This window comes from Mus caroli, unplaced genomic scaffold, assembly GCF_978045245.1.
Source record: "Mus caroli unplaced genomic scaffold, Mus_caroli_1 scaffold_7, whole genome shotgun sequence".
Classification (NCBI taxonomy): domain Eukaryota; kingdom Metazoa; phylum Chordata; class Mammalia; order Rodentia; family Muridae; genus Mus; species Mus caroli.
Window position 1 is genome coordinate 90,506,295 of NW_028227262.1, and position 72,089 is coordinate 90,578,383.

The window sequence follows — 72,089 nt, forward strand, 5'->3', positions numbered from 1 at the left end:
AGTAAATCTCAAAGCACACATTGCACCCCATACAATAATAGTGGGAGACTTCAACACACACTTTCACCAATGGACAGATCATGGAAACAGAAACTAAACAGGGACACAGTGAAACTAACAGAAGTTATGAATCAAATGGATCTGGCAGATATCTACAGAACATTCTATCCTTAAACAAAAGGATATACCTTCTTCTCAGCATCTCATGGAACCTTCTCCAAAATCGACCACATAATTGGTCACATAACAGGCCTCAACAGATACAAAAATATTGAAATTGTCCCATGCATCCTATCAGATCACCATGGACTAAGGCTGATCTTCAATAACAAAATAAATAATAGAAAGCCAACATTCACGTGGAAACTGAAAAACACTCTTCTCAATGATATCTTGGTCAAGGAAGGAATAAAGAAATAAATTAAGGACTTTTTAGAGTTCAATGAAAATGAAGCCACAACATACCCAAACTTATACGACACAATGAAAGCATTTCTAAGAGGAAAACTCATAGCTCTGAGTGCCTCCAAAAAGAAACTAGAGAGAGCACACATTAGCAGCTTGACAACACAACTAAAAGCACTAGAACAAAAGGAAGCAAATTCACCCAAGAGGAGTAGACAGCAGGAAATAATCAAACTCAGGGGCAAAATCAACCAAGTGGAAACAAGAAGAACTATTCAAAGAATCAACCAATCAAGGAGCTGGTTCTTTGAGAAAATCAACAAGATAGATAAACCCTTAGCCAGACTCACTAGAGGGCACAGGGAAAGCATTCAAATTAACAAAATTAGAAACGAAAAAGGAGACATAACAACAGATCCTGAAGACATCCAAAACACAATCAGATCCTTCTACAAAAGGCTATACTCAACAAAACTGGAGAACCTGGATGAAATGGAGAAGTTCCTAGACAGATACCAGGTACCAAAGTTGAATCAAGATCAGGTTAACGATCTAAACAGCCCTATAACCCCCAAAGAAATAGAAGCAGTCATTAATCATTTCCCAACGAAAAAAAGCCCAGAACCAGATAGGTTTAGTGCAGAGTTCTATCAGACTTTCAAAGAAGATCTAATCCCAGTTCTTCACAAACTATTCCAAAAAAATAGAAACAGAAGATACTCTACCCAACTCATTCTATGAAGCCACAATTACTCTGATACCTAAACCACAAAAAGACCCAACAAAGATAGAAAACTTCAGACCAATATCCCTTATGAATATTGATGCAAAAATCCTCAATAAAGTTCTTGCTAACCGAATCCAAGAACACATCAAAACAATCATCCATCATAACCAAGTAGGTTTCATCCCAGGGATGCAGGGATGGTTCAATATACGGAAATCCATCAACTTAATCCAGTATATAAACAAACTCAAAGACAAAAACAACATAATCATCTCGTTAGATGCAGAAAAAGCATTTGACAAGATCCAACACCCATTCATGATAAAAGTCTTGGAAAGATCAGGAATTCAAGGCCCATACCTAAACATGATAAAAGCAATCTACAGCAAACCAGTAGCCAACATCAAAGTAAATGGTGAGAAGCTGGAAGCAATCCCACTAAAATCAGGGACTAGACAAGGCTGTCCACTTTCTCCATACCTATTCAACATTGTACTTGAAGTCCTAGCCAGAACAATTCGACAACAAAAGGAGATCAAAAAGATACAAATTGGAAAAAGTGAAGTCAAAATATCGCTTTTTGCAGATGATATGATAGTACATATAAGTGACCCTAAAAATTCCACAAGAGAACTCCTAAACCTGGTAAACAGCTTCGGTGAAGTAGCTGGATATAAAATTAACTCAAACAAATCAATGTCCTTTCTCTACACAAAGAATAAACAGGCTGAGAAAGAAATTAGGGAAACAACACCCTTCTCAATAGTCACAAATAATATAAAATATCTGGGCGTGACTCTAACTAAGGAAGTGAAAGATTTGTATAATAAAAACTTCAAGTCTCTGAAGAAAGAAATTATAGAAGGTCTCAGAAGATGGAAAGATCTCCCATGCTCATGGATTGGCAGGATCAACATTGTAAAAATGGCTATCTTGCCAAAAGCCATCTACAAATTCAATGCAATCCCCATCAAAATTCCAACTCAATTCTTCAACGAATTAGAAAGTGCAATCTGCAAATTCATCTGGAATAACAAAAAACCTAGGATAGCAAAAACTCTTCTCAAGGATAAAAGAACCTCTGGTGGAATCACCATGCTGGACCTAAAGCTTTACTACAGAGCAATTGTGATTAAAACTGCGAGGTACTGGTATAGTGACAGACAAGTAGACCAATGGAATAGAATGAAGACCCAGAAATGAACCCACATACCTACGGTCACTTGATCTTCGACAAGGGAGCTAAAACCATCCAGTGGAAGAAAGACAGCATTTTCAACAAATGGTGTTGGCACAACTGGTTGTTAACATGTAGAAGAATGCTAATCAATCCATTCCTATCTCCTTATACTATGGTCAAGTCTAAGTGGATCAAGGAACTTCACATAAAACCTGAGACACTGAAACTTATAGAGGAGAAAGTGGGGAAAAGCCTAGAAGACATGGGCACAGGGGAAAAATTCTTGAATAGAACAGCAATGGGTTGTGCTGTAAGATCGAGAATTGACAAGTGGGACCTCATGAAACTTCAAAGCTTCTGCAAGGCAAAAGACACCATCAATAAGACAAAAAAAACCACCAACAGATGGGGAAAGGATCTTTACCTATCCGAAATCAGATAAGGGACTAATATCCAATATATATATATATAAAGAACTCAAGAAGGTGGACTCCAGAAAATCAAATAACCCCATGAAAAAATGGGGCTCAGAACTGAACAAAGAATTCTCACCTGAGGAATACCGAATGGCAGAGAAGCACCTGAAAAAACGTTCAACATCCTTAATCATCAGGGAAATGCAAATCAAAACAACCCTGAGATTCCACCTCACACCAGTCAGAATGGCTAAGATCAAAAATTCAGGTGACAGCAGATGCTGGCGAGGATGTGGAGAAAGAGGTACACTCCTCCATTGTTGGTGGGATTGCAAGCTTGTACAACCACTCTGGAAATCAGTCTGGCGTTTCCTCAGAAAATTGGACATAGTACTACCGGAGGATCCTGCAATACCTCTCCTGGGCATATATCCAGAAGATGTCCCAACCGTAAGAAGGACACATGCTCCATTATGTTCATAGCAGCCTTATTTATAATAGCCAGAAGCTGGAAATAACCCAGATGCCCCTCAACAGAGGAATGGATACAGAAATTATGGTACATTTACACAATGGAGTACTACTCAGCTATTAAAAAGAATGAATTTATGAAATTCCTAGCCAAATGGATGGACCTGGAGTGCATCATCTTGAGTGAGGTAACACAATCACAAAGGAACTCACACAATATGTATTCACTGATAAGTGGATATTAGCCCAAAACTTAGGATACCCAAGATATAAGATATAATTTGCTAAACGCAGGAAACTCAAGAAGAATGAAGACCAAAGTGTGGACAATATTCCCCTTTTTAGAATTGGGAACAAAACACCCATGGAAGGAGTTACAGAGACAAAGTTTGGAGCTGTGATGAAAGGATGGACCATCAAGAGACTGCCATATCCAGGGATCCGTCCCATAATCAGCTTCCAAACGCTGACACCATTGCATACACTAGCAAGATTTTGCTGAAAGGACCCAGATAAAGCTGTCTCTTGTGAGACTATGCAGGGGCCTAGCAAACACAGAAGTGGATGCTCACAGTCAGCTATTGAATGTATCACAGGGCTCCCAATGGAGAAGCCAGAGAAAGTACCCAAGGAGCTAAAGGGATCTGCAACCCTATAGTTGGAACAACATGATGAACTAATCTGTATCCCGGAGCTCTTGTCTCTAGCTGCGTATGTATTGAAAGATGGCCTAGTTGGCCATCACTGGAAAGAGAGGCCCATTGGACTTGCAAACTTTATATGCCCCAATATAGGGGAATGCCAGGGCCAAATGAATGGGAATGTGTGTGGGGGGGGGTATGGGGGGCTTTTGGGATAGCATTGGAAATGTCATTGAGGAAAATATGTAATAAAAAATATTAAAAATAATAAAAAAATAATATGATGCTTCCTCATCTGATTTTTTTGGATATCTTTTATGATTTTTCCTCAGCTCACCAAAGTTTTTGTTCATTTTTTCAAATGTTATTGATCTTCTATGCTCATTACTAATGTTTTATTTGTTAAGTATGAAGTGAGCCAATTTAAAGCAATAGGATTTGATTTCTAACATATGAGATTCAGCTGGGCGTGGTGGTGCACGCCTTTAATCCCAGCACTCGGGAGGCAGAGGCAGCCGGATTTCTGAGTTCGAGGCCAGCCTGGTCTACAAAGTGAGTTCCATGACAGCCAGGACTACACAGAGAAACCCTGTCTCGAAACCGCCCCCCCCCAAAAAAAAAAAGTTATGAGATTCAGGTGCAAGAGAGGAGCACAAAATATTTTTTGTAGATATGACACTAAATGCATTCATTGTCCATATTATTCTTTCTTTATGGGAGATACGTGGAGGGTATAAAAAATGTAGGCTACATCCAGCACGAAACATCAAAAGTGAAAGACACAATTTACTCACAAGTTAGTAGGAAGGATTGGACCACCAAACAGGCATCATATACCAGCTGTTATAAGGCCCCTAACACACATACAGTAGAGGACTTCTGTGTCTATGTTCATTCAGAGATCATACACCTAACCCTCAAGAGGCTGGAGGCCCCAGGGAATTTAGAGGTCAGGTGGGGTGGGGGTGGGGACAACCACATGGAGACAGGGTTGGGTGGGGAAGAGGTGTGGGATGTAGAACAGTCAGAGGGTGAATCGGGTAGGGGTGGGGAATGGAATATGGAGTGTAGAAAATAAATTAAAATTTAAAAGAGGAATCAGTAGGAAAAATAGAATGATTATATACCCATGCTATCGAACAACTAATAAGTGTGATATATAATCTATTGTGTTTTTCATAATTATGTTTTTCATAATATGTTTTTCAGATATATGAAATAGACTTCCATTATGCTTTTAAGATGAACCCACTTTCTATTTATGTCTCCAATCAAGAATGCCCTTTGTTTCCAATCTGGACTTGGAGTCCTAGCCAATCTTTTTCTACTGACTTTCTATATTTTCATAATTCTAGGTCACAGACTTAGCCTATGGACCTGATCTCCTGTCAACTGACCTTATACACATAATTATGTTTTTCTTACTATGGCTCTGTAATGTTACTTTAAATGAAGTACTGTGATATTTCCTGTAACATGCGCATGTGTAAAATAAATATTTTATATTCTATATTATCAGTATCAAAATTCTTTTAATAAAATTCAACTAACTACATTTTGACACAAGCCACATGTCATTAATATCAATTATAATATCCCTATAAAAAGTTTATTCTGACATGTAATATTTTACTATTACAAATACAAGTTTTTCTAAAAATGGTGACTATACACAATAAGAAGTTATCAATTTTTATTTTATGTTTACACTGTACTCTAGTGTTTATTTATTTTTTCTATTTAAATAATAGAGAAAGTTCTTTTTAGTAATTTACATATCATACAGTCTGGAGGTGTATAATTTACAATTTTTTTTACGAAGAACTTACTTCATTTTTCATTCATCTACTGCTGATATTTTCTATTTACTTGGTATAAGCAGTATAATGTCATCTATATAGTGGACCAGTATAATATCCAGAGGAAGAGAAAGGAAATCTAGATACCTTTGAACTAATTACTGATAAAGGAATAGAGAATTAATATACTTTGTGATAGAAGTCTAAATATTTACTCCTGACATTGAAAAATGAAAGAGAGTGCTTTTGTTGTGCCTTTGAAAAACTATTTTTAAAATGCATTTGTGAGGTCACTATATATTCATAGGAATCAGAAGATATGGTAACTTGTTCAAGACAAGCTTGTACAACCACTCTGGAAATCAGTCTGGTGGTCATAGTACTACCAGAGGATCCAGCAATACCTCTCCTGGGTATATATCCAGAAGATGTTCCAAGTGGTAATAAGAACACATGCTCCACTATGTTCATAGCAGCCTTATTTATAATAGCCAGAAGCTGGAAAGAACCCAGATGCCCCTCAATAGAGGAATGGATACAGAAATTGTGGTACATTTACACAATGGAGTACTACTCAGCTATTAAAAGGAATGAATTTATGAAATTCCTAGGCAAATGGATGGATCTGGAGGGTATCATCCTGAGTGAAGTAACCCAATCCCAAAAGAACTCACATGATATGTACTCACTGATAAGTGAATATTAGCCCAGAAACTTAGAATACCCAAGATACAACTTGCCAAACACATGAAACTCAAAAAAACAAAAACAAACAAACAAACAAAAAAAACAAAGTGTGGACACTTTGTCCCTTCTTAGAATTGGGAACCAAAGGACCATGGAAGGAGTTACAGAACCAAAGTTTGAAGCTGACACAAAAGGTTGGACTATTCAGACTGCCGCACCCAGGGATCCATCCCATATTCAGCCACCAAATGCAGATACTATTGTATATGCCAGAAAGATTTTTGCTGAAGGGGCCCTGTTATAGCTGTCTTGTATGAGTCTATGCCAGTGTCTGGCAAATACAGAAGTGGATGCTCACAGCCATCTATAAGACAGAACACAGGGCTCCCAATGGAGGAGCTAGAAAAAGCACCCAAGGAGCTGAAGTGGTCTGCAACCCCATAAGTGGAACAACAATATGAACTAACCAGTAGCCCCAGAGCTCATGTCTCTAGCTGTATATGTAGCAGAAAATGGCCTAGTCAGCCATCATTGGGAAAAGAGGCCCCTTGGTCTTGCAAACTTTATATGCCCCAGTACAGGGGAATACCAGGGTCAAGAAATGGGAATGGGTGGGTATGGGAGCAGGGAGGGGAGGGTATAGGTGACTTTTAGGATAGCATTTGAAATGTAAACGAAGAAAATACCTAATAAAATTGGAAAAAGAAAAAAAAGAAATCACTTCTGGATAATAAGTGCAATTGGAGTCACACCTCACTAATTTAATCATAGTCAATGGTCACTTTCCAAATATGAATGTTCTACCATGAATTGATTTGGAGTAAACCATAACTGATTGATTGGCCAAACCTACCCCCATCTCAAAACCGGCCTGTACCTTACAAAGAAAAAGAGAAAAAAATCCATAGAACTTGGCCCAAAGCTAAACCCATTTACTAGAAAGATCACATGGCTTGTCCTTCGCCAGAGTTACTCCCTAGCTACTTCCTCGCAACAGTTAATCAAATATTGGTCTAATTGTTTCAGATGTAGTTTCAGACAGTTTGATTGTATATGGTCTTGCTTCAGAGCACCCACCTGTCAGTTTACAACAGTCATTTAGTTATATGCTTGCCAGGCTAGACCCCATGTCACTTCCTTCCATTTCCTATAAAACCTTGTTTCTAATGAGACTTTGGGGTTGCTCTCCAAAAACCATCTTGTGGGTTAGTGGTGAGTAAGCCCCTACTGCAATTTATAATAAAGAGTCCAATCCTATGTGATTACTCCAGGAATCTCCTTGATGGTGCTTTAGGGTTCATGAATACTTGCTGGCACAACATTACCTCTGCACCTGTTTAATCCTTGACACTGTCTTGATTTCTATAATCCGCCTAGGAATTAGATTTTGTTTTTATTTCAGTCTTCTCCCTGGTAAAAGAAACTCCAATGGCCTCCTCCATTTCTTCTTTCTAATCATAATAGCCTTTACAGCAGGTGAGGGAACAAATGTGGAGCTTCTGCTGGGAATGGAAATTCCTAAAAAGACATTGGCTGTGTACAAAAAAATATCTCTTGAAAGGAGGGTGTGTTTACACAGACTTATAGACAGATTGGAGCTTTCTTCTTTTATTAGATATTTTTTCATTTACATTTCAAATGCTATCCTGAAATCCCCTATATCCTTCCCCCTGGCCTGCTTCCCAACACATCCACTCCACTGTAGAGAGACTTGACTTTTGTACAATCAGAGGCTTATGACATTATCTTAGCCTCTAGAACAACCATCCTTTGGCCCACTCTGTACATGAACTAGTACCTTGTGGAGAGCCGTGCCATGAGCAATCGCATGCCAAGAGTAATCGCCATTATAAGATGGTGCTGGCCTAACTAGTAAACAAGCCTTGTACGCAGGTGCGAGAGTGAACTCATGCCTAGTCACAGCCCATCTTGGGGCGTAGTAATGGGGTGATGGGCGAGCAAGGAATTAGGAGCTGACACGCCACATCAGGTGCTGAAATGCCATGGCTGAGGGCTTTATAAGCTTTCCGGGGTCTGGGTCTTCCCTCCTGAAGAAGCAATAAAGCTTTTGCTGCAGAAGATTCTGGTTGTCCGAGTATGTTCTTGCCGGTGAGAATGATAGCTTGGGACAAGTGGCGCCGAGGAATCCAGGAACTTTATACCATCACAACGGCGCAAGGGAGATCCTCCGTTTGCAGAGCAGAATCAGAACTGCAGGACATTAAGGCTCTGCAAGGTACGTACAGTCTTGAAATTTCTCTAGAGTTAGACACCCTTTTGATTGTTTTCACGGCAATTATTCCTTCACTTTCAGTTTCGTTTTGCTTCCACCGCTGGTATTGCTGACTGGTTCTCAGTGGTGGTCAGGCCTGGACAGCGACCAGTATGGGAATCTCCCACTCTGTAGTAATGGTCTTATGGTTGGTCTTGAAGCAGTGTGGCCTGAAAATCGCCACTAAGACTATAGAGGGATTTGTTAGGGAGATAGAACGTGTGGCACCATGGTATGCTTGCTCAGGGTCATTAATTGTCGCCTCATGGGACAAACTGAAAGGATATCAAGTTAGGGAACAGCAGAATGGCAAACTTAAAGCAGGGACCATGCCATTGTGGAAACTGGTAAGATCCGGTTTAACAGACGAGGATTTTAAGTAAATGGTTGAGGTAGGGCAGAAGATTTTGGACGAAATTCAAGACAGTCTACCAGAGACAGAGCGGGGAGAGAGAGTAAGAGCTGAAAGGAAACAAGGTGCACTGAAGAATGAAGGCCTTTCCCCGGGCCTTGAGCCCGAGGAAAAGAGATATAAGGGACAAAATGCCCTGGGAGAAATTAGAAAAAGGGATGGAAAGGGATAGAAAAGGAGAGATCGAGCTGGAGAGGCACATAAGGAAAGGAGCCTCTACCTGCCATTAGATGAGTTCAAGGCACTAGCTGTCAGTAGCTCAGAATTGGATAAGGAACTTAGCCCCTCTGAGGAAACAGACTTAGAGGAAGAAGCGGCAGGCTATGAGGGAGAAAAATTCAAGCCAGATGAAAGACAAGATAATCAGTCACAGAATAACATAAAAAAAAGCAAAAGTAGCTAGAGACAAATGTCAAATCGCTGTGCGGTCTTTGGGTCTGCAACCTCTGGGTCCTAGTGCACCTCCGCCCTATGTGCAGAGGTATCATTCAGACTCATTCATTTCAAAAGAGGAACAGAGAAAAGTGCAGCAAGCATTCCCAGTCTTTGAAGGCACCGATGGTGGCCGCATTCACGCCCCAGTGGAGTATATACAGATTAAAGAACTTGCGGAGTCAGCCTGTAACTATGGAGTCAATGCCAATTTTACTATAGTGCAAGTCGAAAGGCTTGCAACTCTGGAAATGACCCACGGCGATTGGAGGACTGTAGTGAAAGCTGCATGTCAAGCTTTACAAACTATAGAAGAGGCCTTACAAGATGCTTAATTACAACGCATTGATGAGTCAGAGTCATTTGAATTGTGCATATTAAAAACTGCAGAGTTACCAACAGCAGTTTTATGGCAAAATGGACCCTTATTGTGGGTCCACCCTAATGCTTCCCCTGCAAAAATCATTGAGTGGTATCCTAATGCAGTTGCTCAACTTGCACTTCGGGGGATAAAAGCAGCCATTACTCATTTTGGGAAAGAACCTCATATGCTAATTGTGCCTTATACCTCTGCTTAAGTTCAAACCCTGGCAGCAACAACTAATGATTGGGCAGTCATGGTTGCCTCCTATTCAGGTCAAATTGATAATCATTATCCAAAACATCCAATTTTACAGTTTTCCTTAAGCCAAGCCATAGTGTTTCCAGTAATAACAGCCAAACACCCACTTCCGGATGGGGTAGTAGTATATACAGATGGATCTAAATCTGGTATAGGTGCATATGTAGTAAATGGCCAAGTAACATCTAAACAATAAAGTGAGACATCACCCCAGGTTGTAGAGTGTTTGGTAGTTCTAGAGGTCCTTGAAACTTTTCTGGGACCGCTCAATATTGTATCTGATTCCTTATATGTGGTTAATGCAGTTAATACGCTTGAAGTTGTTGGCTTAATTAGATCCTCTAGCAAGCTTGATCACATTTTTCAGTAAATTCAATCAGCCCTGTTACATAGAAGACATCTTGTGTATATTACTCATGTTAGGGCTCATTCTGGCCTTCCTGGCCTCATATCTCATGGAAATGACTTGGCAGACAAAGCCATTAAAATCGTGGCTGCTGCTCTGTCCTCACAGGCAGAGACTGCAAGGGAGTTTCATAAACGCTTCCATGTGATGGTGGAAACATTACGCTGCTGTTTCCCTTTAACCAGGAAGGATGCTCGTGACATTGTCACCCAATGTCAAAACTGTTGTCAATTTCTGCCTACTCCTCATGTAGGGGTAAACCCCTGAGGCATCAGGCCATTACAGGTCTGGCAAATGGATGTCACTCATATTTCCTCCTTTGGAAGAAATCAATATTTACATGTTTCCATTGACACCTGCTCTGGTGTTATGTTTGCTACACCTTTAACAGGTGAGAAAGCCTCTCATGTTATACAGCACTGTTTAGAAGCATGGAGTGCTTGGGGCAAGCCCACAATTCTTAAAATTGATAATGGGCCAGCATATACCTCTACTAAATTTCAGGAATTTTGTCATCAAATGGATGTTACTCACCTGACTGGCCTTCCTTATAATCCTCAAGGACAAGGCATTGTGGAACGTGCCCACTGTACACTCAAGTCTTATTTTATAAAACAAAAAGGGGGAGTTGATGAGACTCTGCCCTCAGTGCCAAGAGTAGCTGTATCTATGGCACTCTTTACACTTAATTTTTTGAATCTTGATGAGCAAGGTCGCTCTGCAGCTGATCGACATAGCTCAGACCCTGATAGACCAAAAGAAATGGTGCAATGGAAGGATGTCTTATTTGGTCTGTGGAAATGCCCGGATCCTATTTTGATAAGATCCAGGGGAGCTGTTTGTGTTTTTCCACAGAGTGAAGACAACCCATTTTGGCTGCCAGGACAACTCATCCGCAAGATAGTAATCAAGGATGGTGTGGAAGATGCTGACCTCCCGAGGACTGCTCCTGATCCTGACAATGCTGAACTTGTCTCAGGTTCCTAGTATGATGGGCGAACAGAGATGGGCCATTCTCTCGACTTTCCCTAAACCAATGCCAGTTCGCCATGATGCTATGGTTTTTACAAAATTCTTTACTATTAATAAAACATTAGATTTACCATATCTACCCTATGATCCCACCCAAGCACCATTAGGAGAAAATAGCTCTTTATTAGAACAGGGTTCTTCATGTTTTCAAATTAATGGACCAGGAAAATGTATCAACCTCACAGCTCGAGCTTTGACGTGGTTTAATGAGTACTGAGGAGGTTGGGTGAGCACAACCCAAGATATTTCTAATGCAGATATAACCTTTACAAATCGGACCTTCTGGCAGGAGGCAAGTTGGGTTAATGGTACATTTCTACTATCTAACTTTTCAGACAAAGAACGTTCCCAACCAACCAAAAATAGCCCCTCATTGTAGCTTGGAAGATGAAGGGCTGATACTGCCTTGGTCAGATTGTCAATCCTCCATCACTTGTTGGGCAGATCAGAGTAAAACCTTTTCTTTTTCTCCCAACATGATAGATGACCCTGAGAAGGAATTTGTTATGAAAAAGGGACTTTTCATACATGACTTTAGAATGCATCCCTTTCACAAGTTGGTGCTTTGTGGAGTCAATGGCAGTTGTACAGAACTCAATCCTTTGACCTTTATCCAGGGAGGAGCAGTTGGAAAGGCTTTTTTTACTGGCATGTCAAGATTTGCTCAGTATTGGGGAGTACTTGCTGCCTCCCTGGACTTTCATGGATATACTAATACCAGTGTAGAGATCACTGGGTTCAATAAAACTTTGGTAAAGCAGATTGACTATCCACCTACCCCAGTCTGTGTTTACCCCTCTTTCTTGTTTATTCTTTCAAAAGATTCATTTGAAGTCTGTTACAATGATTCTTGTTGGATTTCTCAATGTTGGGATGTAACAAAGGACACCCATGCCATGGTGGCACGGACCCCACGTTGGATCCCTGTTCCGGTGGAAACACCCTCCACCTTATCCCTGTTTCGACAAAAAAGAGATTTTGGCATTACTGCTGCCATAATCATAGCAATTTCAGCCAGTGCAGCTGCCGCTACAGCTGCAGGGTACGCTATGGCTAGTACGGTTCAATCAGGCACAAAATTAAATCAGCTTTCAGCAGATCTAGCTGATGCCATCACTGTCCAAACTTCTGCTGGTACCAAGTTAAAGGGAGGGCTGATGATTTTGAATCAGCGCCTTGACCTGGCGGAGGAACAGATAGGCGTTCTATACCAGATGGCCCAGTTGGGTTGTGAAAGAAAACTGGACGCTCTGCGTATTACCAGTGTACAATATGAAAATTTTACTCATGTAGCTAATCTGTCTAGACAGCTTTCCTTGTATCTTGTAGGAAATTAGTCCGAGGGATTTGATGAGACTCTTGAGGCCCTCAGGGTGGCAATTTTAAAGATCAACTCAATGTGAGTGGACCTGTCATTGACAGAGGGCCTCTCCTCCAGGATTTCATCTGCATTTTCTTATTTTAAGGAATGGGTGGGGGTAGGTTTATTTGGTGTTGCCACCTGCTGTGGACTAGTGTTCATGCTCTGGTTGGTTTGCAAGCTCAGAACCCAACAAATGACAAGGTTGTGAAAGCTCAAGCACTTGCTGCCATTGAGCAAGGGGACTCCTCCGAAATCTGGCTATCTATGCTCAAGAATTAGTTGACATTGGTGGCTGGCCTCTTTTGTAGAGTTCGCCATAGGTCATTTAGTAGTTACTGTCACATAGCACTACGGTTACGGTATCCAGGGACAGGCAACTTTCCTCATGCACAGATCAATCTAAGACACGGGGCCCGGTGGCAATAGGGTTACCCTATGACAGGAAAGGCTGTGACATTAGAGGAACGACCTAAGACAGGAGCCACAGCGGATGGACATAATTACACAGACCTAGTCCAGCCTCATTTTAATAAAATAAAAAGGGGGAGTTGTGTAGAACCATGCTGCGAGCAATCAAGTGCCATGAGTAATCTCCATTATAAGATGGCGCTGGCCTCCACTGTGCCTAACTAGTAAACAAGCCTTGTATGCAGGTGCGAGAGTGAACTCACGCCTAGTCACAGCCCATCTCCGGGCATAGTAATGGGGTGATGTGCGAGCAATGAATCAGGAGCTGACACACCACATCAGGTACTGAAACGCCATGGCTGAGGGCTATGTAAGCAACGCCATTTTCCGGGATCTGGGTCTTCCCTCCTGAAGAAGCAATAAAGCTTTTGCTGCAGAAGATTCCGGTTGTCTGATTGTGTTCTTGCCGGCGAGAATGATAGCTTGGGACAGTACCTCATGGTACTAGATTTAAAAAATAATAAAAAAAATTTTTAGAAGCCATTAATTGAAATTAACACCTTGTGATAATAAGTAAATAAAACCGATTAGACACTATTAAATTAGCAGAATACTAGCTCTCAGCAATCTATGACCTAAGAATGTCATCAGATAACATCTTGGGGTTATAAGCAGGCTTCTATGCCTTAGTACCTCTCTATACTCTCTAGAGTATACCTCTCTAGTAAACACAACCAATGCATTTTAAATTTGCCTTGATTTATAAATTTAAACAAATTTTCTTTGTTCTGTAAAAGTATAAAACTTTATAAACTATGTCCATATCAGAACACAGAATTGTACAGTAACCTCAATTTGTTCCTGGATCATAATCATTTTGAGATGAGAGCTATGTCTTTTATAGGCCCTACTATCTTCTAAAACAAAAATCCCAAAATCCTAGGATTCTGAAAACAAGTACAGATCAAGTTTTCAACCCCACTAAGAATTAAATCTTAGCCATAATTCCATCAACCACTTAACATCCATCAGCCCATATTTTACCTGGAAAGTCATGATGCATTTGATGTCTCCAGGGTTTATTGTCAATTCAGAAACAGTATCCTTGAAAATCAGGTAGTTTATTTTTACTCAGTATATCATCACTTAAGTAAAAAATGGAGGTTCTTCTTGATAGTAACAAGAAAGGGGCTGTGAGTAAAACTCTTGCTCCAAACTTTCTAATGCGTATGCTAAGAATTGAACTTGAGTCCTTTGAGAGAGAGTAAGAGCTCCTAACAACTAAGCAAACTCTCTCTTACCAGGGCAATTAGGTTTCAAACAGTGAATCCATGGAAATATAATAAATACCATGACATTAAAAGTTTCTTATCAACACTAAACAAAGGGATCTTAGGCGTCCCCTTATCCTTTTCCATAGATCATCTTCTAAGAAATGCTTCAACAAACTCTTGGTACTATTCACTCACTTTGGATGCTATATGAAATATATTAATCCTTCAGCCTCTTCTACTGGGTCAAGATCATCAGTGGCTTAGACTTCTTCTCAGGTACCTTTTAATCAGCAAACCTATTTCTCAAGGCCCTAGGGAGCTTTTGGTCCAGGGATATCCATTTACCAATCCGAATTGCAAAAAAGCACTGCAAGGATGCAGATGCTCTCTGTGACCCCTTCATATTTTCAAAACCAGCAGCATCTGAGTGACTAATATAGTACCAAGTTCAGCTGTCAGACCAAGGTGCAACATTGGCTGTGTCTGGAACACAGCTTCTGTTTGCTGACTCCCGGGAAACCCTTTCAAGAAGATTTGAAATCAACTATGATAGTCTCTTCTCAATCACCACTAATTTCTTAACTCCCATTAACAAGAATCAAGTATTCCAGTGAAGTAAAGGTTTCATTTTAGTTCTGGTGTCTTGTTAATACCCAGCTTAGCAGAACTGCTGAATGTACGTATAAAATCAAAAGTCCCTGATAGAATCTTTGAATTTCCCTCTGAAAATTCAAAAGCCAGGCTTCCATTGTCTGCACTGGTCTCTATATGCTTAGCTTCCAAGTTCCTACAGAATAGTTCACTGAGATCTCGAAACCCAATGGCTTTTCTTTTCTTTTAAATTATTTTATTTGTTTACAGTCCAAATCTTGCCCCCTTTCCTGATTTCTCCTCCCAGAATTCTTCAACACATCCCCCTTCCCCATTGCCTCTGAAAAGGTGCTCACCTACCCCAACCCACCCACTCCCCCCCACACCACTGCCCCTCACCCCCATCACACACCTACCTTCCCCCACTTCACCACTCCCCACCACCATTCCCTTCCCTGGTACATCAAGTCTCTACAGAATTAAGCACATCCTCTCCCACAGAAGCCAGACAAGGCATATGTGCTACACATGTGCCAAAGGCTGACACTAACCTGTGTATGCTCTTATGTTGATGGCTTAGACTCAGGGAGCTCCCAGGAACATGGATTAGTTGATACTGCTATTCTTCCAATGAGGTTGCCATCCTCTTCAGCTCCTTTAATCTTTCCCCTAACTCTTCTATAGGGGTCACAAACCTCAATACAATGATTGGTTACATCAGCACCTGTCTCAGTCAGCTGCTGGTAGAGCATCTCAGAGGACAGCCATGCTATGCTCCTGTCTGCAAGCATAACATAGCATCAGTAATGGTTTCAGGGTTTGGGGGCTGCTCAGGGGATAGATCACAAGTTGGGCTGGTCAATAAATGTCCTTTTCTTCAGTCTCTGCTTCATTTTTGTCCCTGCATTTCCTTTATACAGGAACAATTCTGGGTCAAAAATTTTGAAGGTGGGTGGGTAGCACCATCCCTCCACTGGGGGCCTTGTCTATCTACTGGAGGTGGTCTTTTCTGCTTCTATCTTCCCACTGTTGAGTATTTTGGCTAAGGTCATTCCCATTAAGTCCTGGGAGACTCTCACATCCCATGTCTGGGCTATATAGATGTGCTCCTGCCCCCCCCATTCCCAGCTGCATATTTCCACATTATCCTGGCCCTCTGGTCCTTTCTCACACCCCCATACCTCATCCTGCCCCCTTTCTGATCCACTACCTAGGTCCCGTCCTCCTTCTGCTTCCCATGATTATATTGTTACCCCTTCTAAGCGGGATTGAAGCATCCTCAGGCCTTCCTTCTAAGATCAACACGTGGCAAAGGGGATCTCATGACTTCTTGAAAAGCTTCTGTAAGGCAAATATATATGAGTACACTGTAGCGTTCTTCATATACACCAGAAGTGGGCATCAGATCCCATTACAGATCCCATGTGGTTGCTTGACTTGAACTGAGGACCTCTGGAAAGTAGTCATAGCTCTTAATCACTTATTCAATATGAGAAAACAGCAACCTACAGATTGGGAAAAGCTCTTCATAAACCCTACATCCAATAGAGGGCTAATATCCAAACTATATATAGAATTAAAGAAGTTAGATTCAAAATAAAAAATAACTCAACCAAAAAATAGCATATAGGACAAAGCAGAGAATTCTCAACATAGGATTCTCCAACAGCTAAGAAGCACTTAAAGAAATGCTCATTGTTTTTAATAGCTGAGTAGTATTCCATTGTGTGTATGCAACACGTTTTCTGTATCCATTCTTCTGTTGAGGGCCATCTGGGTTCTTGAAATTCTTAGGGATGGATCTGGAGGATATCATCCTGAGTGAGGTAACCAAATCTCAAAAGAACTTACATGATATGCACTCACTGATAAGTGTATATTCGACCAGAAACTGAGTACCCAAGATACAATTGGCAAAACACATGAAACTCAAGAAGAAGGAATACCAAAGTGTGGATATGTCAGTCCTTCTTAGAAGGGGAAACAAAATACCCATGGAAGGAGTTACAGAGACAAAGTTTGGTGCTGAGACTGAAGGAAGGACAATCTGGTGACTCCCCACCCAGGGATTCATCCCATAAATAGCCACCAAACGGAGACATTATTGCATATGCTAGCAAGATTTTGCTGACAGAACCCTGATATAGCTGTCTCTTGTGAGGCTATGCCAGTGCCTGGCAAATACAGAAGTGGATGCTCATAGTCATCTATTGGTTGGAACACAGGGCCCCCAATGGAGCAACTAGAGAAAGTACCCAAGGAGCTTAAGGGGTCTGCAACCCTATAGGAGGAACAACAATATGAATTAACCAGTACCCCCAGAGCTCATGTCTCTAGCTGCATATGTAGCAGAAGATGGCCTAGTCATCCATCATTGGGAGGAGAGGCCCTTGGTCTTGTGAAGATTATGTGCCCCAGCATAGGGGAATGCCAGGGCCAGAAAGCAGGAGTGGGTGGGATGGGGAGCAGGGCAGGGGGAGGCTATAGGGGACTTTCGGGATAGCATTTGAAATGTAAGTGAAGAAAACATCTAATAAAAAATTTGCAAAAAAAGAAGAAGAAGAAGAAGAAGAAGAAGAAGAAGAAGAAGAAGAAGAAGAAGGAGGAGGAGGAGGAGGAGGAGGAGGAGGAGGAGGAGGAGGAGGAGGAGAAGAAGAAAGAAGAAGAAGAAGAAGAAGAAGAAGAAGAAGAAGAAGAAGAAGAAGAAGAAGAAGAAGAAGAAGAAGAAGAAGAAACGTTCAACATCCTTAGCCATCAGGGAAATGTAAATCAAAATAGCTCTGAGATTCAAACTTACACCAATCACAACGGCTATGACCAAAAACTCAAGTGATAGAAGATGCTGGCAAGGATATGTGAGAAAGAACACTCCATTGCTGGTGGGACTGTAATCTGGTATGACCACTCTGGAAATGAATCCAGCATTCCTCAGAAAATTGGCAATAACTTTTCATGAAGCCCTAGCTATACTACTCCTGGGCATATACCCAAAAGATCCTCCATTATGCCTCCATAAAAAGTGTTCAGCTATGTTCATAGCAGCCTTATTCATAATAGCCAAAAACTGGAAACAACCCAGATGTCCCTCAACAAAAATATGGATAAAGAAAATGTGGTTCATTAACACAGTGGAATACTATTCACATATTAAAAACGAAGACAACATAAAATTTGAAGACAAATGGATCGAACTAGAAAATATCATCCTGAGTGCGGTAACCCAAACTCAAAATGGTATATACTCACTGATAAGTGGTTATAAGCCAAAGAGTACACAACACCCATTATACAACTCACAGAATGTATGAAGGTTAAATCAGTTGATTTTTAATACACAAGTCCAAAATTTTTCCACAATCCTCCCCGAAGCCCATGGTCAGGTCTCTCCAAGGAATAATAAATTATCTTAATATCAATTTGACTTAGGCTTAGTTTTGCTGTGATGAATACCATGATCAAAAGCAAGCTAGGAGGAAAGCTTATACTTTCATAAGTTAGTACTTTTTTGGCAAAGGTCAGGAAAGAATTTCAAACAGAACAGAAACCTGTAGGTATTAGCCAATATAGTGACTATGGAAGGGTGCTGCTTACCTGGCTTGCTAGATGTGGCTTGCTTAGCCTTTTTATTTTAGAACCCAGAACCAGTAGCACAGGGATGGCACTACTCAACTCCTGCATCAATCACTCATAGTATCATACAGTTTTGCTTACAGGTAAAACTTAAGGAGATAATTTTTCTTTGTCCTTTTTAAAATTAATTTATTCCCTTTATATCCCAATCACAATCCTCCTCACTCTGATTCATTTTCTTTCTTCTTTTTTTAAATTTCCTTTTTCTTAATTTATTTTTTACACTCTATATTCCATTCCCTGCTCCTGCATCCACTGTCCTACTGTTCCACATCCCATACCTCCTCCCCTCCCCACTATGTCCACTTGGATGTTCCCCCCCCACCTGACCCTTAAACTCCCTGGGGCCTCCAGTCTCTTGAGGGTTAGGTACATCATCTCTGAATGAACACAGACCTGGAAGTCCTCTACTGTATGTGTGTTGGTGGCCGCATATCAGGTGGTGTATGCCGTCTGTTTGGTGGTCCTGTGTTTGAGAGATCTCTGGAGTCCAGATTAGTTGAGATTGCTGATCCTCCTGCAGGATCACCCTTCTCCTCAGCTTCTTTCAGCCTTCTCTAATTAACCACATGGGTCAGCTACTTCTGTTCATTGGTTGGGTGCAAATATCTGAATCTTACTCTTTCAGCTGCTTGCTGTGTTTTTGGAGGGCAGTTATGATAGATCCCTTTTTATGAGCACTCCATAGCCTCACTAATAGTGTCAGGCCTTGGGACCTCCTCTTGAGCTGCATCCAGCTTTGGGCCTGTCACTGGAACTTCTTTTCTTCAGGTTCCTCTCCATCTCCATCCTTGTAATTCTTTCAGACAGGAACAATTATGGGTCAGAGATGTGACTGTGGGATTCATTTTCTTAATTGAATTTTTCTCCTGTCACATGACTTTAGCTTGTGTCAAGTTGACATAAAACTATCTAGAACATAGATCTACTGTCATTCTTTGAATAGATATCTAGTAATGTGGTAGGGATTAATTATACCATGCCTACTTATAGCTTCCTCTTTTTCAAATTTACTCTAAATGAAATGGCATGTCCCCTTCTGAGAGACTCTCCGTGATTCTGACATCCTTAACATGCTCTCCAGTTATTCAAATTCCAGAAAGGAAATGTTAGAACCAAGACCACATACTGCTCATTTCACATTCATATATAGCCATCTCATTTCCATTCTTATGGATTATGGTATACTTGTTGTAAAAAGAAGCGATAGAATTAGAGGGAAAAGAATGGAAAGAAAGACAGAGTAGGAGGATGGAGGTAGGGAAGGAGAGACGAGAGAGAGTCGAGGAGAGAGAGAGAGAGAGAGAGAGAGAGAGAGAGAGAGAGAGAGAGAGAGAGAGAGAGAGAGAGAGAGAGAGATCTTTTGAAGACGTCCCAAGAGCTCAAGTTCCAACAGAAAGGAAAGTATCCTAATTCTACCTCCAGAAGTTTACAAGCCTAAGACACACTTCCTATTGTGTATTGAAATCACCTACTGTAAACAAATTGATGTTAATCTGTGTCATTTAATCCAGTTGTAAAATTTCTTTAATATGGAACTGGGTGCCACTGAGTATGACATATATTTGTTTAGGACCGTACTGTATTCTTTTTTAAAAAAATATTTTTTTATTATTTTCTTCATTTACATTTCAAATGCTATCCCCTTTCCTAGTTTCCTCCTGAAAATCCTCTATCTGTTCCCCTCTCCCCCTGCTCCCCAACCTACCCACTCGTGCTTCCTGGCCCTGGCATTTCCCCGTACTGGGGCGTAGAATCTTTGCAAGACCAAGGGTCTCTCCTCCCATTGATGGCCGAGGAGGCTATCTGCTACATATGCAGCTAGAGACATGAGGTCCACCATATGTTTTCTTTGATGGGTGGTTTAGTTCCAGGGAGCTCTGGAGGTATTGGTTAGTTTATATTGTTGTTCCTCCTCAAGTGTTCCATGGACTAGAATGAAATACCCCTTTTTATCTCTTCTAATTAGTTTTAGTTCAAAGTCTATTTTTATCAGAAGTTAGCATAGTACCACCGGATTTCTTCCTGGTTTTATTGGATTACATTTTTCCATTCTTTTATTCTAAGGTGGTGACTATATTTACAACTGACTTTTTTTTTCCCTAGAGGCAGCAGATAAACTTGTTTCTTAATCCATTCATTTAGTCTGTAACTTTTGAATGGAGAACTGAGACCATTTATAGTACAATGTTGTTGAAACATGTGTTTAAGTTCAGGTCATTGTGTTGTTTATTTTTAGTGTTGTGTTCTCAGTGGTACTTGGTCTTTTACTAGTGATGGCTTCATATTTTTTTAGTCTCTGTTATGCTTATTCCTCTCTTCTGTGCAAAATAATGCTACTTGTCTTACCTTAGGTTAGATTTGTTGAATATAAATTTTTTTTGTATGTCTATGTTCTGGAAATTTATTTTTCTTCTTTCATCATTGCAGCAGATTACTTGGTATATTATTTTACATAGACTGCCATTTAGCATGGGAGATGCACTGCTGTGTGCTCTTCTGTGTGTGAAAGTTTACCTGGAGAAATCAGCTCTTCCAACTCAACCATTTTCTTCTAATTTGGAAAGTTCATTTTTCCATTTAATGGGTTTTATTTATTTGTGACTTAACAGTTTTTCTCTTAGAACTAGAAATCCAGTTTTTAGTTCTGTATATTTAGTGTTTTCTCTATAAGATGCATGGAAATTTTTTTATTCTACTCTTGTTTTTTTTATGTGGTCTCTGTGTTTCTTGTATTATATAGGTCTGTCTTTGGGGTGGTTTATTTTATGATCTTATTGAATGCCTTGTGTTTGCATTGATTTGGGATTATTTTCCATCACCTGTGCCTATTACTTGAAATTTGACTTATTTCATTGTGTCCTACATACAGAATACTTTTTAGACATGTACTCTATGAACTGAGCTATATCCCAGGTCCACAGCCCAGTTTCTCCTGAAAATACAGTTACATGTTCTCACTTCTATCTGCTCTGTAAGAAACATTTCTCTCCTAAGTGTGTTTGGAGGAGGTGACATTTTCTTAATTTTATCAAAAGAGCTGTTAATTTCTAGGTGAGATCATAAAGCCATTGTCAATTATGTATGGAACTGACCATAAATGATTTAGAAGAACAAAGGATACCATGGAGGAATCTGAAATGTTTTTCTGTTTCTCTTAAGTGGGTATGAATGTTGTTACTACTGTTTTGTTCACACGAACTGGGATCAATTAATCTACACAGACAGATGTGGCCTCCAGAGAATAGCTCACATGTGGGAAATTCAAAGCTCAGCTGTTCCTACTCTACTGTTTTCTTGGGATTAGGAAAGTTCACTTTTGCATTTGAACATAGCATTTCCTAACAACCTCAAGGTCAGAACTGCCTTCTCCAGATGACATAACTATGGGTCTAGAGGGAGATGAGCTGATAACATCTCTTCCTTATAACTACTTCTTAGGGCCTCATTCTACAAGGATGTTTGTCAATGGCCAATCTGGTGAGTGTTCTTTTTCTTTTCATTATACTGAGAGCTGATTATAGGGGGTAGAATAGGAACAGGATTCTGTAATAAATGATTATAGAATTCTCTGCTTAGAATATTACTTTTGAGCTATACAGTACAATAAGCATTCAACGGATGCTTGTAGACATGAATGTGTCAGTGTAACAATATATAAAAGAACATAGATTTATCTTAATGTGATCTCTAATTGCATATGCTACAGTAGAAGGGGCTATTGGAAAGGCGATAGGGCCTAGCGGAAGGATGGATAGAGAAATAGGAAAGGCTAATGGGTGAAGGTAATCAATGGTTAATATGTATTGAACAAACATGCCCTGAAAACCATCACTTTTTTACAATGAATGTATATGGGTGTACCTGTAAAAGTAGGTCCAGATGCAATATTTTAAGGAGCATGTCTGACATAGGATTCTCCAGAGTTTGCACTCTAATAATTCTAAGAATGTGGTTCTACCTAGGTATTGCCAAATGTGCTAGATTTCTATTCCTGTAACAGAACACTGAAATACCTTAGAGGGTGATAAAGAAACACCCTTATTGATATGCAGGATTACCTTCATAGCATTAAATTATCTTTAATTGTATTTTGTATTTTCTCATTTTACTACTTTTGTCACGATAACTGGCTGTATGCATTAAGTGTAAGAACCTTAAGCTAGGAATATACAACAAATATTAACTTATTTAGAATTTATCAGAAATTTTACAATTTGGTAATTTGCATATAATTTAGAAATTCTTAGGAAAGATTCTACTCGTGGCCTAGGAAAAACTTAAGGCATTGTTAGCATTATATAATAAGTTCTTTTTTTTTTTAATAGTGAGATTTGGTTACTCTATTGCAATGATTTCTTATAAAGTGTATCTTTACTATGTATTTCAAATACTCACTATTTAAAGTATCTGGAAATCTCACCCCACTTATTTGTTAAAGCCATGTAACATTATCCTTACAAATTATAATCTGGATAAGTTTCAGTAGATGTTTGAGTGTTTCAATTAAAACAAAATCAGTTTTAATATTTCTAATTTTCTAAATTGAAGCTGGTAATATTGCTAAGAATAAAATATTGAGTAAGCTTTTTATTAGAGGTGAGAAAAAGTACATTTAATTCTCAAATAGTATAAAATTATTTAAAGTTACAATCCCCAACATTTTCTCCGATAGTTAAAAATGCAATTGCTCCTTAAAATATGCATTTCCAAAGAAAAGCAAAGTAAGTTTAAGTTAAGGTGATGTATATCTGAAGTCTATAATTGTAATTCTGGTAAATCCTAAGAAGGTGGGAGAAAAGTAAGGGGAATAGCAGGACACAATTTATCAAATAGGGAAATAGGAAAATGGGTGGATCCTTAGGTAAAGAAGAGGAGGATAAGTGCAAAAGAAAGAAAGGAGATAGCTAGGCAAAATAACAATATGGATGGCTCAAAAGTCCATAAGAAATTATACATACAATTAATACCACATAACAAAAAGATGACAGACCTTTTACTAATTAAAATAATGAGATTATCATGAATTATAACTGTGATTCCATTAGAATTCCAAGCCAAAACATGGATAGCTGTGAAATAAAGCACAGTATAATTAAAGACCATGAGAATGAATGAACTAATTGTTTTATTTATTATGTATTTTTCCAAGACTACATATGTTTTGTTCTTCTGTAAGGACATGATTAATATTGTGTGCTTATCAGCACTGTTCTGTATAGTAAAGTATACAATGAAGTAATTTAAATCATTAGGATTTTGTTTCTAAGGCATGAGAATCAGGTGCATGAGACAAAGTGTTCAGAAAGTATAGATATGAGTGTGGATGAATTTATTGTCTATAATATTCCATGTATAGGGAGTACATGGATGATATATATAAATGTAGGCTATGATGTTCAGTCTGGAACATCAGAAGTTAAAGATTAATCAAAAATTAGTAGATTTAGACATACTGTCCAGTGAATCACAAGTCTCATGTATACTCTTTTTTTTTTCAGATATCTGAAACACACATCCAATATGCTCTTAAGATGAATATACTTACCACTTATGTCCTCATTAATGAATATCCTTTATTTCCAAGCTGGACTTGGAGTTCTAGCCAATACTTTTCTCCTTTGTTTTTATACTTTCACAATCCTAGGTCATAGATCAAAGCCCATGGATCTGACCTCCTGCCAACTGACCTTTGCTCATATATTGTTTTTGCTAACTGGAGGGGATAATTGGCTTGCAGTCATACTTGAGTCACTGAACATTGAGAATGACTTCAAGTGTAAGACAATTTTTTATATAAGTAGGGTCATGAGAGGGTTCTCTATCTGCATCACCTGCCTCCTGAGTGTGTTTCAGGCTGTCACAATCAGTCCCCATACCTCACTGTTGGCAAAATTTAAGCATAAACTAAAAACATACATCATCTATGCTGTTTTCTATATTTGGTTTTTTAATTTCTTGGTCAATAGTCACATGATATTCTATGTTGGTGGTTTTAACAATGTGAGTGAAACCAACCAGATAAGAGTCACTAAATCCTGTTCACTATTTCTCATGAACTACATTATCAGTGGATTGATTTTTACAGTGACAACTTTCAGAGATGTGTTTCTTGTAGGAGTCATGCTGATCACAAATGCATATATAGTGATTATCTTGTTCAGACACCAGAGGCACTGCAAGCATCTTCATAGCATTAGGCACCTGAGAGTGTCCCCTGAGAAAAGGGCCACCCAGACCATCTTACTACTTGTGGTTTTCTTTGTGGTCATGTACTGGGTGGACTTCATCATCTCATCCACCTCACTCTTGTTATGGATGTATGACCCAGTCATCCTGACTGTTCAGAAACTTGTAGTGACTGCCTATCCTACAATTACTCCTTTGATACAAATCAGTTCTGATAAGAGAGTAATCAATGTGTTGAAAAACTTGCAATCAAAGTGCCAACAGATTTTCTAAAACATGATTCTTTCTCTTCGTTTAAAAAATGATTTACTTGGAGCTAGAGAGATGTCTCAAAGATTAAGAGCACTCACTGTCTGTGCTTCCAGAGGTCATGAGTTTAATTCCCAGAAAGCACATGGTGGCTTACAACCATCTGTAATGAGACGTGATGCCCTCTTCTGGTGTGTCTGACGACAGCTACATTGTAGTCATATAAATAAAATAAATTTAATATGATTTACTTATTTTTATTTATATCTTTAAGTTCTGTATCAATATGTCTACATGACTGCATTCCTGATGCTCAAAGATGTCAGAAGAGATCATGGGATCCCCTGGAACTGGAGTTTCAGATGACTTTAGGTACCATGCTTGTAGCTCCAGTAATTGGATTTTGTCCAAATTATAAATATTTCTTAAACATTAATTGTCAAGGGGCAAAGTGAGATTCTTCATATGATTTAAATAACGTTTGTAGTATTACATACAAAGGAAGCTCCTTGATGATAGTAACATTTTAAGCCTTTCTTTTAAAAACATTTTAATCCCTAATACATCACGTTTAGTTAAAATTGTAACTTTAATTTTGTTTAATAATTCTAATTTCTCTGGGTTATAAAAACAATTTAGTTTTTCCACTGTTTACCAGAGTTTTACTCAATTAGACTTATCTGAAACTTTCATATGCTTGTTTGTTTGCAATTAATTTCATCTACATTTATTAAAATATTATTGGTAAATTAAAATTGTTTATATACAGATAGTACAAATACAGATATGCAACAACTTTTTATATAATGTCTTTTCTATGAATGTGTATATGCTACTATGTGTGTGCCCTGACAAAAATACATGTTTATTTGTACTTGGAGGCCAGGAGACACTCTTGACTATTTTTCTTTACAAACCATTCACCTCATGCTTTGATAGAGAGTGTCTCTTCTGGACCTGGGAATTGCCAAACATTCCAAGTTGGTAGCCTTATGGATTCTCCTGTCACTGCCTCTCCAGCTCTGTGATCACAAAGGATCCTTACCATACCCCATTATTTAAAATTATGTTTTTTCTTTTATTGAAAAAAACTTTCTATTCATTTAATATATTCTGAATAGTTTTTCCCCTTCCCCTAGTCCTCCAAATTCTTTCCCATCTCCTCTCTTGTCCAGATCCACAGCCTTTCTATGTCTCCTTATGAAACTAAAAAGCATCTAAACAATAATAAAAAATAGACAATAATTAAACACAAAATAAGTAAACCACAATAGTACAAAACAATCAGAAGAAAAAGAATCAAAGAAAAAGCACAATAAACACATACTGGCATAGGAACACACAAGTTCAACACAGGAACCTTATAAAAATACAAAGACAGATGTCATAATACATAGCAAATGACCTGTAAAGATTGTATGGAGTTCGTTTTGTGTTGGACATCTTGGGCAAAACAGAGTGATTTATTTTGCTAAGTGTCTCAAAGTCTCCTACTCTCTGAATATTTTCTAGCTGTGGGTCTCTGTATTTGTTTTTATCTGCTAATAGAGGAACCTGTTTTGATGATGGCTGAGCAAGTCTCAGATCTATGAGTCCAGCATAGAGTCATTTTATTGCTACATTCTTCTGGTTTCTGCATGGATGGTATGACACAGTTCCCACCCCTAGAGCAGGACATGAGTCTCTTGGATTGCTGGTGGTTGCTGTAAGAGTAAAGCTTATTTGCATAATAATGCACATATTCTACGTCATGTTCTTTCTGCCAAATATTCTCCCTGGGCAAGTTTATGACTCCATTATTATCAGAAACAGCATGATTATGGGAATCAAGAATTTGTCTGGTGCTCCTCAGCAATATAGTGATTCTATAGCCTTCAGAGAAACCCTTAAGGCTGTAGTAAAGAACTCTAAAAATATTAGTTCAATTATACATAAATAGCTGAGTAGTATTACATTGTTTAAATGAACCACATTTTCTGTATCCATTCTTCTGTCATGGGACATCTAGGTTGTTTAAAGCTTCTGGCTATCACAAATAAGACCACTATGAACATAGTAGAACATGTGCCCCTGTAGCATGGTGGAGAATCTTTTGGGTATATTCCCAAGAGTGATATAACCAGGTCTTCAAGTAGACCTATATCTAATTTTCTGAGGAACCTCCATATTGATTTCCAGAGTAGTTGTACCAGTTTGTATTCCCACCAGCAATGAAGGAGTGTTCCTCTTTCTCCACATCCTTTCCAACATGTGTTGTCACCTGAGGTTTTGATCTTAGCCATTCTGATTGTTGTAAGGTGGAATCTCAGGGTCGTTTGTTTGCATTTCTCTGCTCACTACATCCTGAGTTTTGCAGGCAAATGGATGGAATTAGAAAATATCATCCTGAGAGAGGTAACTCAAACTTAAAAGAACATGCATGGTATGTACTCATAAATAAATAATACAGAATATACAAGATAAAGGCCACATAACCCAAAAAGCTTATTAAGTTGAAGTACCCAAGTGTGGATGCCTCAGTTCCACTTCGGAGAAAAAAAGCAATCACAAATAGGAAGGGAGGGAGGGAGGGAAGGAGGAAGGAAGGGAGGGAGGGAGGGAGGGAGGGAGGGAGGGAGGGAGGGAGGGAGGGAGGGAGGGAGGGAAGGAGCTGAAAGGGAAATTGGATGGGGTGGGGGGAGGGGAGTGGACATGGAGAGGGGATCTTGATCTTGTATTGGGTGAGGGAAAAGGACTGAAGCCCTGAAAGCCAGCAGAATGGATGTATGAAATAGGAGGTTGAGAGCAGGGGATGGACTATGGAGTGTAAAAAATGAATTTTTTAAACATAAAATAAAATTTAAAAATAAAAAATAAAAACAAAATTCACTTCAATGTTGGCAGTATGGGTATTAAAACCACCAGCAAACAGATCAATAAATTTTTTAGTGATAACAACATTTAAAAAATGAATACATAAATCACTGTAAGAACTGTTCTCTACAAGATTTCTAAACTATGCAAAATATATGGGTACGGTATGAATTACATGAAGGACTTCCCAGACCTTAAAAATACAGAGGCAGTGGCACTATGAATCAGCTTAAGAGAGATATTGAGGAAGGAGAAATGATTTGGTCAATAGAGGGAAAAACCTGGATCACAAATGAGAAATGTTTGTTTTTTTAAAAGGCTCAGATAGATGGTTATATAATATTAATTGCAAAGTGGTCTCCTCCATGGACGCCATTAACAACTAAATTTGACCCAGATATTCTACTTCCTAAAGGAGATAGGTAGAAGTGCAATCCAAATGGAGGTCAGAGACAGACAAATGTCTGCTCTCAAGAAAAAATTGATGCCTTAATGATATGCGTACTTTGTGGGATGACAATAATACTTTGCAATAATAAGCCTTGGAGTTACTGAGATAAAAAAGAAAAAATAAAGAATAAAACAATATATTGTGGCAGCTGAGAATTATAAAAATGACCTTCAATACTGCTTACAATTGCATAAGAAAGAGCTTGCTAAATTGCAAATATATATATATATACATATATATGTATATATATAAAGTATTATGTTTAAAGAGAACTATCTCAAGTAAAAATCACCTCTATATCTACTTGGCAACCACAAGCACTCTGCCTAGCGAGCAGCATAAGAATTGCTATGTTAAAAAAATTACTTGACACTGCTAGCCAGTCTTCTCCCCTGAAGATGACACCATATCCTGAGTAATTCCAGAAGATCTGCTACACTCAGAGCAGTTGGAAAGAACTCTCTGAAGTCTCAGAGCTGCCACTGTGATCATAGTGGACTCAGGACTCATCACCCTCCAAAATCCCTGCCCACCTAATTCCCCTCCACATTCACGTTGTCCTTTCTGTTGGGGTACACTACTGCCCAGTCTGCTCCCCTGAAGACACCATACCCTGAGCCATCCCAGAAGATCCACTGCACTTAGAGCAGTCAGGCAACTGACACTACAGCCTGACACATCCCAGGAGATCTGCTGCACATAGGGTAACTAGACAATAGACACCACAGTCTGAAGACCTTCTTGGGGGCTCTGTGATATGCAGGGCAACTGACCCAACAGACTGAAAACTTCCCTAGAGTTCTCCTGCACACAGGAAAACAGAAACCACAGTCCCTGGGGCCCCTGGTGAATGTCTTCATACAGGACAATAGCTTGACTCCTCCACTGAAGACCCAAAAGTTCGAATGTCTCCCAGGAGATCTACTGCAGACAGGGCAACAGATCAGCAGCTTCTCTGGCCCTCTGAAAAGTTCCCAGTTGGAAGGCCCCTCAGGTGGTCTGTTAGAGATAGGGCCGCAGGCCTACCAGGAGAACTGAAGCAACGCAGGGACAAAAGATGAAGACTTCAGGCAGAGTCACCCAGAACACCAAGGATAACCAGATGGCAAGAGGCAAGCACAAGACCAAAAAGTAACAGAAACCAATATACATGAGCATCATTAGAGCCCAGTTCTCCCACCACAGCAAGCCCTGAATATACCAACACAACTGAAAATCAGGAAGCTGACCTATAATCTTATTTCTTGAGGAAAATAGAGTCCTTTAAGGATGATATAAATAATTCACTGAAAGAAATACAGGAAAACACAGGTAAAGAAGTAGAAGCCCTTAAAAAGGAAACAAATATTGGATATTAGTCCCTTATCTGATTTAGGATAGGTAAAGATCCTTTCCCAATCTGTTGGTGGTCTTTTTGTCTTATTGATGGTGTCTTTTGCCTTGCAGAAGCTTTGTAGTTTCATGAGGTCCCACTTGTCAATTCTCGATCTTACAGCACAAGCCATTGCTGTTCTATTCAAGAATTTTTCCACTATGCCCATATCTTCAAGGCTTTTCCCCACTTTCTCCTCTATAAGTTTCAGTGTCTCTGGTTTTATGTGAAGTTCCTTGATCCACTTAGATGTGACCTTAGTACAAGGAGATAGGAATGGATCAATTCACATTCTTCTACATGATAACAACCAGTTGTGCCAGCACCATTTGTTGAAAATGCTGTCTTTCTTCCACTGGATGGTTTTAGCTCCCTTGTCGAAGATCAAGTGACCATAGGTGTGTGGGCTCATTTCTGGGTCTTCAATTCTATTCCATTGGTCTACTTGTCTGTCACTATACCAGTACCATGCAGTTTTTATCACAATTGCTCTGTAGAACAGCTTTAGGTCAGGCATGGTGATTCCACCAGAGGTTCTTTTATCCTTGAGAATAGTTTTTGCTATCCTAGGTTTTTTGTTATTCCAGATGAATTTGCAGATTGCACTTTCTAATTCGTTGAAGAATTGATTTGGAATTTTGATGGGGATTGCATTGAATCTGTAGATTGCTTTTGGCTAGATAGCCATTTTTAGAATGTTGATCCTGCCAATCCATGAGCATGGGAGATCTTTCCATCTTCTGAGATCTTCTATAATTTCTTTCTTCAGAGACGTGAAGATTTTATTATACAGATCTTTCACTTCCTTAGTTAGAGTCACGCCAAGATATTTTATATTATTTGTGACTATTGAGAAGGGTGTTGTTTTCCTAATTTCTTTCTCAGCCTGTTTATTCTTTGTGTAGAGAAAGTCCATTGACTTGTTTGAGTTAATTTTATATCCAGCTACTTCACCGAAGCTGTTTATCAGGTTTAGGAGTTCTCTGGTGGAATTTTTAGGGTCACTTATATATACTATCATATCATCTGCAAAAAGTGATATTTTGACTTCATCTTTTCCAATTTGTATCCCTTTGATCTCCTTTTGTTGTCGAATTGCTCTGGCTAGGACTTCAAGTACAATGTTGAATAGGTATGGAGAGAGTGGACAGCCTTGTCTAGTCCCTGATTTTAGTAGAATTGCTTCAATCTTCTCACCATTTACTTTGATGTTGGCTACTGGTTTGCTGTAGATTGCTTTTATCATGTTTAGGTATGGGCCTTGAATTCCTGATCTTTCCAAGACTTTTATCATGAATGGGTGTTGGATCTTGTCAAATGCTTTTTCCGCATCTAACGAGATGATCATGTGGTTTTTGTCTTTGAGTTTGTTTATATCCAAGATATATAAAGAACTCAAGAAGGTGGACTCCAGAAAATCAAATAACCCCATTAAAAAATGGGGCTCAGAACTGAACAAAGAATTCTCACCTGAGGAATACTGAATGGCAGAGAAGCACCTGAAAAAATGTTCAACATCCTTAATCATCAGGGAAATGAAATGCAAATCAAAACAACCCTGAGATTCCACCTCACACCAGTCAGAATGGCTAAGATCAAAAATTCAGGTGACAGCAGATGCTGGCGAGGATGTGGAGAAAGAGGAACACTCCTCCATTTTTGGTGTGCTTGCAAGCTTGTACAACCACTCTGGCAATCAGTCTGGCGGTTCCTCAGAAAATTGGACATAGTACTACCGGAGGATCCAGCAATACCTCAACTGGGCATATATCCAGAAGATGTCCCAACCAGTAAGAAGGACACATGCTCCACTATGTTCATAGCAGCCTTATTTATAATAGCCAGAAGCTGGAAAGAACCCAGATGCCCCTCAACAGAGGAATGGATACAGAAAGTGTGGTGCATTTACACAATGGAGTACTACTCAGCTATTAAAAAGAATGAATTTATGAAATTCCTAGCCAAATGGATGGACCTGGAGGGCATCATCTTGAGTGAGGTAACAATCACAAAGGAACTCACACAATATGTATTCACTGATAAGTGGATATTAGCCCAAAACTTAGGATACCCAAGATATAAGATACAATTTGCTAAACGCATGAAACTCAAGAAGAATGAAGACCAAAATGTGGACACTGTGCCCCTTCTTAGAATTGGGAACAAAACACCCATGGAAGGAGTTACAGAGACAAAGTTCAGAGCTGTGATGAAAGGATGGACCATCTAGAGACTGCCATATCCAGGGATCCATCCCATAATCAGCTTCCAAACGCTGACACCATTGCATACACTAGCAAGATTTTGCTGAAAGGACCCAGATATAGCTGTCTCTTGTGATACTATGCCGGGGCCAAACAAACACCGAAGTGGATGCTCACTGTCAGCTATTGGATGGATCACAGGGCTCCCAATGGAGAAGCTAGAGAAAGTACCCAAGGAGCTAAAGGGATCTGCAACCCTATTGTTGGAACAACAATATGAACTAACCAGTACCCCGGAGCTCTTGTCTCTAGCTGCATATGTATCGAAAGATGGCCTAGTTGGCCATCACTGGAAAGAGAGGCCCATTGGACTTGCAAACTTTATATGCCCCTATACAGGGGAATGCCAGGGCCAAAAAAATGGGAATGGGTGGGTAGTGAAGGGGGGGCATATGGGGGACTTTTGGGATAGGATTGGAAATGTAATTGAGGAAAATATGTAATAAAAAAAAAGGAAACAAATAAATCCCGTAAAGAAACACAGGAAAGTACAATCAAACAGTTGAAAGAATTGAATAAAGTGGTTCAAGACCTCAAAGTGGTAGTAAATACAATAAAGGAAACACAAATGGATGCAAACCTGGAAATGGAAAACCTAAGAAAAAGGTCAGGAATTAGAGATGTAAGTATCACCAACATAATATAAGAGAAAATCTTAGGTCTAGAAGATACCATAGAAGAGTTTGACAAAACTGTCAAAGAAAATTCAAAACATCCAGGAAATTCAGGACACAGTGAAAAGAACAAATGTAAGAATAATTAGAATGAGGGGAAAGAAAATTCTCAGCTCAAAGGACCTGAAAATGTTTTCAACAAAATCATAGAAGAAAACATCCCCAACCTAAAGTAAGAGAAGGCCATAAAGGTACAAGAAGCCTATAGAACACCAAATAAGTAAGAACAGAAAGGACTATCCTCTCTTCACATAATAATCAAAACACTAAACACACAGAACAAAGAAAGAATATTAAAATTTGCAAGGGAAAAGGGCCAGAGAACATTCAAAGGTAGACCTATCAGGATTATACCTGAATTCTCAAAAAAGAGACTATAAAAGCCAGAAAGGCCTGTTCAGGGGTCATATAGACTCTAAGAGAACACAAATGCCAGTCCAGGCTATTATATCCTGCAAAACTCTCAATCAACTTAGATGAGGAAACTAAAACCTTCCAGGACAAAACCAAATTCAAGCAGTATTTATCCATCAATCTAGCCCTACAGAAGATCCTAGAAGAAAAACCCCAATACAAGGAAGGTACCTATGCCAAAGAAAAGAAAAGATATTAAGCGTCTCACAACAAAGCCAAAAGTAGAAAACCACAAGCACATATAGCCACCTACAAAAACAAACAAAGTAGGAACCAAAAATCATCTGTCTTTAATATCTCTCAATATAAATGTACTCCACTCACCTATAAAAAGATATAAGATAACAGACTGGATATGCAAACAAGATACAGCATTTTGCTGCACAATAAACACACCTCAAATACGAAGACAGACACTATCTTAGAGCAAAAGGATGGAAAAGGTCTTCCAAGCAAATTGTTCGAGGAAACAAGGAAGAGTTGTCATCCTAATATCCAATAAAATAGACTTTCAACAAAAAGATGTCAAATGTGATGGGGAAGGACACTTCATATTCATCAAAGGGAAATTCCACCAAGAGAAAGTCTCAATTGTGAACATCTATGCCCTTGCAATGCAAGGGCACCCACATTCATAAAAGAAACTTTACTAAAGCTCAAAATACACATTGAATCCCCCACAATAATATTGGAAGTCTTCAACACACCATTCTCACCAATGGACAAGTCATTGAAACAGAAACTAAACAGAGACACAATTAAACTAATACAGGTTATGAACCAAATGGATTTAAGAGATATCTACAGAACATTTCTCCCTAAAACAAAAGAATGCACCTTCATCTCAGCACCTCAGGGTACATTCTCCAAAACTGACCATATAATCAGTCACAAAACAAACAACCACCAATACAAGAAGACTAAAATATTCCCATGCATCCTATCAAATCACCATTGCCTAAGGCTGGTCTCCAGTAAGAGCAAAAATGACAAAAAGTCCACATGCCCATGGAAACTGAACAACTCTTTAATGAATGACAACTTGGTCAAGAAAGAAATAAATTAAATATTTCCTAGACATGAATGGAAGGTTGACAGAATATATCCAAACTTATGGAACACAATAAAGACAGTGCTGAGAGGAAAATTCACAGCACTAAGTGCCCTGGTAAAGGGTCTGGAGGGATCTTACACTAGCAACTTAACAGCACACCTGAGAGCTCTAGAAAAAAAGGAAGCAAATACATCCATGAGGAGTAGACCACAGGAAGTAATCAATTTCAGGCCAGAATAAAACCAAACAGAAATGGAGAGAACAATACAAAGACTCAACAAAACAAAAAAAGCTGGTTCTTGGAGAGAATTAACAATATAGATAAACGCTTAGCCAAACTAACCAGGTGGCACAGAGGCAGTACCCAAATTAACAAAATCAGAAACAGAAAGGGAGAAATACCAACAGAAACTGAGGAAATGAAAAAAAAAAAAAAAAAAAACAAAACAAAACATCAGAACCTACTACAAAATACTATACTCAACAAAACTGGAAAGTCTGGATGAAATTTTATAGACTGATACCAGGTAACAAAATTAAATCAGTATCAGATAAACAATCTAAAGAGGCCCATAATCCCTAAAGAAATAGAAGCAGTCATTAGTAGTTTCCTGATTTAAAAAAAAAAAAAAAAACCAAGGACAAGATGGGTTTGGCTATCAGGCTTCAAAGAGGACCTCAATACTCTTCAATACTCTTCAAACTATTTCATAAATAGAAACAGAAGGAACACTATCCAATTCTTTCTATGGAACCACAGTTATGCTTATACCTAAACCACACAAAGAGCCAACAAAAAGAACTTCAGACCAATTTCTCTTCTGAATATTGATGCAAAAATATATGATAAAATTCTCGAAAACCGAATCCAAGAACACATCAAATAATCATCTATCATGATTAAGTTAGCTTCATCCCAGGTATTCAGGGGTGTTTCAATATAGAGAAATCCTTCAACATAATCCACTATGTAAACAAACTCAAAGTGAAAAAAACACATGAACATTTAATTAGATGCTGAGAAAGCATTTGACAAAATCCAACACCCCTTCATGATAAAAGTCTTGAAAATATCAGGAATTCAAAGCCCATGCCAAAACGTAGTAAAAGCAGTATACAGCAAAACAGCAGCTACCATTAAAGTAATGGAGAGAAACTTGAAACAATCCCACTAAAATCAGGGACTACACAATGCTGCCCTCTTTCACTCTACCTATTAAATACATGGTACTCAAAATTCTAGGTAAAGTAATTGGACAACAAAAGGATGTCAACGCAATACAAATTGGAAAGGAAGAAGTCAAAATATCACCATTTGCAGATGATATGATAATATACTTAAGTGACCCCAAAATTTCCACCAGAGAACTCCTAAACCTCATAAACATGTTCAGCAAAGTTGCTGGATATAAAAATAACTCAATCAAATCAGTAGGCTTTCTCAAAACAAAGATTAAACAGAGTGAGAAGGAAATTAGGGAAATGATACCCTTCACAATAGTCAGAAATAATATAAAATACCTTGATGTGACTCTTAACAAGCAAGTGAAAGATCTGTCTGACAAATCTCTGAGAAAGAATTGAAGATCTCAGAAGATGGAAAGATCTCTCATGCTCATGGATCAGCAGGACTAGTAAAAATGGCCATCGTGATGAAAGCAACAAACCGATTCAATGCAATGTCCATCAAAATGCCAACTCAATTTTTCATAAAATCAGAAAGTAATTTGCATATTCATCTGGAATAACAAAAAAAAAAGTATAGGGAAAACTATTCTCAACAATAAAAGAAATTCTGCAGGAATCACCTTCCCTGAACTCAAGCTGTATTACAGAGCAATAAGGCTAAAAACTACATCGTATTGGTACAGACAGGTAGGTAAATCAATTGAATAGAACTGAAGATCCAGAAATGAACCCACACACCAATGGTCACTTGATCTTTGACAAAGGACCTAAAACTATATGGTGGAAATAGAAAGCAATTTTGACAAATGTTGCTAGTTCAACTGGCACTTAGCATGTAGAAGAATACAAATCAATCCATTGTTGCCTCCTTGTACAAAGCTTAAGTGCAAGTGGATCAAGGAAGTTCACATAAAATGAGATACACTGAAAGTAATGGAAGGGAAAGTGGAGAAGAGCCTTGAGCACATGGGCACAGGGGAGATTTCTCCTGAACAGAACAGCAATGACTTATACTCTAAGATCAAAAATTGTCAAATGGGACATCATAAAATTGCAAAGCTTCTATAAGGCAAAGGATACTGTCAATAGGACAAAACAGCAACCAACAGATTGGGGAATAATTTTTACCAATCCTTCATCTGATAGAGCGTTACTATCCAATGTATACAAAGAACTCAAGAAGGTAGACTCCATAGAAACAAATAGCCCTATTAATAAATGGGGTGCAGAGATAAACAAAGAATTCTCAACTGAGGAATACTAAATGACTGAGAAGAACATAAAGAAATGTTCAACATCCTTAGTCATCAGAGAAATGCAAATCAAAACAACCCTGAGATTCCAACTCACACTAGTCAGAAGGGGCAAGATGAAAAACTCAGGTGACAGCAGATACTGTCAAGGAGGAGGGGAAAGAGGAACACCCCTCCATTGTTGGTGGCATTGCAAGCTGGTACAACCACTCTGGAAATCAATTTGGTGGTTCCTCAAAAAATTGGTCATAGTACTACTTGAGGATCCAGCTATACTCCTGGGCATATTCCTAGAAGATGTTCCATCATGTAATGAGGACACATGTTCCACTATGTTCATAGCATCCTTATTTCTTAAATTTTTATTATTTATCTATTTTTAATATGTAAGAGTGCTATGCCCATGTGGGAACTAAAAGTGGGCTAGGGGATGGAGGGGGAAGGGAGGATAGCCCACACCACACCAGAGTTCCTCCTATGCTCTGGGCAGGCAGACCCAGGAGGGATGCCAGATGCTTTCCACTGAACCCCAGGTGGGCCTCTAAGCCACTGACCCCACTCGAAGGTGGTGGGGGGTATGGACAAAGAGTAGTCCCTGACCGGGGGCCTGGGGCAACACCTTGTCACCCTGGGATTACAGGAAAGAGGGCAAAGGGAGAGAGGTTCCCACACAGGCGAGAGTCTGTGCAGCGGGCCTTGATGAGCAGAGACTGTCTATGGTTTTAGAGCTTTATTGTGGAAATGCAGGGGAAAGAGAAAAGGTGGAGAGAGAGAGACTGGCCATGGCCAAGAGGAGAGAAGCGGGAAAAGGAGAGAGACTGAAGAAAGGCTAAAGATTAAGAGGGAGAGAGAGGAGAGAAGACAGAGAGAGGAGAGGAGAGAGAGAGTGAGGAGGGGCCAAACAGCTCCTCTTAAAGTATGCTGCTATCTTTTCTGTTGCTAGGTAACTCATGAGAAGTTTAGCCTGAAGGTCAGAAGCTTGGGACATTGCCTAAGTGACTACTAACCATGCTTCTCTTGTGGGGGCTGAAGGGGCTGGTAACTTCGACAGGAGCCCGGGTTTCAGGAGACATGAGATAACTCCTTCCGTCCCATGTAGGTGAATTAGTCAGAAGCTGGAAAGAACCCAGATGTCCTTCAACAGAAGAATGGATACATAAAATGTGCTACATTTACACAATGGTGTACTACTCAGCTATTAAAAACAATTAATACATGAAAATTTTAGGCAAATGGATGAAACTAGAAATTATCCTGAGTGAGGTAACCCAATTCCAAAAGAACACACAGGGTATAAACTCACTGATAAGTGGATATTAGCCCAAAATCTCAGAATACCCAAGATACAATTCTCAGACCAAATGAAACTCGAGAAGAAGGAAGACCGGGCTGGTGAGATGGCTCAGTGGGTAAGAGCACCGACTGCTCTTCCGAAGATCTGGAGTTCAAATCCCAGCAACCACATGGTGGCTCACAACCATCCGTAACGAGATCAGACTCCCTCTTCTGGAGTGTCTGAAGACAGCTAAAGTGTACTTACATATAATAAATAAATAAATAAATCTAAAAAAAAAAAAGAAGAAGAAGAAGAAGGAAGAACAAAGTGTAGATACTTCGATCCTTCTTAGAGCAAGAACAAAATTCCTATGGGAGGATATACAAAGAAAAAGGGTAGAGCAGAGACTGAAGGTAAGGTCGTCCAGACACTGCCCCACCTGAGGATCCATCCCATATAAAATTACCAAACCCAGAAAATATTGTGGACATCAAGACGTACTTGCTGACAGGAGGCTGATATAGCTGTCTCCTGAGGGGCTTTGACAAATACAGAGGTGAATGCTAACAGCCAACCATTGGATTCAGCATGAGGTCTCCAATAGATGAATTAGAGAAAGGTATAAAAGAGCTGAAGAAATTTCCAGCCCCATAGGATGAACAACAATATAAACCAACCAGATTCTCAGAGCTCCCAAGAACTAAATCACTAATCAAAACGTTAACATGGACCCATGGCTCCAGCCACTTATGTAGCAGAGGATGGCCTAATTGGTCATCAGTGGGAGGAGAGGCCCTTGGTTCTGTGAAAGCTTGATGTCCCAGTGAAGTAGGAGTGGGTGGGTGGGTGGGTGGGTGAGGGAACACCCTCAAAGAAGCAGGGGGAGAGGAGGAAGTGAATAAGGGGACTTCAGAGGGTAAATCAGAAAATGGGATAACATTAGAAATGTAAATTAAGAAAATATCTAATAAAAAAATTTCAAAGTCCTTTGGGATTATAGAAATGCAAATCAAAGCCCATGAGATTCCACCTTACACCAATCAGAATGGCTAAGATCAAAACCTCAGGTTTTGGAGAGGATGGAGAGGATGTGGAGGAACACTCCTCCATTGCTGATGGGATTAAAAACTGGTACAACCACTCTGGAAACCAATCTGGAGGTTCCTCAGAAAACTGGAAATAGATCTACCTGAAGACCCAGCAATACCACTCTTGGAAATATACCCAAAAGATGCCCCACCATGACACAGGGGGACATGTTCACTATGTTCTCAGAAGCCTTATTTGTGATAGCTAGAATCTACAAACAACCCAGTTGCTGCAGAACAGAAGAATGGACACATAAAATGTCATCCATTTACACAATGGAGTACTACTCAGCTATTAAGAGTTTTGCCTGCTGAGTTTTGCAGTTTTACGCTTCAAATTCCATTCCTTACCCCTCCCCTTCCACCATATCACTGCTCCACATCCCACACCTCTACGCCACCCCACCCCATCTCCACATGGATGCCCCCACCCCCACCCCACCTGACCTCTAAACTCCCTGGGAACTCCAGTCTCTTGAGGCTTAAGTACATTATCTCTGAATGAACACAGACCTGGAAGTCCTCTACTGTATGTATGTTGTGGGCCTCATATCAGCTGGTGTATGCTGTCTTTTTGGTATTACAGTGTTTGAAAGATCTCATGGGCCCAGATTAATTAAGACTGCTGGTCCTACTACAGAATTGCCCTTCTCTGCTTCTTTCAGTCTTCTCTAATTCAACAACTGTGGTCAGCTGCTTCTGTCCATTGGTTGGGTGCAAATATCTGCATCTGACTCTTTCAGGTGCTTGTTGGGTCTTTTGGAGGGCAGGCATGATAGATGCCTTTTTATGAGTGCTCCATAGTCTCAGTCAAGCCTTGGGACATCCCCTTGAGCTGGATCCCACTTTGGGCCTGTTGCTGGACCTTCTTTTCCAGAGGCTTCTCTCCATTTCCATCCCTGAAATTCTTTTTTTTAATTAGGTATTTATTTCATTTACATTTCCAATGCTATTCCAAAGGCCCCCCACCCACTCCCCCACGATTCCCCCACCCACTCCTGCCCCCACGCCCCCACCCACCCACTCCTACTTCTTGGCCATGGCGTTCATCTGTACTGAGGCAGAAAAAGTTTGCACGACCAATGGGTCTCTCTTTCCACTGATGGCCCACTAGGCCATCTTCTGCTACATATGCAGGTAGAGACACGAGCTCTGGGGGGTACTGGGTAGTTCATATTGTTGTTCCACCTATAGGGTTGCAGATCCCTTTAGCTCCTTGGTTAATTTCTCTAGCTCCTCAATTGGGGACCCTGTGATCCATCCAATAGCTGACTGTGAGCATCCACATCTGTGTTTGCTAGGCCCTGGCATAGTCTCACAAGAGACAGCTATATCTGGGTCCTTTCAGCAAAATCTTGCTAGTGTATGCAATGGTGTCAGCGTTTGGAGGCTGGTTATACGATGGATCCCTGGATATGGCAGTTTCTAGATGGTCCATCCTTTTGTCTCAGCTCCAAACTGTGTCTCTGTAACTCCTTCCATGGGTGTTTTGTTCCCGATTCTAAGAAGGGGCAAAGTGTCCACACTTTGGTCTTCGTTCTTCTTGAGTTACATTTGTTGAGCAAATTGTATCTTATATCTTGGGTATTGTAAATTTCTGGGCTAATATCCACTTATCAGTGAGTACATATTGTGCGAGGTCTTTTGTGATTGTGTTACCTCACTCAGGATGATGCCCTCCAGGTCCATCCATTTGGCTAGGAATTTCATAAATTCATTCTTTTTAATAGCTGTGTAGTAGTCCATTGTGTAAATGTACCACATTTTCTGTATCCATTCCTCTGTTGAGGGGCATCTGGGTTCTTTCCAGCTTCTGGCTATTATAAATAAGGCTGCTATGAACATAGTGGAGCATGTGTCCTTCTTATTGGTTGGAACATCTTCTGGATATATGCCCAGGAGAGGTATTGCAGGATCCTCCGGTAGTACTATGTCCAATTTTCTGAGGAACCACCAGACTGATTTCCAGAGTGGTTGTACAAGCTTGCAATCCCACCAACAATGGAGGAGTGTTCCTCTTTCTCCACATCCTTGGCAGCATCTGCTGTCACCTGAGTTTTTGATCTTAGCCCTTCTGACTGGTGTGAGGTGGAATCTCAAGGTTGTTTTGATTTGCATTTCCCTGATGATTAAGGATGTTGAACATTTTTTTCAGGCATTCGGTATTCCTCAGGTGAGAATTCTTTGTTTAGCCCTGAGCCCCATTTTTTTAGTGGGGTTATTTGATTTTCTGGAGTCCAACTTCTTGAGTTCTTTATATAAATTGGATATTAGTGGCAAATCTGATTTAGGATAGGTAAAGATCCTTTCCCAATCTGTTGGTGGCCTTTTTGTCTTAATGACGGTGTCTTTTGCCTTGCAGAAGCTTTGCAATTTTATGAGGTCCCATTTGTTGATACTCGATCTTACAGCACAGGCCATTGCTGCTCTATTCAGGATTTTTTTCCCCTGTACCCATATCACAGGCTTTTTCCTACTTTCTCCTCTATAAATTTCAGTGTCTCTGGTTTTATGTGGAGTTCCTTAGTCCACTTAGATTTGACCTTAGTACAGGAGATAGGAATGGATCAATTCACATGCTTCTACATGTTAACCACCAGTTTTGCTTGCACCATTTATTGAAAATGCTGTCTTTTTTCCACTGGATGGTTTTTGCTCTCTTGTCAAAGATCAAGTGACCATAGGTGTGTGGGTTCATTTCTTGGTCTTCAATTCTATTCCATTGGTCTACTTGTCTGTCACTATACCAGTACCATGCAGTTTTTATCAGAATTGCTCTGTAGAACAGCTTTAGGTCAGGCATGGTGATTCCAACAGAGGTTCTTTTATCCTTGAGAAGAGTTTTTGCTATCCTAGGTTTTTTGTTATTCCAGATGAATTTGCCGATTCCCCTTTCTAATTCGTTAAAGAATTGAGTTGGGATTTAGATGGGGATTGCATTGAATCTGTAGATTGCTTTGGCAAGATAGCTATTTTCACTAAATTTATCCTACCAATCCATGAGCATGGGAGATCTTTCCATCTTCTGAGATCTTCTTTAATTTCTTTCTTCAGAGACTTGAAGTTCTTATCATACAGATCTTTTACTTCCTTAGTTAGAGTCACACCAAGATATTTTATATTATTTGTGACTTTTGAGAAGGGTGTTGTTTCCCTAATTTCTTTCTCAGCCTGTTTATTCTTTGTGTAGAGAAAGGCCATTGACTTGTTTGAGTTAATTTTATATCCAGCTACTTCATTGAACCAGTTTATCAGGCTTAGGAGTTCTCTGGTGTAATTTTTAGGGTCACTTATATATACTATCATATCATCTGCAAAAAGTGGTATTTTGACTTCCTCCTTTCCAATTTGCATCCCCTTGATCGCCTTTTGTTGTCAAATTGCTCTCGCTGGGTCTTCAAGTACAATGGTGAATAGGTAGGGAGAAAGTGGGCAGCCTTGTCTAGTCCCTGATTTTAGAGGGATTGCTTCAAGCTTCTCAACATTTACTTTGATGTTGGCTACTGGTTTGCTGTAGATTGCTTTTATCATGTTTAGGTATGGGCCTTGAATTCCTGAAATTTCAAAGACTTTCATCATGAATGTGTGTTGGATTTTGTCAAATGCTTTCTCCGCATCTAACGAGATGATCATGTGGTTTTTTACTTTGAGTTTGTTTATATAATGGATTACATTGATGGATTTCCATTTATTGAACCATCCCTACATCCCTGGGATGAAACCTACTTGGTCAGGAGGGATGATTGTTTTGATGTGTTCTTGGATTTGGTTAGCGAGAACTTTATTGAGGATTTTTGCATCTATATTCATAAGGGAAATTGGTCTGAAGTGTTCTATCTTTGTTGGGTCTTTTTGTGGTTTAGGTATCAGAGTAATTGTGGCTTCATAGAATGAGATGGGTAGAGTACCTTCTGCTTCTATTTTGTGGAATAGTTTGTGAAGAACTGGGATTAGATCTTCTTTGAAGGTCTGTTATAACTCTGCATTAAAACCATCTGGTCCTGGGCTTTTTTTTTTTAGTTGGGAGACTGTTAATGACTGCTTCTATTTCTTTAGGGAATATAGGACTGTTTAGATCATTAACCTGATCTTGATTTAACTTTGGTACCTGTTATCTGTCTAGAAACTTGTCCATTTCATTCAGGTTCTCCAGTTTTGTTGAGTATAGCCTTTTGTTGAAGGATCTGATGGTGTTTTGGATTTCTTCAGGATCTTTTGTTATGTATCCCTTTTCATTTCTGATTTTGTTAATTAATATGCTTTCCCTGTGCCCTCTAGTGAGTCTGGCTAAGGGTTTATCTATGTTGTTGATTTTCTCAAAGAACCAGCTCCTTGTTTGGTTGATTCTTTGAATACTTCTTCTTGTTTCTACTTGGTTGATTTCACCCCTGAGTTTGATAATTTCCTGCCGTCTACTCCTCTTGGGTGAATTTACTTCCTTTTGTTCTAGAGCTTTTAGGTGTGTTGTCAAGCTGTTAATGTGTGCTCTCTCTAGTTTCTTTTTGGAGGCACTCAGAGCTATGAGTTTTCCTCTTAGAAATGCTTTCATTGTGTCCCATAAGTTTCGGTATGTTGTGGCTTCATTTTCATTAAACTCTAAAAAGTCCTTAGTTTCTTTCTTTCTTTATTCCTTCATTGAGAAGAGAGTTGTTCAGTTTCCATGTGAATGTTGGCTTTATATTATTTATGTTGTTACTGAAGATCAGCCTTAGTCCATGGTGGTCTGATAGGATGCATGGGACAATTTCAATATTTTTCTATCTGTTGAGGCTTGTTTTGTGACCAATTATGTGGTCAATTTTGGAGAAGGTACCATGATGTGCTGTGAAGAAGGTATATATTTTTGTTTTAGGGTAAAATGTTGTATAGATATGTTAGATACATTTGTTTCATAACTTCTGTTAGTTTCACTGCGTCCCTGTTAAGTTTCGGCTTCCATGATCTGTCCATTGGTGAAAGTGGTGTGTTGAAGTCTCCCACTATTATTGTGTGAGGTGCAATGTGTGCTTTGAGCTTTTCTAAAGTTTCTGTAATGAATGTGGCTGCCCTTGTATTTGGAGCATATATATTCAGAATTGAGAGTTCCTCTTGGAAGATTTTACCTTTGATGAGATGAAGTGCCCCTCTTTGTTTTTTTTGATGACTTTGGGTTTGAAGTCGATTTTATTGGATATTAAAATGGCTACTCCATCTTGTTTCTTCAGACCATTTGCTTGGAAAATTGTTTTCCAACCTTTCACTCTGAGGTAGTGTCTGTCTTTTTCCCTGATATTGGTTTCCTGTAAGCAGCAAAATGTTGGATTTTGTTTCTGTAGCCAATCTGTTAGTCTATGTCTTTTTATTGGGGAACTGAGTCCATTGATATTAAGAGATATTAAGGAAACATAATTGTTGCTTCCTATTATTTTTGTTGTTAATGTTGGCATTCTCTTCTTGTGGCTGTCTTCTTTTAGTTTAGTTGAAGGATTACTTTCTTGTTTTTTCTAGGACGTGGTTTCTGTCCTTGTATTGTTTTTTTTTTTTTTTTTTTTTTTTTTTTTTTTTTTTTTCTGTTATTATCCTTTGAAGGGCTGGATTCGTGGAAACATAATGTGTGAATTTGGTTTTGTTGTGGAATACTTTGGTTTCTCTATCTACAGGAATTGACAGTTTGGCTGGGTATAGTAGCCTGGTCTGGCATTTGTTTTCTCTTAGTGTCTGTATAACATATGTTCAGGATCTTCTGGCTTTCATAGTCTCTGGTGAAAAATCTGGTGTAATTCTGATAGGCTTGCCTATATATGTTACTTCACCTTTTTCCCTTACTGCTTTTATTATTCTGTCTTTCTTTAGTGAATTTGTTGTTCTGATTATTATGTATCAGGAGGAATTTCTTTTCTGGTCCAGTGTATTTGGTGTTCTGTAGGCTTCTTGTATGTTCATGGGCATCTCTTGCTTTAGCTTTGTGAAGTTTTCTTCTATGATTTTGTTGAAGATATTTGCTGGTCCTTTGAGTTGAAAATGTTCATTCTCATCTACTCCCAATATCAGTAGGTTTGGTCTTCTCATTGTGTCCTAGATTTCCTGGATATTTTGAGTTAGGATCTTTTTGCATTTTGTATTTTCTTTGATTGTTGTGCCGATGTTCTCTATGGAATCTTCTGCATCTGAGATTCTCTTTTCCATCTCTTGTATTCTGTTGCTGATGCTCACATCTATGGTTCCAGATTTCTTTCCTAGGGTTTCTATCTTCAGCGTTGCCTCACTTTGGGTTTTCTTTATTGTGTCTACTTCCCTTTTTAGGTCTATACAGTATGGTTTTGTTCATTTTCTTCATCTGTTTGGATTCTTCCTTTCAAAATTGTGTTCTCTGTATCTCCTTTAGTTGTCTTATTGCTCTGGCTGGAACTTTAAGTACTGTGTTTATTAGATAGAGAGAGAATGGGCAGCCTTGTATTGTCCCTGATTTTTTGTGGAATTGCTTTAAGGTTCCCTCCCTTTAATTTGATGCTGGTTATTTGTTGACTCTATATTGCTTTTATTTTGTTTAGGTGTGCATCTTTTCTACCTTATCTTTCCAAGTCTTTCCTCACTTGTGCCTCTAATTTGAAGGTTTGACTTATTTCATGGTGCCCACATACAAAACACTTTCTAGGTATTCTGTATATCAACTGAGCTACATACCAGCCCCAATGGACTTGTTTCCTTCTGATATGATTTCATTCATATCAGTTTCTCCTGATAAAACATTTATCATTCCTGTGTGCTCATTAAGATCCAATATTTTTCCTGAACGAATTTGGAGAAGGTGACATATTCTTAATTTTATCTTTTGAGTTCTTAATTCTTAGGTGGGTGTCTAAAGATACTGTGAAGTAAGTATGGAGGGGACAATGAATGTTTTGGAAGCAGGAAGAATACCATAGGAATCTAAAATTGTTTTCTACTTCTTTTAAGTGGGATTCGATTGTTGTTAGTTTTGTTTTGTTCACAAAGACTGGGATCAGTTAACTCACACAGACAGATATAGAATGGAGAGAATAGTTCCCTCTTTGATCAGTTTTGTCCTGCTGTTACTCACCTTTTTCTTACTCCCCACCAAGAGGTATTTACCTGCCTCTTCAACCCCTGAGGAGACCTGTCTCTTCCATTTTCCTGTTGAATTACTTGTAGACTGCTCTTTTGCTCTCCATTGCTCCCACCCTCGCTCTATCCTGACAATAGTCCTGTTTGCTTTCCTGGTTTCTGTAGTTACTACAGAAATTCACATCTTCAGGTGTGGATTTCAGATCCGCCCAACAAGGGAGAATATGGGATGCTAAGACAAACCCTATTTTCCATACATTATGACAACCATGAACTTGATGAAAATGACATATAGTGATGCTGTTTGAATATCTGTTTAAAAGTGATTACTTCCCAAGTAGTGTAAAACAAGGTCCTAGTGTTATCATTCATCACCTTCAGCCAGACACTCTTTACAGTTTCTTTCAACAGTCTTATCTTTGGTTCTCATGTAAGATACTTGGCCTGGTTACCAGGAGCAAATTATTATTGGTTATATTTAATTTAGTACTTTAAAATAAACTTCCTCAGAATGCTAAGATCAAAAGCTCAGGTAAGAATAGATGATGGTGAGGATGTGGATAAAGAGGAACACTCCTCCATTGTTGGTGGCATTGCAAGCTGCTACAATCACTCTGGACATCAGTCTGATGGTTCCTGAGAAAATTGCACATAGTACTACCTGAGAACCCAGCTATGCCACTCCTGGTCATATACCCAAGAGACACTCCAACATAAAACAAGGACACATGCTTCACTATGTTCAGAGCAGCCTTATTTAAAATGCCAGAAGGTGGAAAGAACCCAGATATTCTTCAACAGAAGAGTGGATTTAGAAATTGTGGTACATTTACACAATAGAATACTACTCAGCTATTAAAAACAATGAATTTATGAAATCATAATCAAATTAAACCAACTAGAAATTATCATCCTGAGTAAGGTAACCCATTCACAAAAGGACACACATGATATGCATTCACTGACAAGTGGCTATTAGCTCAGAATCTTGGAATACCCAAGATACAATTCACAAACCACATTAAACTCAAGATGGAAGACCAAAGCGTGGATGCTTCAGTCCTTCTCAGAAGGAGGAACAAAATACTCATGGTAGGTAGAGGGTGGGAGCAACTTGGGGGGAAGAGAGAAGAGCAAGGGGGAAAAAGTGGCAGGTTCATGTATGGGAGGAGACAGGATGATCTACAAAATGAATTTGAACAGATTTGTGTAGCTGTGGGGGATGGGGAACTTTGGGTAGCCACCAGCAAGTCCCAGATGTCAGGAAAACAAGAGGACCCGAGGACCCAGTGGGGATGAGATTAGATATAGAATGGAGAGAATAGTTCACATGTGGGAAATCAAGAGCTCAGGTGCTCCTACTCTAATGTTTTCCTGGAATTAGGGAAGTTCACTTTTCGATTTGATAGTGTCACTTCCTAACAACCTCCAGGTCGGAACTGCCTTCTTCAGATGACATGATAAAAATGGGTCTAAAGGGAGATAATCTGGTGATATTTCTTCCTTATAACTATTTCTTAGGGCCTCATTCTACAAGGATGTTTGTGAAAGGCCCATCTGGGTAAGTGTTTCCTTTTCTCTTCATTATAGGCAAAGCTGTAAGTTAAGTGGTAGAAGTAAGCAGAATTTTCTGTAAAAAAAATGATTAGAGAATTCTTTGCTTAGAATTTTACATTTGGGCTGCTAGTATAACAAACATTCAACAGGTGCTTGTAGACATAAGTTTACCAGTGTAATGATTAATAGAAGGATAGTGTGATCTCTGGTTATATATGTGACGCTAGCATGCAACTGTTTAGAAAAGGAACAGGACCTAGCAGAAAAAGAGAGAGAAAGAAAAGGCTAGTAGGATGAAGGTGACCAATGAGTATTATATAGTCAGTAAACATAATGTACTCTATCACTCTTTACAATGAATAAAATTCATATGCATATAAAATGTTGCTCCCGGTGCACATTTAGGGAGCACATCTAACTTAGGATTCTCCTGACTGTGTACTCTAATAATTCTAACAAAATGGTTCCACATAGGTATTGACAAATGTGTTAGTTCTCAATCCTGAAACAAGACACTGAAATAACATAAGGATGATAGACAAAAAAAAAAAAAAAAAAATCCACTCTTATTGGTGTGCAGGATTACAATTACAGTATTAAGTTACCTTAAAGTCTATTTTATATTTTCTCATTTACCTCTTTACTCATGTTAACTGGCTGTGTGTGTTTAATATGATGAAACTTAAGCTATGAATATACAACAAATATTGACTAATTTAGAAATTAGAAAATTTCTGACTAAGAAAATCAGTAATTTTCTTATTTATTACGTTTTCATATCTTTAGGAATTCTTCGGAAAATTTCAACTCATGGTCTGGGATGCATAAGACACTGTTAACATTATATAATAAGGGTCTTTTAAACTTCAGAGAGAATTGTTTATTCTATTATAATGATTGCTTTTTGATTTTGTTCATGATTTCTTTTGTTTATACTTTATTCTCTTATATGGTCAATGATTCAAGCTGATTAAGAAGTATCTCAGGTCTTACATATATAAAATTGCACAGGTAAACATTTTAATTAGTTATATGATCATATAGCTTACATCCATTTCTTACATGTATCCATATCTTACATGTATAACTATTTTACATATCACAAGCAAATGTTTAAGACAGTGGTGCAATTTTCTTTATGTCATTTTCACAAAAAGGGTTTGGAACAGGTATAATTGCCTAGTTATCAAGTGCAGATTTTGATAACTAGATTGTTTGGATAACTACAGCTTCAGGCAACATTTAGTAGTGAACTACAGAAATGATCACTTAAAGTACAGTTTTGGCATTAGATGAAACCACAAATAATGAAAGTAATTTTTGGCAAATGTATTTACAATTTTATAGAAATCACTCTTACTTTTCTATTATTATTCTTCATATAAATGTATAGACATTCCAAGTATTACTTGTTAGCACACATATCTTCAACTTCAAACATTATATGCAAGCTTATATTCACTCACTTTAGCTTGGAAATGTCATTTTCTCATTCTTAGTGGCAGAAGTGTCCAAGATTAGGTCGTTCTATACTATGGACCACAAATATAAACTGAGGCAGCACTGCTCCTGGATCCATCACTCAACAGCAGTTTTTACGTTAACATATAATCATTTCCGTTGGGCACATTTCCCTTGGTCCATCAGTACTGAATATTTATGTGTGAGAGATCAGCAATTCAGCATCCCAGTTCCTGTTTCAAGTTAATTTACACACATTGCTCATCACCTCTTTGGTATCTTTTCTTTTGCAGCAGCAAAATAAGTCTGGGAAATGTTAATATTTTTTTTTTTATAGAAAATTACCCTTATTTCACCAAATTCTCTCACAGTTCAACAAAGTAAAATTAATTACATTTGTTTCCCTATATTTAAAGATGTTCACAGATTTCTAGGGAATATTTTCATATCTTTCCTAAACTCATACTATATAACTTGTGGTGAAATTCTGGCGATGATTGCTTCTCCACAGCCTCTGCAGTGACACTTTTCCTGCTGCTGCTGCTGCTGCTTCTTCTGCTGCTGCTTCATCTCAGAGAACTGGCTCATAGTGTGAGACTGCAATATTCTGGTCAGAGTCACCTGTGCTCAACTCAATTTTCACAGAAAAATTCATTCTTTTAATTTATATAAGAGTATCGAGTAATATTTATGAAATAACACCTTAATAAGTGATCAGTATTTATTCCTGCTGTCCTTCTCCATTTTATGATGGTTGCAGGAAACTAGCTTGGATGGCTAAGATCATCATCTGAAAGTGCTGAAGACTTACTCTTGCTGCTAACAATGGAGAGTTACGTCACCCAACACCATGATCTTGTCACCTGAAAGTCACATACACACTTCATGTTTTCTCTGAATAGCCATACAAATTTTGGGTCATTAGTCACTAACTATGCTAAAACTTAAAGTGAAATTGATACCTGTCACCTATTTATTTTTATGTCTCTTAGATTGTTAAATCTCCACATCTCAGATAGCAAAGATTATCATGAATTCATAAAATCGGAATATTCTAAAATCAAGTTCTGGGATAATGAAAAGGTAAAGTGGTTTTACATTGAATAATATAGAGAAAACAGCTCTCAGTCACTTTTGTTGCGGGTCTCTTCAGACACCTGTCTGCACAATGCTTGATTTTTTGATTCTGAGTCCATTTCATAGTGATGGCTTCTCCAATATTTTGAATGTTTATGGACAAAGTTTTGATTTAAATACTTACAACTAATTATTACAATTTAAACTAATTGGAAAACAACCCAGCACCAAATCTTGTTCAAATAAAAACGAAGACTTTTCTCAGTGCATGCCTATGTTAACAGCTCTAGATCAGTGGTAGCTATGGTCTTTTCTGGTCTGCTCTCAGATTCAGAGAACATCAGAAAAGATGCCACTTGATCTATTAGAAGATGTGTCATTTTCTATATGTGATAAGCATTTACAGAGCAATGGATATGAAATATAAAATTTGAAAAACATACCTCTGGGGAAAACACTTAAATTCCAATTTTTGACATATATCATTATTTTTATATTACTTGTATTACATGTTGCATTTAATAAATTAAAGATATATAACTAATAAAAATTTATACATATATGGTTTGTGCACTTGCAATTTTAAATTAAAAAAAAAAAAAGGCTTTGGAGCCAGGCATGGTGGGGGGGCAGAAGCAGGCAGATTTCTGAGTTTGAGGCCAGCCTGGTCTACAAAGTGAGTTCCAGGACAGCCAGGGCTATACAGAGAAATCCTGTCTCCAACAAAAAAAAAAAAAAAAAAAAAAAAAGGCCATGGCTCTTTCAATTGAGATAGCAAGTTTAAATTAAGTATTATCCAGGAGCTTTTATTTATTTATGATTTGTTAATTTAATTTTACATATATGAATGTTTTATTTGCATGTATATCTAAGTACCATTGGCATGCCATATCATACAGTGTAGTAGAACTAGACTTACAGATGGTCATGAGCCACCTTGTCTTTGCTGGGAATCTAACCCAGGCATGTTGCAAGTGTTAAAAGTGCTCTCAACTATGTATCCTGGAGCGTTAAAAAACAAAACAAAACAAAACAACAACAACAACAACAGCAAAAACCCAGAACGTCACTGTACAGCCACTGTAAATGTATGTTGATGAGTTACTAAGATTTGAGACCCTGAAAATTGGTACACTCTATTAATTTTCTAGACTAAGCTTTTTTAGGAGCAAAAATCATGTAACTGTAAATGTGTGATTTATCTTGGTATATATTCATGGGGATTATATAAGATGGTATCTTCCACTAACTACTGAATTATATATGGACATACAATCATGAATGTGTCTATGTATGTGGAATATTCAAGTGAACTTGAAAATATAATTGGGCACTCCTTTTTCCACAAGCTTTTAATCACTATAGACATTTTCTACTTCTTTATCACAAAGCTGATTTCATTTTTTTTATTTTTTATTTATTCCCCATTCTAAGAAGGACTAAAGTATCCACACTTTGGTCTTCCTTCTTGAGTTTGATGTGGTTTGTTTATTGTATTTTGGGTATTCTGAGCTTATGGGTTAATATACACTTATCAGTGAATGTATACCATGTGTGTTTTTTTGTGAATGGGTTACCTCACTCAGGATGATAATTTCTAGTTGGATCAATTTGTTATAATTTCATAAATTCATTATTTTTAATAGCTGAGTAGTACTCAATTGTGTAAATGTATCACCTTTTCTGTATCCATTCCTCTGTTGAGGGGCATCTGGGTCCATTCTACTTTCTGGCTTTATAAATAAGGCTGCTATGAACAAAGTGAAGCATGTGTCCTTGTTATATGTTGGAGTATCTTTTAGGTATATGACCAGGAGTGGTATAGCTCGGTGCTCAGGTATTACTGTGTGCAATTTTCTGATGTCAGACTGATGTCCAGAGTGGTTGTAGCAGCTTGCAATGCCACCGACAATGGAGGAGTGTTCCTCTTTTTCCACATCCTTGCCAGCCAGCATCTGCTCTCACATGAGTTTTTGATCTTAGTATTCTGATGAAGCTGATTTTAAAGAACTAAATTAAATGAATCCAATAATAAATTATTCCTGTAACCAGGCCAAGTATCTTACATGAGAACCAAAGGTAAGATGTTGAGTGAAACTGTAAGGAGTGTCTGCATGCTGGTGATGAATGATAATACTAGGACCTTGTTTTACACTACATGTGAATCTCTTTTAAAGAGAAATTGCAATAAGCATCAATATATGGTCATCTTCATCAAGTTCATGGTTCTCATAATATATGGAAAACAGAGTTTGTCTTAGCATCCCATATTCTCTCTTGTTCAGGGGTCTGAAATCCACATCTTCAGATGTGAATTTCTGTAGATGTGAATAGAAACCAGGAAACCAAAACAGGACTATTGTCAGGATAGAGCAAGGGTGGGAGCAATGGAGAGGAGAATATCAGTCTACAAGTAATTCATCAGAAAAATGGAAGAGACAGATCTCCTTAGGGGTTGAAGAGGCAGGTAATTACAGAAGTGGGGAGTAAGAAAAAGGTGAGTAACAGCAGGACACAACTGACCAAAGAGGGAAAATGGAAAAATGTGTTGCTTCTTTGGTAAGGGTGAGGGAGATAAATGCAGAAAGAGGAGGTAGTTAGGAAAATAAGAACATGGATGGCTGAAAAAGCCATAAGGAAACATACTGTTAATGATTTCCTGACACATCCTGCCCAAAAAAGGAAAAGGAAAATAGTGGTTTCTTGATAACTCAGAATTAGTTCCTTAATCTTGAATTCAAGTTCACAAAATATTGAAATTAGATGGGAGCTAAATTGGAAACCATCTAGGTCCATTTAGAACCATGTTGCTTATACAATTAATAGGGTCTGAATGGTACACTAATGGTCTTCCCTTGTATCTATGTCTTTCATTCTAGATTCTGAAAATGTAAAATTTCATGGGAAAAGAAACATAAAAAAGTTGAATTGAGATAGATACTTTGATGATTAAAACCGTCATGTTATCATGAATTATAACTGTGATTCCATGAGAATTGTGAGTCAAATTATGGATAATTGCAAAATACAGCATAGTAAAGTTATATACCATGATGTTTTCTCATCTGATTGTTTGGATATCTTTTATTATTTTACCCCAGATCACCATAGTTTTTGTTCATTTTTGCAAATGGGATTGATATTCTATGCTCATTATTACTGTTTTAGTTGTTACGTATAAAATGAGAACATTTAAAGAAATAAGATGGAATTTCTAAGGTATGAGACTCAGGTGAAATACAGGAACAAAAAGAGTGGGTATTTTTTGTAGATATGACTGTAAATATATTTAATGGCCATAATATTCTCTCTGTGTAGGGGATACTTGGAGGGTATATAGCAATATAGACTAAAGATTGTATGAAGCATTAAATGAGAAAAATATAGTTTATTCAAGAATTTTTAGGGAAAATAGAATGATTATATAGTCATACTGCGAAGTGAATCATGTTTGACACATAATCTGTTATTTTTTTCAGATATATGAAAGAGACTTCCATTATGCTAGTAAGATTTACATTTATGTCTTCAATCAAGAATGTACTTTATTTCCAATCTGGACTTGGAGTTCTAGCCAATATGTTTCTACTGTTTTTTTATATTTTCATAATCCTAGGTCACAGACCTAAGCCCATGGACCTGATCTTATGTCAATTATCCTTCGTTCACATAATGATGTTCATCACTGCAGGGTATATTTGGCTTTCAGACTTATTTGAGTCACTGAACATTAAGAATGACTTCACATGTAAGGCAACGTTTTACACTAGTAGGGTGATGAGAGGACTCTCTATGTGCATCACCTGCCTCCTGAGTGTGTTCCAGGCTGTCACTATCAGTCCCAGTACCTCACTGTTGGCAAAATTTAAGCATAAACTAAAAAAATACATCATCTGTGCTTTTTTCTGTTTTTGGTCTTTCAATTTGTCCTTCAGCAGTACCCAGATCTTCTCTGTTGGTGCATATACCAACATGAGTGAGACAAACCTGATGAAGGTCACTAAATACTGTTCATACTTTCCCATGAACAATATCATTAAGGAATTGATTGTAACAGTATCAACTATAAGAGATGTGTTTCTTGTAGAAGTTATGCTAACTACAAGTACATACATGGTGATTATCTTAAATAGACATCAGAGACAATGCAAGCATCTTCATAGCATCAGGCATCTGAGAGCATCCCCTGAGAAAAAGGCCACACAGACCATCCTGGTGCTGGTGGTTTTCTTTGTGGTCATGTACTGGGTAGACCTCATCATCTCATCTACCTCAATCCTGTTGTGGAGGTATGACACAGTCATCCTGACTGTTCAGATGTTTGTGGTGAATGCCTATCCCACAATAACTCCTTTGGTACAAATCAGTTCTGATAAAAGAATAATCAATGTGCTGAAAAACTTGTGGCTAAAATGCCACCAGACTGTTTAAAGGAGGTAATTTTTCTCCTCTTTTGTAAAAGAATTTATTTCATTTTTCTTATTGTATGTGTATGAGTGCTGTGCCAGCTTGTGTGCATTCCTGTTGCTCACAGAAGTCATAGGACATCATAGTATTCTATGGAAATGGACGTATAGGAGTTATTTTGGTCTAGGCTCAATTATTTATTTTTTTTAAAAAACAAATTCCTTTTAAAAGTTATTTAATAGTCCAAGAAGCAAAGCGAGATTTTTCATATGATTTAAATAAAATGTGTGGTATCATATATTCATTTAACATTACTGCTCCATTTTAAGTCATATCATAAATGTTCCCCTGATATTGAGTTTACAAAAAATTCTTACTTATAGTGACTTTTTAAGCATTTCTTTTGAAAATATTTTAATTTAATCTAAATCATCAAGAATAGTTTTAAGATCCTATTGTAGATTTAATTCTATTTCCTAATTTTTATTTTTATTATCTTAAACAGAACTTCCTGGCACAGTTTCCTGTCAAGTTCCTCTAAACCTTCTAATCCTTCCCTGCCCTCTCTTACCTAAATTCCCTCTTTTTCGCCTAAGAAGAAAAGCAGCAGGCCTCCAAAGGATAACAACTGAACATGACATAGAAAGTTACAGTAAGACTAGGTACCAACCCTTTTATTAAAGCTAAACTAGGCAACCCAGTAGGAAAAAAAATCCCCAACCATACGGAAGAAAGTCAGAGACACCCCACTCCCACTGTAAGGAATCCCATAAGAACAACCAAACTGCACAGCTATCATGTGTATGCCGAGGTCCTAGAAGAGACCCATACAGGGTCCATATTTGTTACTTCAATCTCTGTGATCCCTTCTGATCCCCGCATAGTTGATGCTGTGAGCCCTGTTCCCCTGGTGGCCTCAATCTCTCTTCCTCCTTTAACCCTTTCTCTTTCTTCTCAGCTATGGGTTTTCCCTGACTCTGCCTAGTATTTGGCTATGGATCTGTGCCTCTGCTCTCATCAGTTGCTGGATGATGCTCTCTGGTGACAATTGGGATAGGTGTCTGAGTATAGCAAAATATCATTAGGGATCATTTCATTGATGTTTTTTACAGTTGTATTTGGTTCTGTTCTGAATCTGTGTGCTGTCCTGCCTCTCCTTCCTGGTGATGAAGGCAGCATGGACTCCCTCCAGGGCTAAAGTTTTACCAGACATTGGCCACTCCCACAAGTCCCAAGTCATCATTACCTCAGAATTTCCTAAGGAAGGATAGATTATAGGTAGAAAGTTTTGTGGCTTGGTTGCTATCCTATTCCCTCTTTTATGAGCCTTGCCTAGTTTTAGAAGATTACCTGTTCAGGTTCCTAACCTCACATTACTATCAAGATTCACTAAGGTCACTCTCATATGTCTCAGGGAGTTTCTACTTAATTAGGTTTCTACTCACCCTTCACAAGGCCATCCCAATTCTAGTCATTTTAATATTCTCCCTCCATCCTTCCCCCATTCTGCCTGATCCCTCCTGTTCCCATCCCCACCTAACAAGAATCTACCTACAAATTCTATTCTTTTTCCCCTTCCCTGGTAGATACATGCATCTCTCTTTGAGTCCTCCTTTTTATTTTGCCTTTCTGGGTCATCTATTATTTTATACTGAATATTCACTTATAAGAGTGTACATACCATATTTGTGTTTTTGAGGCTGGGTTACCATACTGAGGATGATTTTTTTCTAATTCTATCTATCTACATATAAATTCCATGATATAATTATTTCTAATAACTGGAAAATATTCTACTGTGTATATTTACCAGTTTTACCTTTATCTAGTCATAGGTTGAGAGTCATTCCTGTTGTTTGTGATTTCTTCATATTCTTTATTATTATTATTATTAATTATTATTGTTGTGTAAAATGTTTTATTTTCATTATTTTTATTATGTTTATTTTTTATAAAATATTTAATTTATTTTCATTTCAAATGGTATCCCCTATTCTGGTTTCCTCTCCGAAAATCTACTATGCTCTCCCCACTCCCCTTGATCACCAACCCACACACTCCAACTTCCTGGACTTCTCATTCCCCAACTCTCGGGCATACAGCCCTGATAGGACTGAGGGCCTCTCCTACCATTGATGTCTGACTTGGCCATCCTCTGCTGCATTTGAAGTTGGAGCCATGAGTCCCATCATGTGTACTCTTTGGTTGATGGTCTAGCCCCTGGGAACTCTAGGGGTACTAGTTAGTTCATATTGTTGTTTCTCCTATGGGGCTGCAAACACCTTCAGATCCTTGGGTCCTTTCTCTAGCTCCTTCCTTGGGGATCCTATGCTCAGTCTAATGGATGGTTGTGAGCATCGAACTCTGTATTTGTGAGGCACTGGCAGAGCCTTGCAGAAGAGACCTATATCAGGCTCCTGTCAGTAAGCACTTGTTGGCATCCACAACAATGCCAGGGATTGATGATTGTAAATGCATATATTCCTAGGTAAGTCAGTCTCTAGATGGTCATTTCTTCAGTCTCTACTCCAAACTTTGTCTTTATAACTCCTTCCATTGGTGTTTTGCCACACCTCCTACCCCCTTTTGAGATGGATAGAAGTATCCACATTATGGAATCCTTCTTCTTGAGTTTCATGGGGGTATGAATTATGTATTGGGTATTATGAGCTTCTGGGCCTCTGGGCTAATATCCACTTATCAGTGAATGCATATCATGTGTAGTTTTGGGGGGTTGGGTTACCTCACTCAGGATGATATAATCCAGATCCATGCATTTGCCTACGAATTTCATAAATTCATTTTTTTAAATAGCTGAGTAGTACTCCATTGTGTAAAAGTACCACATTTTCTGTATCCATTCCTCTGTTGAGGGACATCTGGGTCCTTTCCTGCTTCTGGCTATTATAAATAAGGATGCTATGAACATAGTGGAGCATGTGTCCTTACTACCAGTTGGAACATCTTCTGGGTATATGCCCAGGAGAGGTATTGCTAGATCTCTCGGTAGTCCTGTGTCCAATTTTCTGAGGAACCGCCAGACTGATTTCCAGAGTGGTTGTATCAGCTTGCAATCCCACCAACAATGGAGGAGTGTTCCTCTTTCTCTACATCCTCACCAGCATCTGCTGTAACCTGAGTTTTTGATCTTAGCCATTCTGACTAGTGTGAGGTAGAATCTAAGGTTTGTTTTGATTTGCATTTCCCTGATGACAAAGGATGCTGAATATTTGCTGAATATATTATTTTATGGGTGCTTCTCAGCCTTTCAGTATTCCTCAGGTGAGAATTCTTTGTTTAGCTCTGTACCCCATTTTTAATAGGGTAATTTGTTTCACTGGAGTCAAACTTCTTAAATTCTTTGTATTTATTGTATATTAGCCCTCTATAGTATGTAGGTTTGATGAAATATTTTTCCTGATCTGTTAGTGGCATTTTCTTTTTTGTCTTCTTGACTGAGCTCTTTACCTCACAAAAACTTTGCAATTTTATGAAGTTCCATTTGTCAATTCTTGATCTTACATAACAAGTCATTGGTGTTCTGTTAGGAATTTCACCTCTGTGCCCATGTGTTTCAGACTCTTTCTACTGTCTTTTCTATAAGTTTCAGTGTATCCGGTTTTATGCAAAGGTTCTTGATCCACATGAACTTGAGCTTTGTACAAGGAGATAAGAATGGGTCCATTTACCTTCTTCTACAGGCTAACAGCCAGTTGAGCCAGCACCATTTTTTGAAAATGCTGTTATTTTTCCACTGGATGGTTTTAGCTCCTTTGTCAAAGATCAAGTGACCATAGGTGTGTAAGTTCATTTCAGGGTCTTCAATTCTATTCTATTGATATACCTGCCTGTCACTGTACCAATACCATTCAGTTTTTACCACAATTGCTCTGTAGTGCAAATTAAGTTCAGGGATGGTGATTTCAACAGAAGATCTTTTATTAGTGAGAATAGTTTTGGCAAGCTTGGGTTTTTGTGTTCTTCCAGATGAATTTGGAAATTGCTCTTTCTAAATCTATGAAGAACTGAGTTAAAATTTTGATAGGGATTGAATTGAATAGGAAGATAGCTTTTGGCAAGATAGCCATTACTACTATATTAATCCTGCCAATCCATGATCATGGGAGATCTTTCCATCTTCTGAGATCTTCTTTGATTTCTTTCTTTAGAAACTTGAAATTCTTATCACACAGATCTTTCTCTTGCTTAACTAGATTTACAATAAGTTATTTTTATACTATTTGTGACTATTGTGAAGGGTCTTGTTTCCAAAAATTCTTTCTTAGCTGATTTATCCTTTATGTTGAGGAAGAACATTGATTTATTTGTGTTAATTTTATATCCAACAACTTTGCAGAAGTTGTTTATATGGTTAAGTTCTCTGTTGGAATTTTTGGGGTCACTTAAGTATGCTATCATATCATCTGCAAATAGTGATATTTTTACTTCTTCCTTTTCAATTGATATCCCTTTGATCTCATTTTGTTTTTTTAATTGCTCTGGCAAGGACTTCAAGCACTATATTGAATAGTTAGGGAGAGAGTGGACAGCCTTGTCTAGTCCCTGATTTTAGTGGGATTGCTTCCAGCTTCTCTCCATTTACTTTGATGTTGGCTACTGGTTTGCTGTAGATTGCTTTTATTATGTTTAGGAATGGGCCTTGAATTTCTGACCTTTTCAAGACTTTTATCATGAACGGGTGCTGGATTTTTGTCAAATGCTTTCTCAGCATCTAATGAGATGTTCAGGTGATATTTTTCTTTGAATTTGTTCATATAGTGGATTACATTGATGGATTTCCATATATTGAAACATCCCTGCATCCCTGGGATGAAGCCTACTTGATCATGATTGATGATCGTTTTGATGTGTTCTTGGATTTGGTTTTGCGAATTTTATTGAGTGTTTTTGCATCGATATTCATAAGGGAAATTGGTCTGAAGTTCTCTTTCTTTGTTAGGTCTTTGTGTAGTTTAGGTATCAGAGTAATTGTGGCTTCATAGAAAGAATTGGGTAGATTACCTTCTGTTTCTATTTTGTGGAATAAGTTTGAGGAGTATTTTTATTAGGTCTACTTTGAAGGTCTGATAGAACTCTGCACTAAACCCATCTGGTCCTGGGCTCTTTTTTTTTTTTTTTGGTTGGTTGGTTTGTTTCAGAGACAGTTAATGAATATTTCTATTTCTTTATCGTATATGGGACTGTTTACATCATTTATCTAAACCTGATTTAACTTTGGTACCATGATGTGCTTAGAAGAAAGTATATTCTTTTGTTTTAGGATAAAATGCTCTATAGGTATCTATTAAATCCATTTGTTTAATAACTTCTGTTAGTTTCACTGTGTCTTTTATTAGTTTCTGTTTCCATGATCTGTCCATTGCTGAGAGTGGGGTGTTGAAGTCTACCACTATTATTGTGTGTGGTACAATGTGTTCTGTGAGCTTTAGTGAACTTTCCTTTATGAATATGTGTGCCCTTGCATTAAGAGCAGAGATGTTCAGAATTGAGAGTTCTTCTTGATAGATATTTTTTCTTTGATGAGCATGAAGCTCATCTTGATTGATAACTTTAGGTTGGAATTTGATTTTATCCAATATTAGAATGGGTGCTCCAGCTGGTTTCTTGGAACCATTTGCTTGGGGAATTGTTTTCCAGCCTTTTACTCTAAGGTAGTGTCTGTTTCTGTCACAGAAGTGGGTTTCCTATATGCAGCAACATGTTTGGTTCTGTTTAAGGATTCAGTCTGTTAGTCTATGATTTTTTTATTGGGAAATTGAGTCCATGATATTAAGAGATATTAAGGAAAAATGAGTGTTGCTTTCTGTTATTTTTGGGTTTTTTTGGGTGGAACTATGGGGATTTTTGTGGTAATCTTCCTTTTGTTTTGTTAAAAGAAGATTATTTTCTTGCTTTTCTAGGGTGTAGTTTCCATCCTTGCATTGGAGTTTTATGATCCTTTTAAGGGTGGGATTGGTGGAGAGATATTGTGTAAATTTTTTTAATCATAGAATATCTCAGTTTCTTCATCTATGTTTGTTGAGAATTTTACTGGTTTTAGTAACCTGGGATGGCATTTGTGTTCTCTTATGGGCTGTATAATGTCGACCGAGGATCTTCTGGCTTTCATAGACTCTGGGGAGAAGTCTGGTGTAATTCTAATAGGTCTGCCTCCATATGTTACTTGACCTTTTTCCCTTACTGCTTTTAATATTCTTTCTTTGTTTATGAATTTGGTGTTTTGATTATTATGTGACAGAGGATTTTCTTTTCTGATCCAAACTATTTGGTGTTCTGTAGCCTTCTTGTATTTTCATGGGCATCTCTTTCTTTAGATTAGGGAAGTTTTCTTCTATAATTTTGTTGAAGATATTTACTGACCCTTTAACTTGGGAATCTTCACTCTCTTCTATACCTTCTGTTCTTATGTTTGGTGTTCTCATTGTCCTGTAGTTCCTGGATGTTTTGGGTTAGCATCTTCTTGAATTTTGCATTTTCTTTGATTGTTGTTTCACTGATTTCTCTAGTATCTTCTGCACATAAGATTCTCTCTTCCATTTCTTGTATTCTGTTGGTGGTACTTGCATCTATGGCTCCTGAGTCCTTTCCTAGGTTTTCTATCTCCAGAGTTGTCTCCTTTTGTGATTTCTTTATTGTTTTTATTTCCATTTTTGATCCTCTATGGTTTTGTTCAATTCCTTTACCTCTTTGGATGTGTTTTCCTATAGTTCTTTAAGGGATTTTTGTGTTTCCTCTTTTTTAAAATTTTATTTTATTTGTAATTCATTTTTTTACACTCCATATTCCATTCCCTGCCCCTTTCTGCCAACCCTCCAACTGCTCCACATTCCTCACCTCCTTCCCCCAACACCCCATCATAACATGGATGCCCCCACTCCCCACCCCACCTGACCTCTAACCTCCCGGGATCCTCCAGCCTCCTGACCATTAGGCACATCATCTCTGAATGCAAACAGACCTGGAAGTCCTCTATTGTTTATGTATTGGGGGGCTTATATCAGCTGATATATGCTGTCTGTTTGGTGGACCAGTGTTTGAAAGATCTCTGGAATCCAGATCAATTAAGACTTTAGGTCCTCCTATAGGATCACCCTTCTCAACTTCTTTCAGCCTTCCCTAATTCAATAACAGGGTTCATCTGCTTCTGTCCATTGGTTGTGTGCAAGTATCTGCATCTGAGTCTTTCAGCTGCTTGTTGTGTCTTTCAGAGGATAGTCATGATAGTTCCCTTTTTGTGAATATTCCATAGCCCCAGTAATAGTGTCAGGACTTGGGACCTCCCCTTGACCTAGATCCCACTTTGATCCTGTCACTGGACCTTCTTTTCCTTGGGCTTTTTCCCTTTTCCATCCCTGTAACTCATTCAAACAGAAACAATTCTAGGTCAGAGGTCTGACTGTGGGATGGTAACCCCATCCCTCACTTGTTGTCCTGTTTTACTGCTGGAGGTGGGCGCTATAAGTTCCCTCTCCCTACTGTCTGTCATTTCATCAAAGGTCCCTCCTGGTGAGTCCTGGGAGTATCTTACCTCCCCGGTCTCTGAGGCACTCTGGTGGGTCCCCCCAACCTCCCATTTTCTGAGGTTGCCTGTTTACATTCTTTCTGTAGGCCCTCAGTGCTTCAGTCCTTTTCTCTTAGCCAATACTAGATCAGGTTCCTCCCCTCCCCCATCCATTTTTTATCCCAAATCCCTCCCTCCCTCCCCATTGTGATAGCTTTCTTCTCTCTCCCAAATGGAATTGAGGCATCCTCACTTGGGCACTTCAGCTTGTTGAACCTTTTGAATTCTGTGGACTGTATCTTGTGTATTCTGTATTTTTTTTTCTTTTTGCTAATATCCACTTACATGTGAATACATGTATGCATATCATTTTGCATCTGAGTCACCTCACTCAGAATGATATTTTCTAGTTCTATCCATTTGCCTGCAAAAGTCAGGATGTCCTCATTCTTAATAGCTGAGTAATAGTCCATTGTTTCTTCTTTAAGGACTTCTACCTGTTTACCTATGTTCTCCTCTAATTTTTTAAGAGAGTTAATTATGTCCTTAAAATCCTCTATCAGCATCATGAGATATGTTATAAATCCACATATTCTTTTTCTAGTGTGTTGGGGAATCCAGGGCTTGCTATGGTGGGAAAAAATGGGCTCTGATGATGCCAATTCATCTTGGTTTCTGTTAGTAAGATTCTTGTGTTTGACTTTCGCCATCTGGTTATCTCTGGTGTTAGATGTTCTTGTTGTCTGTGTGTAGCTGGAGCTTGTTACTCCTGTGAGTCTGTATGCCTGTGTCAGCACTCCTGGGAGACCAGCTCTCTCCTGGTGGAACTTGTGTACAGAGGGCTCTGGAACAGCCCAAGCTCTGCATGCAGGTGACAGACCAGAAGCATCCTGTCCCAGCTTCTCCACTGATCTTTTGACCCGCATACTTCTGGCCTGTCCCATTCCGCACAGTTATTGGAGAGAAAGTGGCTGTCTTACTCCTGAACCCAGGAGTAAAAACACTCCTGGTGTTTTTACAGGTCTCTTATGGAGGGATCCATGCACAGGGGCTGTGGAGCAACCTCAGCTCGTGGGTGCATATGTGGACCAGAAGGCCTTTGTATTGTTAATAAATCTTATGTGAACATGGTAGAGCAAGTGTCCTTTTGTATGTATGATTGAGTATACTTTGAGTATTTGCCCAGGAATATTTTATCTGGATTTTGAAATAGATTGATTCCCAATAGTCTGAGGAAATGCTGTATTGAATTCCAAAGTAGCTGTACAGGTTTGCACTCCCCCTAGCAATGGATGAGTCTTCCCCATACTCCAGACTCATGCCTGCATAAGTTGTCATTTTGTGTTATTAATTTTAGCCATTCTGAAGGGTATAAGTCAAAGTAGTTTTGCTTTGCATGTCCCTAAAGGGTAAGAATGTTGAACATTTCCTTAAGAGTAACTGAACCACTAGAGCTTAATCTTTGAGAATACTTCGTTTATATGCCTCATTTTTAATTGGGTTGTTTGGTTTCTTGATGTCTCATTTCTCAGGCTCTTTATTGTTGAGAGCGACCCTGTTTGAATGTTAACTGCCTTGTCAGCCTAAGTGCTTACTTACAAAGTTTTGGCCTTTGTGGAAAAGTATTGCCTTAGTTGAGATTTCTGTGGGAAAAGTTGAGGCCTCTTTAGGAAAGTACTACCCACTGTTAAGTACAAATAGCTATAGATCTTGTTGACAGGTATCTAGTAACCCATTCTGTTCTGTTTATCCTGCTGAACTTTTTACCTAGCTAATATACTGCTTTTGGGAACAGGTGCATTCTCCCAGAAACAAAGCGATTTTGCATCATGCCCCTCCCTATATCCTGCTTTATGGGCATGAAACTTGCCTGGGAAAAATAAAATTTGTCAGCTTGATCAGATTTTTTTTGACTTGCTGTCTGTCCTTTGTGTTTCCTGCCCACAATTCTCTCCACAAGTTGTTTATCAGTCCCTGTTTGACTGTCCTGCAGGCCAGAACACTTTATAACTGCATTTTAACTCTCTGTCAGATGGAAAGATGGCAAAAATCTTTCCCCATTCTTTAGGCTGCCACTTTATCCTATCGATGAAGTCCTTTGCCTTTCAGAAAATTTTCGGTTTCATGAGGTCCCATTTATTGATTTTTCTATGTATTGTGTGTGCTACAAGTGTTCTGCTCAGGAAGTTGTCTGTTGCGGCATTGTGTTCAAGGCTAGCCCCAGCTTTCTTTTCTAAGAGGTTCAATGAATTTCTCTTTATGTAGAGGTCTTAGATTCTCTTAGATGTGAGTTTCCTGCAGGGTGATAGGTATGAATCTATTTGTTGTATTCTTCTACATAACAATATCCAGATAGACCAATACCATTTACTAAAAATTTCTTCTTATTTCCATTGTAGATTTCTCAGTTTGTTATCAAAAACAAGTGTCCATAGGTGAATGGGTTTGTGTCAGGGCCTACTATTCCATTCCATATTTTTACGTCTCTGCTTTTTTTTGTCCATGCTTATAGTGGAGCTTCAAATCATAAATGGTGCAACCTGCAGATATTCTTTTATTGTACAAATTACTTTTATGTTTTCCACATGATGTTGATTATTATTCTTTCAATGTCTATTAAGAATTATGTTAGAACTTTGATGGTGATTGTGTTGAGTGTGTAGATTACTTTTGATAAAACCCTAATTTTACTGTTAATCCTATCGGTCCATGAACATAGATCTTTCCATCTATGGAAAAATCTTCTTCAATTTCTTTCTTCAAAGATTTGACATTTTTGTCATAGAAGTCTTTTACTTCTTTGGTAAGAGTAACTACAAAGTGTTTTATGCTATTTGTGGCTATTATGGATGGTCGTGATGCCCTGATTTCTTTCTCAGCCTGTTTGTCATTTGTGTTTAAAATGGGTACTGATTTTTCTTATTTACTCTTGTATCCAGTCTGTTCAATGAAGATGTGTATCATATGTAGGAGTTCCCTAGAAAAATATTTGGGCTCACTTATATGTACTATCATATCCTCTGCAAATACAGATACTTGAAAGTCTTCCTTTCCAATTTGAAAATTTGTATCCCCTTGATCTCCTTCTGTTGTCTCATTGTTCTAGCTAGTACTTCAAGTATTATATTAAATAGATATGGAGTGAGTGAATGACTTATCTTGTTCCTGAATTAGTGGAATTTCATTCTCTTGTTTCTCTTTATTTAATTTGATGATGGCTATAGGCTTGCTGTAACATGCCATTATTATATTTTGGTATGTCTTTGTATACATAATCTCTCTAAGAATGTGTCATGAAGAAGTGTTAGATACTGTCAAAAGTTTTTTTCTGTATCTATTGAAATGTTCATGGGTTTTGCACTTTTTTCTTTTAGTTTGTTTATATAGTAGATTTATTTACTGATTTTTATATGTTAAACTATCCCTGAATATCTGTGATGAAGAGTACTATATCATGGTGGATGGGAATTTTTTAATGTATTCCTGGATTCTAAGAGTACTTTTGAGTATTTTGGTGTCCATGTTCATGCAAGTAATTGATCTGAAATTTCTTTGTTGAATCTTTGTATGACTTAGGTATCAGCATGTCTGTGGCTTAATAAAATGAATTTAGTAATGTTTCTTCTGTTTGTATTTTGTGGAAAAATTTAAGGAGTATTGCTGTAAACTCACCTTTGAAAGTGTGGTCAAATTCAAACCCATCATTTGTTTGATTTGAAGTCTTCCATTGACGAGTTCAAATTTTAGGTTTTGTATGTCTATTTAAATTGTTTATCTGATATTAATTTAACTTTGCTAAGCGTATCTATTCAGAAAATTATCCATTTCTTTTAGATTTTTCAATTATGTGCACTACAGTATTTTAAAGTATCACCTACTGATTATTTTTATTGCCCCAGTGTCTGTTGTTATATGCTATTTTCATTTCTAATTTAATTTGGATATTCTCTATGTGTCTTTTACTTAGTTTGGATAGGGGTTTTTATAATTTGCTGATATTGTCAATGAGCCAACTCTGCTAAAACCATCCAGTGGAAAACCAGACAGCATTTTCAACAAATGGTACTAGCACAAGTAGCAGTTATCATGTAGAAAATTCGAATTGAACCATTCTTATCTTCTTGTATTAAGGTCAAATTTAAGTGGATCAAGGAACTTCACATAAAACCAGAGACACTGAAACTTATAGAAGAGAAAGTTGGGGAAAACCTCGAAGATATGGGAACAGGGAAAAAATTCCTGAATAGAACAGCAATGGCTTGTGCTGTAAGGTCAAGAATCAACAAATTGGACCTTATAAAATTGCCAAGTTTCTATAAGGCAAAATACACTGTCAAAAAGACCAAAAGGCCACCAACAGATTGGAAAAGGATCTTTACCAACGTTAAATCAGATAGGGGACTAATATCCAATATATATAAAGAACTCAAGAAGGTAGACTCCAGAAAATCAAATAAACCCATTAAAAATGGGGCTCAGAACTAAACAATGAATTCTCACCTGAGGAATACCGAATGGCTGAGAAGCACCTGAAAAAAATGTTCAGCATCCTTAATCATCAGGGAAATGCAAATCAAAACAACCCTGAGATTCTACCTCATACCCTTCAGAATGGCTAAGATCAAAAAATTCATGTGACAGGATATGCTGGCAAGGATGTAGAAAAAGTGGAACACTCCTCAATTGTTGCTGGGATTGAAAGCTTATACAATCCCTCTGGAAATCAATATGGCCGTTCCTCAGAAGATTAGACATAGTACTACCAGAGGATCCCGCAATACCACTCCTGGGCATATATCCAGAAAATGTTCCAACTGGTAAGAAGAACACATGCTCCACTATGTTCATAGCAGCCTTATTTATAATAGCCAGAAGCTGGAAAGAACCCAGATGTCCCTCAACAGAGGAATGGATACAAAAGTTGTGGTACATTTACACAATGGAGTACTACTCAGCTATCAAAAATAATGAATTTATGAAATTCCTAGGCAAATGGATGGACCTGGAGGGTATCATCCTGAGTGAGGCAACCTAATCATAAAAGAACTCACTTGATATGTACTTCCTGATAAGTGGATATTAGCCCAGAAACTTAGAATACCCAAGATGCAAGTTGCAAAACACATGAAACTCAAGAAGAACAAATACCAAAGTGTTGATACTTTGCCCCTTCTTAGAATTGGGAACGAAACACCCATGGAAGGAGTTACAGAGACAAAGTTTGGAGCTGTGATGATAGGATGGACCATCTAGAGACTGCCACACCCGGGGATCCATCCCATAATCAGCCTCCAAACGCAGACACCATTGCATATGCCAGCAAGATTTTGCTGAAAGGACCCTGATATACTGTCTCTTGTGAGGTATGCCAGTGCCTGGCAAACACAGGAATGGATGCTCATAGTCAGCTATTGGATGGAACAGAGGGCCCCCAGTGGAGGAGCTAGAGAAAGTAAACAAGGAGCTAAGGGGATCTGCAACCCTATAGGTGGAACAACAATGGGAACTAACCTGTACCTCCAGACCTCATGTCTCTAGCTGCATATGTAGCAGAAGATGGCCTAGTTGGCCATCATTGGAAAGAGAAGCCCCTTGGTCTTGCAAACTTTATATGCCTCAGTACAGGGGAACACCAGGGCCAAGAAGTGGGAGTAGGTGGGTAAGGCAGTGTGGGGGGAAGGGTATGGGGGACTTTTGTGATAGCATTTGAAATGTAAATGAATAAAATACCTAATTAAAAAAATAGTGGAAACCAGAAAGGGGATAACATTTGAAATGTTAATAAAGAAAATATCTAATAAAAAATAAAATAAAAGTATCTTTAAAAATTACATATATGTTCAGTACTGGTAGCCAAGTGAAATGTACCCAATGTAAATGATCAAATATTAATGTAAAAAACTGCTGATTAGTGATCCAGGAGCAGTGGATGGATTTCCGTATATTGAACCATCCCTGCATCCCTGGAATGAAACCTACTTGGTCAGGATGGATGATTGTTTTGATGTGTTATTGGATTCGGTTAGTGAGAATTTTATTGAGTATTTTTGCATAGATGTTCATAAGGGAAATTGGTCTGAAGTTCTCTATCTTTTTCGGGTCTTTCTGTGGTTTAGGTATCAAAGTAATTGTGGCTTCATAGAATGATTTGGGTAGAGTACCTTTTGTTTCTATTTTTGGAACAGTTCGAGAAAAACTAGAATTACATCTTCTTTGATGGTCTAATAGATCTCTGCACTAAACCTATCTGGTCCTGAGCTTTTTTTGGTTGGGAGGCTATTAATGACTGCTTCTATTTCTTTACGGGACATAGGACTATTCAGATCCTTAACCTGATCCTGATTTATCTTTGGTACCTGGTATCTGTGTAGAAATTTGTCCATTTCATCCAGGTTCTCCAGTTTTGTTGAGTATAGCCTTTTGTAGAAGGATCTGAGGGTGTTTTGGATTTCTTCAGGATCTGTTGTTATGTCTCCCTTTTCATTTCTGGTTTTGTTAATTAGGATGCTGTCCCTGTCTCCTCTAGTGAGTCTGGCTAAGGGTTTATCTATCTTGTTGATTTTCTCAAAGAACAAGCTCCTTGATTGGTTGATTCTTTGAATAGTTCTTCTTGTTTCCAATTGGTTGATTTCAACCCCGAGTTTGAGTATTTCCTTCTGTCTACTTCTCTTGACTGAATTTTCTTCCTTTTTTTCTAGAGCTTTTAGCTGTGTTGTCAAGCTGCTAGTGTGTGCTCTCTAGTTTCTTTTTGGAGGCACTCATAGCTATGAGTTTTCCTCTTCGAAATACTTTCATTGTGTCCCATAAGTTTGGGTATGTTGTGGCTTCATTTTCATTAAACTCTAAAAAGTCTTTAATTTCTTTCTTTATTCCTTCCTTGACCAAGGTATCATTGAGGAGAGTGTTGTTTACTTTCCACGTGAATGTTAGCTTTCTATTATTTATGTTGCTATTGAAGATCAGCCTTAGTCCATGGTTTTCTGATAGGATGCACAGCACAATTTCAATATTTTTGTATCTGTTGAGACCTGTTTTGTGACCTTTTATATGGTCAATTATGGAGAAGGTACCATGAGGTGCTGATAAGAAGGTATATCCTTTTGTTTTAGGATAAAATGTTCTGTAGATATCTGTTAAATCCATTTGTTTCATAACTTCTGTTAGTTTCACTCTGTGTTTAGTTTCTGTTTCCACGATCTGCCCATTGATGAAAATGTGGTGTTGAAGTCTCCCACTATTATTGTGTGAGGTGCAATGTGTGTTTTGAGCTTTACTAAGGTTTCTTTAATGAATGTGGCTGCCCTTGCATTTGGAGATATTCAGAATTGAGAGTTCCTCTTGGAAGATTTTACCTTTCATGAGTATGAAATGCCACCCATGTCTTTTTTGATAACTTTTGGTTGGAAGTCAATTTTATTCAATATTAAAATGTCTACTCCAGCTTGTTCCTTCAGACCATTTGCTTGGAAAATTGTTTTCCAGCCTTTCACTCTGAGGTAGTGTCTGTCTTTTTCCCTGAGATGGGTTTCCTGTAAGCAGCAAAATGTTGGGTCCTGTTTGTGTAGCCTGTCTGTTAGTCTATGTCTTTTTATTGGGGAATTGAGTCCATTGATATTAAGAGATATTAAGGAAAAGTAATTGTTACTTCCTATTATTTTTGTTGTTAGGGTTGGCATTCTGTTATTGCGGCTGTCTTCTTTTAGGTTTGTTGAAGGATTACTTTCTTGCTTTTTCTAGCATGTAGTTTCCATCCTTGTATTGTTTGTTTGGTTTTTTTTTCCTGTTATTATCCTTTGAAGGGATGGATTAGTGCAAAGATATTGTGTGAATTTGCTTTTGTCATGGAATACTTCGGTTTCTCCTTCTATGGTAATTGAGAGTTTGGCTGGGTATAGTAGCCTGGGTTGGCATTTGTGTTCTCTTGGTTTCTGTATAACAACTGTCCGGGATCTTCTGGCTTTCATAGTCTCTGGTGAGAAGTCTGGAGTAATTCTAATAGGCCTGCCTTTATGTGTTACTTGACCTTTTTCCCTTGCTGCTTTGAATATTTTGTTTTTATTTAGTGTATTTGGTTTTCTGATTATTATTGTCGGTATTAATTTCTTTTCTGGTCCAGTCTATTTTGAGTTCTGTAGGCTTCTTGTATGTTCTTGGGCATCTCTTTCTTTAGGTTTGGGAAGTTTTCTTCTATAATTTTGTTGAAGATATTTGCCTGTCCTTTGTCTTCATTCTCATCTACCTCTATTATCCGTAGGTTTGGTCTTCTCATTGTGCCCTAGATATCCTGGATGTTTTGAGTTAAGATCTTTTTGCATTTTCTTTGATCCTTGTGTCCATGTTACTTATAGAATCTTCTGCACCTCTTCCATCTCTTGTATTCTGTTGCTGATGCTCGTATCTTTGGTTCCTGATTTCTTTCCTATGTTTTCTATCTCCAGAGTTGTCTCCCTTTGGGTTTTCTTTATTGTTTCTACTTCCATTTTTAAATCCTGGATGGTTTTGTTCAATTCCATGACCTGTTCGGTAGTGTTTTCCTGTAACTAAGTCATTTTTGTGTTTCCTCTTTAAAGGCTTCTAGCTGGTTACCTGTGTTTTCCTGTATTTCCTTCTTCAAGTCCTCCATCATCATAATAAGAAGTGACTATAGATCCATGTCTTGCTTTTCTGGTTTGATGGTGTATCCAGGACTTGCTATGGTGGGACAGTTTGGTTCTGATGATGCCAAGTAACCTTGGTTTCTGTTGTTTCTGTTCTTATACTTGCTCCTGCCATCTGATTATCTCAAGTATTTGTTGTCCTCAATATATATGTAAGTAGCTTGTCCTTCCTATAATCCCAGTTGATTCAGGACTCCTCAGAGTCCAGCTTTCTCTGTGATCTTGTGGGCTCCTGTGAACCTGAGAGTCTGGGTGTGTCAGAGTTCTTGGCAGTCAAGTTCCTCTGAGACTCTGAAATACTGGTTTGACCATGCTCCTTTTATCCTGGGATCCTATTGTCAAATATCCTGGGCATGTTATAGTGCCTGGAAGTGGTGTCTCCTTTGAGGAGTGTGGAGTTGACTGGTTAGTGGTCCTGAGAATCCATGGAGAGTCCTCTAGTGTCTGTGGGGGTTTCTGCTGACCCTACGCACAAGGTGATACAGTGCTGGCGGTGATTGGAAGGGACTTGTGCCCCTCGTCAAGCTGGTTTTCTGCTTCCCTGATGCTGTCTCAGGTCCCTTGAGATTGGATTGGAACAGAAGTTGAGTTCCACTCACTAGAGGTCCTAAGATCTTGTGGAGAGTCCTTAGGGACCATGAAGGTATCTGTCGACTCTGTGCACAAGGTGACCCTGTGCTGGCACCAACGTGAGGGCTAGAAAAAATGTTTTTTAATTTAAAAAATCGCGAAGAAACAAAATGGAGAAGATAGAAGATTGAATGATCTCCCATGTTCATGGATTGGTAGGATTAATAGTAAAAATGCCCATCTTAGAAAAAGCAATTTATGGATTCAATGAAATTGCCATCAAAATTCTAACACACGGTTTATCTAGGTTGAAAAAGCAGTTCTCAACTTAAGATGGAAAAACATAAATCCAGGATAGCTAAAGCAATCCTAAGCCATAAAAGAACTTCTGGAGGTATCACCATTCTTGATCTTAAGCAATACTACAAAGTAATAGTCATGAAAACTGCATGGTATTGTTATAGAAAGAGACATGTTGATCAATGGAATTGAAAGGAAGACCCAGAAATAAATACGTGTACATAGGGACACTTGATTTTTATTAAAGAAGCTGAAAACCACACAATGGAAAAAAAGAAAGCATCTTCAACAAATGGTGCTGGTCTACCTGAATGCCTATATTTAGAAGAATATAAATGGAGTCATATTCATTGCCCTGCACAAAAACTCAAGTCAAAATG

At 38.4% G+C, this 72,089-nt stretch overlaps 2 protein-coding genes across 6 annotated transcripts; both read left to right on the top strand.

Moving 5' to 3' along the window:
* The first annotated feature begins 24,274 nt into the window (after positions 1-24,274).
* LOC110296660 (putative vomeronasal receptor-like protein 4) lies at positions 24,275-26,691 on the top strand. Its single transcript, XM_021165384.2, has one exon. The coding sequence runs from the start codon at positions 24,322-24,324 to the stop codon at positions 25,228-25,230; it is 909 nt and encodes a 302-aa protein (XP_021021043.1). The 5' UTR covers positions 24,275-24,321; the 3' UTR covers positions 25,231-26,691.
* Positions 26,692-47,647: 20,956 nt separating this feature from the next.
* Positions 47,648-55,367, top strand: LOC110296644 (vomeronasal type-1 receptor 100-like). 5 transcript variants are annotated; one of them, XM_085839681.1, is made up of 3 exons: positions 47,648-47,719; positions 50,169-50,259; positions 53,733-55,367. In XM_085839681.1, the coding sequence occupies exons 2-3, from the start codon at positions 50,252-50,254 to the stop codon at positions 54,682-54,684; spliced, it is 960 nt and encodes a 319-aa protein (XP_085695807.1). In that variant the 5' UTR covers positions 47,648-47,719; positions 50,169-50,251; the 3' UTR covers positions 54,685-55,367. The 5 variants fall into 5 exon arrangements, with proteins under 5 accessions (XP_085695807.1, XP_085695808.1, XP_085695806.1 ...); XM_085839682.1 differs by lacking the exon at positions 47,648-47,719 and adding an exon at positions 53,133-53,251 and having other exon boundaries at positions 49,693-50,259; XM_085839683.1 differs by lacking the exons at positions 47,648-47,719; positions 50,169-50,259 and adding exons at positions 52,315-52,332; positions 53,133-53,251.
* Positions 55,368-72,089: the final 16,722 nt, after the last annotated feature.

What these genes read in the sequence shown, in the direction of transcription:
- LOC110296660 (XM_021165384.2), top strand. Translation starts at nt 24,322, where the DNA reads ATGTCCTCATTAATGAATATCCTTTATTTCCAAGCTGGACTTGGAGTT.